This window comes from Schistocerca nitens, chromosome 3, assembly GCF_023898315.1.
Source record: "Schistocerca nitens isolate TAMUIC-IGC-003100 chromosome 3, iqSchNite1.1, whole genome shotgun sequence".
NCBI lineage: Eukaryota > Metazoa > Arthropoda > Insecta > Orthoptera > Acrididae > Schistocerca > Schistocerca nitens.
In genome coordinates, this window is record NC_064616.1 from 755716847 (window position 1) to 755777794 (window position 60948).

Here is a 60948-nt window from a genome sequence, read left to right on the forward strand (position 1 = left end):
AGTATTTACGGTAAAATTGAAATTGTCAATGTTTAATTCGGATTTTATTCGAAAATTGTTGATTTATTGACGTGCAAAAGAGGGATGTTGTAGGAAAAACAGCACAGGCTAGAAAAAGCAATTTCCTCTAAAAAAAGATAAAATTTAAAAAACGCAAAATAAAAACATACCAAACATCGTTTGAATACTCCGTCGATCTTACACAAAACATGTTTCCTTTATTCATAAACAATTTCACATTTATCACTGAAGAAACTCTTGCCTCTGATCATGATGAAGAATGTTCTATTGGGTACAAAATTACAACGACAATTATATTGATTTTCTTACGTTTGTGCATGTAAAATGCACTAACGTCAAAAGTAATTGCTTTGATTACATAAAAGTGCAAAAGCTACGCGATAAACTAATTTTTATTACTTATAAAATGCAATTTATATTTTGTACGGACATTCAGTGAAATATACAATGGGCTAATTACGTACAAACTAAACTAACAAACAAAGAAAATACAAAGAGAAGTCTCGGTTCCCAGTTTCTCTCTCGCACATTCATTTATGTTACATTCCCAGCCAGTGCTGCCAATATTACCCCCTACCATTTACTGTGTCATATATGTACTGTACTAGGACAGCGAACCGTTGTTGTGGTAGAGCGCTACTCTAGTTGACATACTACGCTCCACGTCCGCCACTTGACTCTGCTTGCTGGTCGAATGCACATCTGTTGTTACAGTGGTTTATTCACGTTTAGGCAACTGCGCTGACGTCGTTTATACGCCGGGAACTTTTTGGACGGACGGTTTACGTATCACATTTTAGTATACCAAATGGAAATACTGTACATTCTTTCCGCATTTCCGTAAGATCTTCTTACGACACTTATCTGTAAATAACAGTATCGAGAGCAGCAAATCATATAGTGTTTCTGACCATATCTCATAAATCACTCGTCCGTAGAGAATATTATCACCCCTACTGTGCATCACTACGGAATACTCGACGTAACTTTTGATTATGTAGATAATTCGCTGCCCTGCAAAAAGCACTGGACTCTATTAATTAAACATTCTTCGAGTCCATGACATACATTGAAAAAATTCATTGTTATTGGGTCTCGGTTACCAGTTGACAATATGGTAAGGTGTCAAATGAATTTCGGAAACCTAGGAGGACGGAAGCTATCTAGTCAGATTCACGTGTTGTATACAATATGCCAGTCATGACAAAACTCTACCATCTGGTGAGCAAGATGTATGAGACAGGCGAAATACCCTCAGACTTCAAGAAGAATATAATAATTCCAATCCCAAAGAAAGCAGGTGTTGACAGATGTTAAAATTACCGAACTATCAGTTTAATAAGTCACAGCTGCAAAATACTAACGCGAATTCTTTACAGACGAATGGAAAAACTGGTAGAAGCGGACCTCGGGGAAGATCAGTTTGGATTCCGTAGAAATGTTGGAACACGTGAGGCAATACTAACCTTACGACTTATCTTAGAAGAAAGATTAAGAAAAGGCAAACCTACGTTTCTAGCATTTGTAGACTTAGAGAAAGCTTTTGACAATGTTAACTGGAATACTCTCTTTCAAATTCTGAAGGTGGCAGGGGTAAAATACAGGGAGCGAAAGGCTATTTACAATTTGTACAGAAACCAGATGGCAGTTATAAGAGTCGAGGGGCATGAAAGGGAAGCAGTGGTTGGGAAGGGAGTGAGACAGGGTTGTAGCCTGTCCCCGATGTTATTCAATCTGTATATTGAGCAAGCAGTAAAGGAAACAAAAGAAAAATTCGGAGTAGGTATTAAAATTCATGGAGAAGAAGTAAAAACTTTGAGGTTCGCCGATGACATTGTAATTCTGTCAGAGACAGCAAAGGACTTGGAAGAGCAGTTGAACGGAATGAACAGTGTCTTGGAAGGAGGATATAAGATGAACATCAACACAAGCAAAACAAGGACAATGGAATGTAGTCAAATTAAATCGGGTGATGCTGAGGGAATTAGATTAGGAAATGAGACACTTAAAGTAGTAAAGGAGTTTTGCTATTTAGGAAGTAAAATAACTGATGATGGTCGAAGTAGAGAGGATATAAAAGGTAGACTGGCAATGGCAAGGAAAGCGTTTCTGATGAAGAGAAATTTGTTAACATCGAGTATAGATTTAAGTGACAGGAAGTCGTTTCTGAAAGTATTTGTATGGAGTGTAGCCATGTATGGAAGTGAAACATGGACGATAACTAGTTTGGACAAGAAGAGAATAGAAGCTTTCGAAATGTGGTGCTACAGAAGAATGCTGAAGATAAGGTGGGTAGATCACGTAACTAATGAGGAGGTATTGAATAGGATTGGGGAGAAGAGAAGTTTGTGGCACAACTTGACTAGAAGAAGGGATCGGTTGGTAGGACATGTTTTGAGGCATCAAGGGATCACAAATTTAGCAGTTGAGGGCAGCGGGGAGGGTAAAAATCGTAGAGGGAGACCAAGAGATGAATACACTAAGCAGATTCAGAAGGATGTAGGTTGCAGTAGGTACTGGGAGATGAAGAAGCTTGCACAGGATAGATTAGCATGGAGAGCTGCATCAAACCAGTCTCAGGACTGAAGACCACAACAACAACAACATACAATATATTGTGTGAGAAAGAAAGAAATCCCCAAAATGAGTCACCAGTAACTGTGGATTTTTGTGAAAAAAGCTGTCTAGATTGTTTAATGTATTCTTTATTTATAACGATTTTTAGGTTACTGCCATTATCAGACTGAAAAAAGTTGATGCTCTGCTTAGGCATAGATCTTTTTTCCCAGTTGACACTGAACTGTGTTGTAAAAGTTCGAAGTTTTGACCTGATGACGATAGTAGCCGACACATCGTTACAAATAATATATATTTTTTTAAATCAGTCGTTTTCTCTAAAAGTAAGAGATGAATCAGATGAGAAAGATATTTGAAGCGCGTTTGACTGATGCTCAGAATTATGTACAGCAGCTGACATTGTCATACTTTAGTGATGTAGGGAGACGACAGATTGAAATTCCATCAAATGTTCTGTAGCACTCTTTAACATTTTAAGATTCTGATTTAAAGATTGATCTTTAAATGCCGGCCGAATTGACCGAGCTGTTCCAGGCGCTTCAGTCTGGAACCGTGCGACCGCTACGGTCGCAGGTTCGAATCCTGCCTCGGGCATGGATGTGTGTGATGTCCTTAGGGTACTTAGATTTAAGTAGTTCTGAGTTCTAGGGGACTGATGGCTAAAATGGTTCAAATGGCTCTGAGCACTATGGGACGTAACATCTATGGTCATCAGTCCCCTAGAACTTAGAACTACTTAAACCTAACAAACCTAAGGACATCACACAACACCCAGTCTAGGGGACTGATGACCTGATGTTAAGTCCCATAGTGCTCAGAGCCATTTGAACTATTTGATCTTTAAATTCTCAGTCAGCATCTCATTTGCTGCACACGAGTTCTAGCATCATTCAAAGACACGTCAAATGTTTCTCTAACCTCTTTTATTTCGTACTTTTTTAAATATCATTTCATAAAACAATTGATTAATTTTTTTAATTCTTTTTTTATTTTCCAGTTATCTCAGAACGCGTAAAACATAATAAATTTAAATATTGTTGGACATTTTATTATTGTTATTAAGAGCATATAGATCAAGAAAAAGTAGGGAAGTTTCAGTCTCTGTTGTGATTTGTTTTGACACTTCATTTGCATATATAGACCAGATGTTCGTGAAGTATTTCAGTTTCCTCTCAAATCAATAACAAAGTTTTTCTTTCTTGTCTTGGTTAACGTCGAGCCATTTAATCTACTGTTTGCAAAATTAGACCTCACGCTTTGCTCATTTCCCACACTTCATCTGGCTATGAAAATGCGGACCAAAATCATTTGTGTGATTTCTAGTGAGTCTTGTTTTCGCTCCGCTTATGCATTTGATCAATGAAGAGGCGTTAAGAGCCCTAGACGATTTTATTCAGAAAAAGTGACCAGTGTTTTACACGTTTGTGTGCTTTTTTTAATCCGTTCTAATTCTTTGAGAGAACTTTCTTTTGCTTCAAGAACGCCATGCTGTTCGAACCTAGAAGATGCTATAAAATCTTACGACGTACGGACATTAGTGAAATTTCACTGTGAGTCTGAACATCAGTTTTTCTAACCCTTTTGTAAACTGGACCGACCTGCCTTCTTTTCCGATCATTTGGAACCATTCGCTCTTAAAGAAAGACGAGGGCTGATTCAGTAGCGTGTTCAATAAACAGTTATTGAAATTCCATCACAGCCAAATTCCTTGATCGCACTGAACAGTATTAATAATGTTTCTATGCCGGGAGTGCCTATTTCAGTTATTCTCATTGGCGACTACATGCAATCGTCGAATTTTGGTTAAACAGAATCCTCATGCCTGAGTATATTATTAAATCCCGAATTTAATACTTCTTCTCTCTGCACGTTTTCTTCAGTTTCAAGTGTTAGACCTACTCTATCACTTTATCTGTGACGTATTTAGCCGGGTATAAGAAGCTGACGAATGATAATTTGTCTGAGCTCGCGCTGCGTGAGGCAGGTTCTGTGATTGACTCATCTTACTGTAAGCAGCAGAATGGTCCGGTATTCCTGTCGGGAACAAGTCGAGATGATGTTTGTGTACCACAAAACAGATGGAAATGATCGAGAGGCAGCACGGCTGTACCGAAACAAATACCCTCACAGACATCAATCGCGTCACACAACATTTAAAGCCCATTTTGAGCGCTTGTGTTATCGTGAGCCCTATCAGTGCAAGGAGGCTGCGAACTGTGCGTGTACAAGATATGGAGGACGGAGTTCCACGGGATATTGAGACGAATCCTAGTTTAAGCTCCAAATACGACCATTCTAGAACACGTTCCTACTACTTACAATGCTATCAACTGAGACAGTAGTTAATACGAAGTCTGTACTTATTACATTGCTGTCAGGAAGATAATGTCCTGATAGATGAGAAATCCTATAGATTCACATATTTAATAGTGTTTGACTTTGGCTGGAAATAAGAGAAAAAATAGAGCGAACTAAAACATTTATGCACAAAATTGTTGTAGATAGCAGAGCGAGCTGGAGTTTTCAGACACAAGGGAAACAGCGGGGAACAATGAAATAGTTCTGAGCTTTCACGTCGACATAATACTCTATTCTTGTGGGCCGAGGGAGGAGGTGGCAGTTGCCTTTCCCTGCCACTCGCTGCATACGCTTCGTTACGATAAATATATCAATAGCAAAAGAATTGTCACTGAATAAATAAAAATTTGTACTGAAAACTACATATTTACCGTTACCTGACACAGTTTTTGTTATTTCTACTACACTTTTCAGAAACAAACTTACAGCATCAGGTGGAATTATGTGAATTAATAAGACATGTATGTGATGTGTGTGTCCGACAGGCTCCTTTTTCTGTCGTGCTTTACCAAATACAAGATTTCAACAAAACCACGGGAAACCCGCGAGAAAGGCATGCTCGCACATAAATTTTAGGAAATTGTCGTTCATCTGTAAAAAAGACTACATATAGGACGCTGGTGCGACCTACTCTCTAATACTGTTCGAGCCTTTGGGATCCGTACCAGTCCGGATTGAAGGAGGACATCAAAGCAATTCAGAGGCGGGTTGCTAGATGTGTTATCAGTAGGTTCGAAGAACATGTAACGGGGATGCTTCGGAACTCAAATCGGAATCCCCGGAGAGAAGACAACGTTCTTTACGAGGAACACTATTGAGAAAATTTGGAGAACTGTCATTTGAAGCTGACTGTGGAATGGTTCTACTGCTGCCAGCATACATTGCAGGTAAGCACCACGAAGAGAAGATACGAGAAATTATGGCTCATACGGAAGCATATAGATAGTCGTTTTTCCCTCGATCTGTCTGCGACAGGAACAGGAAAGGAAATGACTAGTATTGGTTCAGGGTCCCCCCGCTACGCGCCGTATGGTGGCTTACGGAGTACCTATGTAGATGTAGATGTAGAATATCGCAATCGTGAGCTCTGACGGTGCTATGCGAACTTCTTTTCAAAACTGCCACGTATCATATTCAAACTCCATTAAATTGATGAACGCATCTAATCTAAATTAATCCCTAGTTAGATATGTGATACGGGTATGGTTAAAGATAACGTCAGTTTTTGTCACGTCTAATTACTAAAATTCCACATTAATTTCTAATTCTGGAAGATTGTTTAAATCTGTACTTGGGAAAACTATTGAGCACTTGTTGGCCTGAGGACAGTAGAACAGGGGAGAGCAAGCCATTGCCGGGCCATCACTGAGTCGCAGTCCTCCTCAGAAGACAGGCACCTCCACTACGAGGGGAGTAGAAGAAGTAGGTAGAAGCTGCAGTCCTCTTCAGAAGACAGGCACCTCCACTATGAGGGGAGTAGAAGAAGCAAGTAGAAGCTGGGCCCAGTATATTGCTTGTGGGCTAAGATCCACTGGAGAGGTGCCTTCTGTGTTTGCGTCTTAAATGACGGAAAGCTATTTTGTACTGTTTTTAACGTAGTGTGTCCACCCGCGCCAAAGAGGAGCGTCATAACCTAACAGCAATGAGGCGTGCAGTAGCGTAAAGCCGTACACCCTTCAGGAACCCCGTTTCTGGGATTCATGAGGCCAAAGACGAGGGAGAGAGACCATTCGCCTTTTTTTGTGCTTAAGAGTACGGCACCTACCGCAGTCACACTGCCGCTAAGCTAACAGAATTGTTGTTGACTCTACTAAGAACAGTAGAAGCAACTATCATTGGAGAATATAAATAAATTCTGGAGAGGGTGAACAGAAGTCGCTTGTGTGTACGAGAAGAAGGGCACGCAGGATGAAACACGTAATAGGACAGACTCAGAGGTTTGCCTGTTTCTGAGCATCAACACCAAAAACCCACGCTGTAGACTAATTATATTAAAACTTCAGTGTGGAAGGGAGATTGCTGAATTATTAGAACGGATATGATTGGTTGGTATTCAGAAGAATCACAGTCGTTGGTCATCAGAATGATGCACACGGCTCACACTCCAACAGACAGAGAAAAATATCAGCCTCATTCTGGGCGCGCTCTGTAGAACTTACTTCCATCCGCGACTCGCCATGGGACGTTTCAGCCGACAGAGGAACTTTGATTCTGAGCTCTAGTAGCGAGCGGCCTTCGGTGCAGGCCGGATTACTTACAATTTTGCAGCCACTACAGAAACCACTTGTGGGAAATGCTAAGTCTGGTGAGCAATTGAAGCGTTCGCCAGCCGAGTTATAAGTTGTACGTGAAGATTTCCGATTGACGTTAGGACTTTCATATTTTTGACTCGAGTACATTTATCAGTAATCTTAAGCTCAACATGTGCTCAGTCAAGAGAGTAGGTACATACATGATCGTTTCTGTAGCTCTTTCTTTCTCTCGGATAAACATTCAGCAATCACTATTCGATTTCCACGAACTTATTTGTTTCCCCAAATGTAGTATTGACTTTAACGTATTCATCACCCACTCATTACCCGATTTTTTCCAAGTTATTTATATTTGGATTCCATTGTTACCCATGTTAGTAATTAACGAATATAACGGTTTCCCTACTTCCTACACTTGAAGTCTACAGGGAGTCGAAATATATAGTGTTTCATAGCGGACATTATATCATTCAATAGTCTGACGAACCCTTTTTTATGATATTGTGGGTCACAGCACCCATGTATCACGTACGTTAATGCCACCCCTGTGTAATAAATTCAATTCATTAAAGTAGTTGTTGTACCGCATCTGCAATTAAATTCATGTGATGCTTTGGAGAGCGATCTGTCAGTGACGTCATCCGGTGCACATATTTCTGGAATCCACAGAGGTATGTCGATGGCTCAGCTGTAACCTCATATCAGCACTAAGGCAGTATGAAGAGAGCTCGGAAATCTCTGGGCGATCGAGAGTTCCAAAACCACTCATCAGTGACGCAAAAGTCCAGAATAGCAAAACGTGATGCTGAAGCCATTTTGATGCACTATGAAGCAATGAAAGAAAGTCATTTGGTCGGATGAGTCTTGTTGCACACTCTTTCCAACTTCTGGCCAAATTTACGTCCCAAGACTGAAACATACAGGGTGTTTCAAAAATGACCGGTATATTTGAAACGGCAATACAAACTAAACGAGCAGCGATAGAAATACACCGTTTGTTGCAATATGCTTGGGACAACAGTACATTTTCAGGCAGACAAACTTTCGAAATTACAGTAGTTACAATTTTCAACAACAGTTGGCGCTGCGGTCTGGGAAACTCTATAGTACGATATTTTTCACATATCCACCATGCGTAGCAATAATATGGCGTAGTCTCTGAATGAAATTACCCGAAACCTTTGACAACGTGTCTGGCGGAATGGCTTCACATGCAGATGAGATGTACTGCTTCAGCTGTTCGATTGTTTCTGGATTCTGGCGGTACACCTGGTCTTTCAAGTGTCCCCACAGAAAGAAGTCACAGGGGTTCATGTCTGGCGAATAGGGAGGCCAATCCACGCCGCCTCCTGTATGTTTCGGATAGCCCAAAGCAATCACACGATCATCGAAATATTCATTCAGGAAATTAAAGACGTCGGCCGTGTGATGTGGCCGGGCACCATCTTGCATAAACCACGAGGTGTTCGCAGTGTCGTCTAAGGCAGTTTGTACCGCCACAAATTCACGAAGAATGTCCAGATAGCGTGATGCAGTAATCGTTTCGGATCTGAAAAATGGGCCAATGATTCCTTTGGAAGAAATGGCGGCCCAGACCAGTACTTTTTGAGGATGCAGGGACGATGGGACTGCAACATGGGGCTTTTCGGTTCCCCATATGCGCCAGTTCTGTTTATTGACGAAGCCGTCCAGGTAAAAATAAGCGTCGTCAGTAAACCAAATGCTGCCCACATGCATATCGCCGTCATCAATCCTGTGCACTATATCGTTAGCGAATGTCTCTCGTGCAGCAATGGTAGCGGCGCTGAGGGGTTGCCGCGTTTGAATTTTGTATGGATAGAGGTGTAAACTCTGGCGCATGAGACGATACGTGGACGTTGGCGTCATTTGGACCGCAGCTGCAACACGGCGAACGGAAACCCGAGGCCGCTGTTGGATCACCTGCTGCACTAGCTGCGCGTTGCCCTCTGTGGTTGCCGTACGCGGTCGCCCTACCTTTCCAGCACGTTCATCCGTCACGTTCCCAGTTCGTTGAAATTTATCAAACAGATCCTTTATTGTATCGCTTTTCGGTCCTTTGGTTACATTAAACCTCCGTTGAAAACTTCGTCTTGTTGCAACAACACTGTGTTCTAGGCGGTGGAATTCCAACACCAGAAAAATCCTCTGTTCTAAGGAATAAACCATGTTGTCTACACCACACTTGCACGTTGTGAACAGCACACGCTTACAGCAGAAAGACGACGTACAGAATGGCGCACCCACAGACTGCGTTGTCTTCTATATCTTTCACATCACTTGCAGCGCCATCTGTTGTTGAAAATTGTAACTACTGTAATTTCGAAAGTTTGTCCGCCTGAAAATGTACTGTTGTCCCAAGCATATTGCAACAAACGGTGTATTTCTATCGCTGCTCGTTTAGTTTTTATTGCCGTTTCAAATATACCGGTCATTTTTGAAACACCCTGTAGTTGGGGTTCGGTGATGATTTGGGCAGCCATACTGTGATATTCCAGCGGCTCTATGGGTACTCTGCAAGGTCGCACTACTGCCAAACATTATGTGATCTTTTTTACTGATCGGATTCATTACATGGTACAATGTTTGTTCCCCAGTGGTGATGCAGTGTTCCAAGACGACAGAGCTACTGTTCACACAGCTTGCGTGGTCCAGAATTGGTTCTGAGAGCGCGAGGACGATTTATCGCGTCTGCCCTGGCCACCAGATCTCAATGTTACTGAAAATTTGCCCTCTACGTTGGAGAGAAGGTGGCGTGGTCACTATCCACCTCCATCATCGTTATCTGCACTTACCACTATTTTACAGGAAGAATGGTGTAAGAGTCGCTTGAAAATCATAGAGGACTTGTATTCATCTATTCAGAAATGACTCGAATCTGTTCTGCATGCCAATGGCTTTCTTACACCGTCCACCTGCTTAGCTACCCTCTAATAAAAAACTGAGTGAACGGATCAACGCCGGCCGCGGTGGTCTCGCGGTTCTAGGCGCGCAGTCCAGAACCGTGCGACTGCTACGGTCGCAGGTTCGAATCCTGCCTCGGGCATGGATGTGTGTGATGTCATTAGGATAGTTAGGTTTAAGTAGTTCTAAGTTCTAGGGGACTGATGACCACAGCAGTTGAGTTCCATAGTGCTCAGAGCCATTTGAACCATTTGAACGGATCAACGAACAACCTGAACGGCTGTCATCGGACGTCTACCACGAACAAATTCAACGAACAATATAGAACAAAATGAGATTTAAAAAAAAGCTGGGTGGTAACGTGCTTGCCTCCCATGCAACGGCCTCGGGTTCGATTCCCGCCCGGGTTGGAGATTTTCTCCGCTCGTGGACTGGGTGTTTTGTTGTCCTCAGCGTCATTTTATCCTTATCACCGGTACCCAAGTCATTCAATGTAGCGTCGACTGAGGTAAGACTTTCACTTGGCGGCCGAACTTCCCCTGATGCGGCCTGCCGGGCAACACTGCGATATGCTCTTTTCATTTTTCCTACACCGCTCTTAGGCATGGTAATGTGTTGTGTTTTTAGTGTTTCCATGGTTTTTTCCAAGCTCTGCGTACTTTTTAAACACTTCACTGTCACGTAGAACCACCTGTATACTTTAAAAGTCGTCACACGATCGCCTATATGTACACTTTTAAAATCACTTGTTTTATGCATTGCAAATTTTATGACCAGTGCTTAATTTTAGGGGTCTGCACTTGCTTCCATTTCCCCGTTTCATGAGAAATTGAAATAACAATAATGTGTACAAGTGGAATTATGAACAAAGATTTCTGGATTTTTAAGATTTCTGGATTTTTGGTGTTACAGTAAGATTATGGAGTGGAGCTGACGGTATTACGTCATAAACCCCAGTTACTGCGTATTTTTATGGTACAGTCTGGATCTCCCGTTAAAACCGAACAAACTACTGAGTAGAGACCACTACGTTCGACTGCTGCTGAATCGTGTGCACCCAGATGATACAACAACAATCCTATAAGGATAACAAATACCTCGCATTCCCTTACTGAGTAACATTCATGTCTCTATATTTGAAATTAAAGGTAGCATACCATCTTCACGAATACTATTTGTTTAAAGTCTGTTGAGCACCGAACACAGCCCATGGCTTTTAGGCCGCTGCACGGAAACTGGATGCGGCACTGCAGATAATACCACACTGCACCAATTATTTCCAGGTCTCCGCTCACGCAAACCATCGTCCGCGTACGATTGGAAAGTCAATGATATTACTTCTGTAGAGGAAACAACTTCGTTACGCGTAACCTTGTTAGCGCTGGACAATACGCATGAGCAAATAACACAATTTTAGCTTTGTAAACGACTTTACAACACTAAATTACGTACGAGATTGTTCGATAAACCATTTTATAAATCTCGTTGCTCACGAAACAATTTCTCAGCCTGTGTAACCGTACTGTCCCTCTTTTAGTACTCGATCAAAATATTCTCGTATGTACACAAAATGAATTTTGTGTTAACCTGTGAGAAGCATTTACCATAAATGTTACGTTAATAAATGGATGTAGTACGGCTCAATTTTTCTGCGGTTTCTACTTATGTATTACTATCATTTAAATGCTGGGCCGGCCGAAGTGGCCGTGCGGTTAAAGGCGCTGCAGTCTGGAACCGCAAGACCGCTACGGTCGCAGGTTCGAATCCTGCCTCGGGCATGGATGTTTGTGATGTCCTTAGGTTAGTTAGGTTTAACTAGTTCTATGTTCTAGGAGACTAATGACCTCAGCAGTTGAGTCCCATAGTGCTCAGAGTCATTTGAACCATTTGAGCCATAAATGCTGGGTTAGTAACCCGAAGGTTGGATTCATGATTGTTTCGTGCCCATTACAAGAGATTAATTACTGTGCCTTAAGTCCCCACCCGCCGTCTCAACAATTTTCTGGGTACGTACGTTAATCGCTTACAGATATTCAAGGGTAGTAATTTAAAGAGGACAGTTCCTCGCAAAGCACTGTGCTGTTGTAACAGAATTTGGAATTCAAACTTTCTTTAATTTAAAGATATGAGACTGAAAGCTGCCTATTGCTTAACGTAACTCCTTCCTAACAGGCCTCGGAAGACCCGGCGGTATCGATCGACCGCCGTGTCATCCTCAGACGCAAGGCGTCATTGGATGCGGATATGAAGGAGTAACTGGTCAGCACATCGCTGTCCTGGCCGTTTACAGTTTTCGTGATCGGAGCTGCTACTTCTCCTTCACGTAGCTCATCAATTGGCTTCACAAGGGCTGAGCGCATCCCGCTTGCCAACAGAGCTCGGTAGACCAGGACGGTGACCCTTCCAAGTGGTAGCCAAGCCCGACAGCACTTCGATGATAGGATGGGAACCGGACTTACTACTGGGGAAAGGCCGTTGGCTGTATATTACTGCTATTTATATATTAATAATTCTCGTAAAGTATTTGCAAATAAGGCATCAACGTTGTTTAGTATTCCACTATTAATTAGAATTATATTTGATTCAATCGTATCTTGAAAAATACTTTCGTCCAGATTCCTATTTTACTACAGGTAACCACCAATAATGGTATTAAATTTCGTGTCACAAATTTAAACAGTGTTGTAAACTGACTGGATGGTGGATGAAATAAAGGTTAGATTTCACCGTTCGGACGAAATCGAGTCATTCGACGTGTAGTAATGGCAGCAGCAGCTCCGCCTGGACTAGGCGTATTGAGGTAATCTGCACTGGTTTTGATGAAGTACCATCCAGTTAATGCGATTAGATAAATCGTGGTGTAAATTAAGATGACTGGACAGAAATTTGAAACGGACTTCTCTCAACACCCGTACTCACCATTATCTTACCAGACTTGGTTGTCATTGAGAACGCTTGGTATGTCAAAAAAGGTATAGGAGAGGAGAGGTGCCTTGCGCTCAAAAGCTTTCTGGGTCTTAAATTATTCATTATGTTACAAAAAGGCTTTGTGCACTATAAATTAACCCTTAGAGACTTGGAGTGTAGCACTTTGTCTCTTCCCTCCCTCCCTCCCTCACCCCTTTAACGCAACCAACCAACCAACCAACTTGGAGTGCAAAACAGCAAGGAAATTCTTGTTCACTTAATTTACTTACAGATGACTGAACATACACAATATAATACAGTAATATGAGCTATCAAAGCAAACAATAACACGATTGTTACAAAATAATATTTTATGATACTGACCGCCGAAATATAGAACTCCGCCCACACCCCGAAAACAAAACAAAAAAAAACGTTGGAAGGACGCAGTCAAGATTTACTGAAAAGTATGAACCAAGCCATCAGCTTTATATGCCTCTCAAACATGCATTATGTTGCTGATGTAGCACGAAAAAAATTTATTTTCTCATGATGACACTAGAAGGACCAGGGATTATAGTTTACCTAGAAGGACGAAACCGTCATTTTGATGGGTGAAGCTTTATTTTCCTTTTTACAAAATAGGTAACGCATTTGGATGTATACCAATTTATTTCGTACTATTTATAATGTTTGTCAGGACATAGTTTTACTTATTCTGAAGAACTACATGGCACAATAAACATTTTATACCCAATAATTATTCCACACATATAGGAAGGGCTTATTTCAACAGTGGTACAAGTCCATTTTCGTTCATTCTGAGATACAGAGTTCTGAAGTTAAATGAGCACTGAAAAATCTGCAGTTGAAGCACCAGAAAAATTCAAGCATATGGCTTCTTGCTAGAGATGAACCTTTCTTTCTGTATGTTTCGACCATTAATTTCAGAAGCATTATAGACAGAAAAGTGCAGGTAATGGACTTGCACCACTATTGAAAGAAGCCCTTCATATGACAACGAAATGTGAAATGAATAACGTCCAGTTGCCAAAACGTGTTTTCACAGAAAATGATGAAAGAAAATATACATTTGTAGTCCATATTGTTCCATCGTTAGCTATTTCACTACTTCCAATCGAAGGATTTTCTTTCACTTGAATTTTTTCTTTCGCTCTGCCCCGAACGCCTCTAATGCTGTCGATTATGGGTATGGGCACACTGTTGTTTGACATACGTGAAAATGTATAGTCATAATTCAGTTACAACATAAGCAATGAACTTCAAATTATTGTACCGTGAAATGAACTTCGAAAACCACTAGGACGCTTTCCGAAATATGAATACAAATACAACAAAAACAGTAATAATAATAATAATAATGTAAAGGCTATACAAACTAACCTGCTATAGGTAAAGCTAACACCGGTTTTCCTCTCTTTTGCTTGTACCCGTGCAGTAGGTGCAACGTAGCTGACTGAAGAGTCGCTGCTTTCATCAAAAGAGGAATATATTCCTCATCATCAATAGCGTTTGTAGTTTCATTTCCTTGTAATTCATCCATTCCTCAAACATTACGAAGACCTTCAGATTCCGATTCTTTATCTGAAGCTGAAATAAAATATTTTAAAATTTCTGCAGCAGATAAAACACGTCTTGGAAACGCTATTGTGAATCAACTGGAAACTGGTCAACACAAACTTCAGCACTTGAGCAATAAAGCTTCCTTCCTCAAAGAAAGGAAAGATACTGTTCATGCGTTGGTACCTGTCAAAATGACGGTGTCTCTAGTAGATCGTGCCACTTTTCAGAATGTTCTTAAACGTTTTATCATTACAAGCATCATTTAATACCTTGTACACACATAAAAAAAGTTTTGCATCACCTCGGTTCCGAGAGTTCCGGAACCTGTACAGGAAATTGGAATAGAGATCAACATAAACATCATTTCCACCCTTTTTATTGCTCATTAAAACCACACATTGCATGCTGTACCGCCATACAGCAAGACCTCCAGAGGTGGTGGTCCAGATTGCTGTACCACTAATACCCAGTAGCACGTCCTCTTGCATTGATGCATGCCTGTATTCGTCGTGGCATACAGTCCACAAGTTCATCAAGGTACTATTGAGCCAGATTGTTCCACTCCTCAACGGTGATTCGGCGTAGAACACTCAAAGTGGTTGGTGGGTCACGACGTCCATAAACAGCTCTTTTCAATCTATCCCAGGCATGTTCGATACGTTTCATGAATGGTGAACATGCTGGCCACTCCAGTCGAGCGATGTCGTTATCCCGAAGATGTGCACGATGGGGGCGCGTACTGTCGTCCATAAAGACGAATGCCTCACTAATATGCTGCCGATATGGCGGCACTATCGGTCGGAGGATGGCATTCACATATCGTACAGCCGTTACGGTGCCTTCCATGACCACCAGCGGTGTACGTCGGCCCCACATAATGCCACTCCAAGACAGCAGGGGACCTCCACCTTTCTCCACTCGCTGGTATTGTGTCTAAGGCGTTCAGCCTAACCGGGTTGCTCCAAACACGTCTCCGACGATTGTCTGGTTGAAGGCATATGCGTCACTCATCGGTGAAGAGAACGTGATGCCAATCCTGAGCGGTCCATTCGGCATATTGTTGGGCCCATCTATACCGCGCTGATTGTGTAGTGGTTGCAAAGGTGGACCTCGCCATGGACGTCGGGAGTGAAGCTGCGCATCTTGCAGCCTATTGCGCACAGTTATGGTCGTAACACGACGTCCTGTCACTGCAGGAAAAGCATTATTGAACACAGAAGCCAATAGGCAGTTTGTCAACAAGTGGCCACGAAAGCCTTAACAATTTTGTATTATTGAACATGTTGGCATTGCTGTCAGGGTTCCTCCGAGCCATAATCCGTAGGTAGCGGTCATCCACTGCAGTAGTAGCCCTTGGGCGGCCTGAGCCACGCATGTCATCGACAATTCCTGTCTCTCTGTATCTCCTCCATGTCCGAACAACACCGCTTTGGTTCACTCCTAGACGCCTGGACACTTCCCTTGTTGAGAGCCCTTCCTGGCACAAAGTAACAAAGCGGACGCGATCGGACTGCGGCATTGACCGCCTAGGCATTGTTGAAGTACAGAGAACACGACCCATGTACCTCCTTCCTGGTGGAATGACTGGAACTGATCGGCTGTCGGACGCCTTCCGTCTAATAGGCACTGCTCATGCGTGGTTGTTTACATCTTTGGGCGGGTTTAGTGACATCTCTGAAGAGTCAGAGGGACTATGTCTGTGATACAATATCGACAGTCAAAGTCTATCTTCAGGAGTTCTGGGAACTGAGGTGATGCAAAACTTTTTTTATGTGTGTAATTCCTCGCCTAGACTTGATAACCGCCTGGATTCGGTTAGGAAGTCAGTACAGTAGATAGTGAAGGAACGTCGCATGCAGGTTAAGCCTCTCAATGAGAATTTGATAGCGCAGTTACTCCAAATTGTAAGGACGCTGGTGTCGGCGTTTTACCTGCTGTTCGAACAAGTCCCACAAATTTTCTTTGGGGCTCCAGTTAGCTGATTTTACAGGCGAGTTTAGATGTAATAGGGTGGGGGAGTGTTCAGAAAACCAATCAGATATACTTTTAGCCCGATGAACTTCGCTTTCGTCGTCTTTATGTGCCGGCCTGAACAATGGCCTCTTACGAGGTGTCCGACTCCAGATGTTCATTGCATGCAGTTCCCGTCGCAATGTTCTCTTGTTAACAGTTTGAGATTGACCTTCATTCACTGCCTGCAGTAATACGTTTCGAAGCGATTTTGTTTCACAAGCTGTGAAACGCGTGTTCGGTCCCTCTAAGTCATAATGTTTTCCCGACCACAATTCTGACGTCGTCTTTCGTGGCCACGGTTGTTACACCACTGCTTGTAGACACGTTGAACAGTCCGCCGCGTAACACTAACAAATCTAGTCACTTCAGACAACATGTGGCCATGGCACGGCCCAACACGGTCGCTCATTTTTACCACTCTGCACATCCTTACATTACCTATGTTTACGTACAATGTCCGCTTGAAACATAAATGTCTCACTTATCGCTACTGCTTTATGCTCCCGTTGAGGCACTGTACATGCGGTTGAGCACGTGACTATCGCTTGCCTAATTTTTTGTCCCGCGAGCTTATTGGGCATATGATAACGTATAACTAGTTCTATCGAGATCAGTACGGCTCTAGTTTCATTTTCGAAACATGATTCGGTTACACCTTTAAACAGGTATCTCTGACACTCTTCTTGTTATCTGAAGAGCATGTTTATGAAGCTCGTGGAATTTTTTTTCCGAAAGTGGTTTGGCAAATCAGACGTCTGCGTGCATACAGTTTGATTTCTTCAATCAATCACGTAAGAGTATTGATAATCAATAACAAGTATTAATTACTATCGGCCTTCGTAATAGTCCCGCGAAGTGTTTTCAGTTTACACAAACCTCATCTATATTCAGTCCGCTCCCGGTAGCTCAATGGTCAGCGCGACTGAATGTCAATCCTAAGGGCCCGGGTTCTATTCCCGGCTGGGTCGGAGAGTTTCTCCCCTCAAGGACTGCGTGTTGTGTTGTCCTAATCATCATCATTTCATCCCCATCGACGCGCAAGTCACCTAAATGGCATCAAATCGAAAGACTTGCTCCAAAAAAAAAAAAAAAGTTCAAATGTGAGTGAAATCTCATGGGACTACTACTAAGGTCATCAGTCCCTAAGCTTACACAGCATTACAATGCACACTGTCATAAAGCAGCATCTGTGACGGGCCCATAGTTCCTAACTGAACCCAATGGACCATATTTGAGATGACTTGGAACGTCGACTTCCCTGCAGACCACAGGGTCCAATATCACTACAGTCTCTTATTTCGACTCTTGAGAAAGAATTGGCTGGCATTTCTCCACAGACATTCAAACACCTCATTGAAAGCTTCCACAGCAGAATTCAACCCGTCATAAAGGCGAAGGGTAGCCACATTTCATATTAAGTTCCATTAATAGGTATTCGAGAAGTTTTGATCAGATAATGAACTTACGTTATTGAGTAAACAATCGTCTTATGAATAGCGGCTACATAACGTTCTCAAACACACTAATGAATACATGCTTATTTTCTGAGCGTTGGCAGTATTTCTATACAATTTTCACTCGTTTGATTCGAAATTACCTCTGTATGAACTGTGTATACACTAAAGAGCCTAATAAATTGGTACACCTGCCTAATATCGTGTAGGACACCCGTGAGCACCCAGAAATGCCGCGACACGGCGTAGCATAGACTCGACTAATATCTGAAGTAGTGCTGAAGGGAACTGACACAATGAATCCTGCAGGGCTGTCAATAAATCCGTAATAGTATGAAGGGGTAGAGATCTCTTCTGAACAGCAAGTTGCAAGGTATCCCAGATATGCTCAATAATGTCTGGTGGGCAGCGGAGGTGTTTAAACTCGGAAGAGTTTTCCTGGATCAACTCTGTAGCAGTTCTGGACGTTTAGGGTGTCACATTGTCCTGCTAGAATTGCCCAAGTCTGTCGAAATGCACAATGGACGTGAATTGATGCAGGTGATCAGACAGGATACTTACGTACGTGTCACCTGTCAGAGCCGTATGTAGACGTATCAGGGATCCCATATCATTCCAATTGCACACGCCCCACACCTTTACAGAGCCTCCACCAGTTTGAACGGACCCATGCTGACATGCAGGGTCCATGGATTCATGACGTTGTCTCCATACCCGTACACGTCCATCCGCTCGATACAATTTGAAACGAGACTCGTCCGACCAGGTAGCATGTTTCCAGTCATCAGAAGTCGAATGTCGGTGTTGACGGGTCCAGACGAGGCGCAAAGCCTTGTGTCGTGCAGCCATCAAGGTTACACGAGTGGGCCTTCGGCTCCGAAAGCCCATACCCATGATGTTTCGTTGAATGGTTCGCACGCTAACACTTTTTGATGGCCCAGCATTTAAATCTGCAAAAATTTGCGCAAGGGTTGCACTTCTCTCGTTCAACGATTCTCTTCAGTAGTCGATGGTCCCGTTGTTGCAGGATCTTTTTCCGGCCGCAGCGATGTAGGAGATTTGATGTTTTAAAGAATTCCTGATATTCATGCTACACTCGTTAAATGGTCGTACGGGAAAATCCCCACTTCATCGCTGCCTCGGAGATGCTGTGTCCCATCGCTCGTGCGCCGACTGTAACACCACGTTCAAACTTACTTAAATCTTGATAACCAGCCATTGTAGCAGGAGTAACCGATCTGACAACTGCGCCAGACACTTGTTGTCTTATATAGGCGTTGCGACCGAGCGCCGTATTCTGCCTGTTTACATATCTCTGTATTTGAATACGCATGCCTACACCAGTTTCTTGGGCGCTTCAGTGTATTTTCTTGATACAATATGTTGGTTCAAATGGCTCTGAGCACTATGGGACTTAACAGCTATGGTCATCAGTCCCCTAGAACTTAGAACTACTTAAACCTAACTAACCTAAGGACATCACACAACACCCAGCCATCACGAGGCAGAGAAAATCCCTGACCCCGCCGGGAATCGAACCCGGGAACCCGGGCGTGGGAAGCGAGAACGCTACCGCACGACCACGAGATGCCGGCGATACAATATGTGTTCAGAAGTATCCGGACACATGGCTGAAAATGACTTACAAGTTCGTGGCGCCCTCCATTGGTAATGCTGGAATTCAGTATGGCGTTGGTCCACCCTTAGCCTTGATGGCAGTTTCCACTCTCGCAGGCATACGTTCAATCGGGTGTTGGAAGGTTTCTTAGGGATTGGTTGTCCATTCTTCACGGAATGCTGCACTGAGAAAAGGCATCGATGTCGATCAGTGAGGCCTGGCACGAAGTCGGCGTTCCAAAACATCCCCAAAGGTGTTCTGTATGATTCAGGTCATGACTCTGTGCAGGCCAGTCCATTAAATGGATGGTATTGTCGTGTAACCACTCCGTCACTGGCCGTGCATTGTGAACAGGTGCTCGATCGTGTTGAAAGATGCAATCACAATCCCACAATTGCTCTTCAACAGTAGGAAGCAAGCAGATGCTTAAAACATCACTGTAGGCCTATGCTGTGATAGTGCCACGCAAAATAACAACGGGTGCAAGCAAAAAAATGGCTCTGAGCACTATGCGACTTAACTTCTGAGGTCATCAGTCGCCTAGAACTTAGAACTAATTAAACCTAACTAATCTAAGGACATCACACACATCCATGCCCGAGGCAGGATTCGAACCTGTGACCGTAGCGGTCGCTCGGTTCCAGACTGTAGCGCCTAGAACCGCACGGCCACGCCAGCCGGCAGGGGTGCAAGCCCCCTCCATGAAAAACACGACCACACCATAACACCACCGACTCCGAATTTTACTGTTGGCACTACACACGCTGACAGATGACGATCACCGGCAATTCGCCATACCCACACCCTGTCATCGGATCGCCACATTGTGTACCATGATTCATCACTCGACACAACGTTTTTCTACTGTTCAATCGTCCAATGTATACGCTCATTACACCAAGCGAGGTGTCTTTGGCATTTACCGGTGTGATGTGTGGCTTATGACCAGCCGCTCGACCATGAAATTCAAGTTTTCTCACCTCCCGCCTAACTGTCATAGTATTTGCAGTGGATCCTGATGCAGTTTGGAATTCCTGTGTGATAGTCTGGATATATGTTTGCCTATTACACATGACGACCCTCTTCAACTGTCGGCGGTCTCTGTCAGTCAACAGACGAGGTCGGCCTGTACGATTTTGTGCTGTACGTGTCCCCCTCACTTTACCACTTCACTATCACATCGGAAACAGTGAACGTAGGGATGTTTAGGAGCGTGGAAATCTCGAGTACAGATGTATGACACAAGTGACCCCCAATCACCTGACCACGTTCGAAGTCCGTGAGTTCCGCGGAAGCCGGCCGCGGTGGCCGCGCGGTTCTGGCGCTGCAGTCCGGAAGCGCGGGGCTGCTACGGTCGCAGGTTCGAATCCTGCCTCGGGCATGGATGTTTGTGATGTCCTTAGGTTAGTTAGGTTTAAGTAGTTCTAAGTTCTAGGCGACTGATGACCTCAGAAGTTAAGTCCCATAGTGCTCAGAGCCATTTTTTGACTCGTTGTTCACTTGATCGATCGCTTTAGTGATATCTATCTCGAGTGTGAAATCGTATTCTGTACCTTTCCAGTCGGTTGAATTATGGTGTGATGACCATCGTTGTATTGCACCCCATACCGGTTCTCAACCGTACTATTTGAGACGCTATTCTTTGCTGCACTAGTGGAACTCTAAGGACGTGACTCAGAAATTATATTTAGTAGCGAACTAGAAAACACACTTGCAAGTTTGTATTCATGAGCCTGAGCTGAGGAGCTGGGAACATTTTGAACGTAAAGACAGGCCTTGAGGGTAGATTGCGTCAGACAGCGTCCAGAGCACGATACGGAGAACCAGTAGGAGTGGCCAAAGTCGCCGTATACGAGACACATACTTCCAGTAGTAAACTACAAGGGAATCGGATCAGCCGGCTCAGTGTAACGCGTATCACGTGGACAGCGCTTCATTCAGAGCATACCGTGACCAACGAGATACACTGTCCTGTCGCATTAATGTGACCCCCTACCAAAAGCTTGAATAACCAGCTTTTGCAGGGAATACCGCTACAGGACGCGCAGGAAGAGTGTCAGTGCGGTTTTGAGAGGTACGGACAAGAACATGAAGCCATACCGAATCCGTTGCCGTGCCCAGCTGCGCTAGGTTTCTCGGTCAACGATCCAGGGTGCGAATAGCCCGATCGAGGTCGTTCCACATACTCTCGATTGGGTTTAAGTTCTGGGAGTCCGGTGGCCAGAGGAGAACGGTAAACTTATCCTGGTACTCTTCGAACCACACACGTACACTGCGAGCTGTGAGATACGTTGCATTGTCCTGCTGGTAGATGTCATTATGCTGAGGGAAAACAAACTGCATGTAGGGGTGGGCATGGCACCAAGGATAGATGCATAGTTCTGCTGATATATTATGACTTCCAAAACGACGAAATCATCCGGGGAATGACACGAAAAAATTCCCCAGACCGTAACATTCCCTCCTCTGGCATGGACCCTTCCGTCGATTGTTTCAGGGTGTTTACTTTCAGTGGTTTCATCCCGCACAGGCCAACGGCGGCCTCTCCGATTGGCAAAAAACGTGATTCGTCTGAAAAGGCCACCTTTCGCCACTCAGTGAACGTGTTGTTGTAGTATTGGCGTATGAATTCCAGCCTTCCTCGCTGATGAACAGCGGCCGTAACGGATCCATGTACCAGGCACCTCTTTCGGAGAACCATATAGGCAACGTTCGCTGAAATGTCGTTCAGGAGGCACGTTTGGTAGTCCCTTGCTTCATTTAGGCCGGCAGTCGCTCTACAGTTGCACGTTTATTCGCCCGTACACGTCTCTGCAGCCGTCGTTTAGCTCTATCATTTATGGCCCGTGGTGAATCACACTTGCCTCGACGCTGGCCGGCTTTGGATAGCACCATTTTGCCATGGACTCACTGTGGAATGTGAACAGTTCACAAACTTAGCCGTTTCGGAAATGCTTCCACCCTTGGCCCGAAAGCAATGATCGTGCCCTTTAGGACGTCAGATAAAGCTTTCCGTCCCCGCATTACGGCAAGACAGCGCCCCCCCCCCCCCTCCCCCGTCCCATGCGTACCGACCGACAGGCCTTATACATCCTTCATCACTAACGCTGTCACCTTCCATCACTGTGTGGTTACTGCATGATGATATTGAACTTAGACGGTGGTCGCATTAATGTGACTGGACCCTGTATACGGGCCAAGTGACGTGCGCAACAGTACGTGACGCTATAGGTCTTACTCGAGTTCCAGCGACCGTCTCTGGCAGGGAGCTACTATTACTGTTTCACATGCAAGTTGTTGATAGAACATGACAAAATTAAGAACTGAAGTATCATAGTGGCTAGTGTGACGTCACAAGTTCTTGTGAGCCCAAGAGCGTATTGACATAATTCGCAGTGTAGCCGGTCTTATACCCTGTTCTCCAGTAGAGAACGTCTCTAATGCAGCTGCTTCTTGGGCCTCCTTACAGCGCGGGCGTCAATCCTAGAGGGTTGCATTTCGTAGAGTCGATATATTTCCATGAGGTTCTGTCGGAGGGCAGTAAATGCAATAGTCGAAGCGCTGTTCTATTGGCGGTACAGAAAACACGCAGTGACCGTGGAATGTGTAAGCCTATAGGAGCTGAAGTTACTTCTTTATAATCTGTCCGTTGCACCATGTTTAGCACAGCGCACTTTAAGTCATCGTACATCTTAAAAATAAGGTTATATCGCGTTTCTTTAAATTCGCACAGTCTGTTTCATTGCTTATGAGTAAGAAATTTATGTGTATAAATGTACAACATACATCTCTTTCATATTTAATTTGCAATTTGTGAATTAAAGTATATCTTATTACACACGTTATCAAAATGTTATGTTGCTGAAAGTGCGATGAATTGTTTGGAGCTCCGTCCTGGCTTGATAAGCATTAGAGACCACCACATCAGACGACCGTTCATTACTGACCACATTGCAGTCGGATCACGAATTGAGACCATTGTCACCTAGAACAAGAGTAGCTTTTGTTGGATCACGAGAAAGCGTGATAATCGACAGGCCTATTCTCAACATCTTACCTCCAAAAAACCGATCTCTGACAGTAAACGAATAGTACAGATAGTAAGATGAGTAGTACAACTTTTTATGTTGAGAGCAGATTCTTTCTACTGCCATCACTGTGATGATCAGCTGTGAGCGCGTTGTCGACCATGATAGCTGCTAACAAGAAGTGTACCAGGCAACGAATCACAAGAGTGACTCGAAACATCGTAGAGCAAGAAAAAATAACCTACTGACAGTACTCCTGTAGTGTTTTTAGAGGAAACACTGAACATCGCAGGATACATCTAGGACATTCAAACTGCGTAGCCAACATGATCAACAGACGATTCATTCAATGAGCAAGTTAAGAACATTTTATGACGGCCCTGGTCACCAACAGCCCCGGAGTAAAATGACAGCCAATATCTTTATGCAGGACCGGTTTAAGGCCCAAGCAGCATAAGCCCACGTTAGGGGCGCCAAGCTCAGAGGGGCGGAAGACGTGTCACTACTATAATATTTCTACAACAGCACATATCACAATTAGTAACGGCAGCTTGGTGCGCCGGGCGGAGAAGAGCGCCAGGGGAGCCCAGATGGGAGGTCTGCATACAGTGAGTATCACAGTTAGAACCAGAAATTGATAAGGGTGAAACTGTACGACTGAAAATGGGGAGGAGGGGGGAGAGAGAGAGGGGGGAAGCTCCAAATGAAAAGTCGTTTGTGTGGAAAATTGTTCTAGAACCGGCTCTGCCTTTATGACCTCCTCTAAGCACGATCTCTGAATTTTTTGTAGCTCTTAAAATCATTTAAACTCTTTTCAAAGACAGTCTTCCCATTGGTTGTGACCAACACCGTATACTGAGAACAATCTGTATAATATCTAAAAAAACTTCATTCCCGTAATACCACTTCTTCATTACAACCGTTTAATATTTTCAAATGGCTCAAAGCACTATGGGACTTAACATCTGAGGTCATCAGTCCCCTAGACTTAGAACTACTTAAACCTAACGACATCACACACATCCATGTCCGCCGGCCGCGGTGCCCGAGCGGTTCTAGGCGCTTCAGTCCGGAACCGCACGGCTGCTGCGGTCGCAGGTTCGAACCCTGCCTCGGGCATGGATGTGTGTGATGTCCTTAGGTTAGTTAGGTTTAAGTAGTTCTGAGTTCTAGGGGACTCATGACCTCAGATGTTAAGTTCCATAGTGCTCAGAGCCATTTGAACCATTTGAACACATCCATGTCCGAGGCAGGATTCGAACCTGCGACCGTAGCAGCAGCGCGGTTCCGGACTGAAGCGCCTAGAACCGCTCGGCCACAGCGATGGGCTTAATATCACCAATATATTTTATAAATTTTGCTGAGGTTGCCCACGATTTCTCTCAGATCAGATCTGAAATATCGGACAAAACGCGTATTTAATTATGAATTTATCTACTCGAGTGGAGTGTGAGACTTAATAAAATTAGGCTTTAGGTTTCAATGTAGCGTAAGTACGAGTTATACAGGGTGTTACAAAAAGGTACGGCCAAACTTTCAGGAAACGTTCCTCACACACAAATAAAGAAAAATGTTACGTGGACATGTGTCCGGAAACGCTTAATTTCCATGTTACAGCTCATTTTAGTTTCGTCCACCTACGGTCAATGGAGCACGTTATCATGATTTCATACGGGATACTCTACCTGTGCTGCTAGAACATGTGCCTTTACAAGTACGACACAACATGTGGTTCATGCACGATGGAGCTCCTGCACATTTCAGTCGAAGTGTTCGTACGCTACTCAACAACAGATTCGGTGACCGATGGATTGGTAGAGGCGGACAGATTCCATGGCCTCCTCGCTCTCCTGACCTCAACCCTCTTGACTTTCATTTATGGCCGGCCGAAGTGGCCGTGCGGTTAAAGGCGCTGCAGTCTGGAACCGCAAGACCGCTACGGTTGCAGGTTCGAATCCTGCCTCGGGCATGGATGTTTGTGATGTCCTTAGGTTAGTTAGGTTTAACTAGTTCTAAGTTCTATGGGACTAATGACCTCAGCAGTTGAGTCCCATAGTGCTCAGAGCCATTTGAACTTTCATTTATGGGGGCATTTGAAAGCTCTTGTTCACGCAACCCCGGTACCAAATGTAGAGACTCTTCGTGCTCGTATTGTGGACGGCTGTGATACAATACGCCGTTCTCCAGGGAGGCATCAGCGCATCAGGGATTCCTTGCGACGGAGGGAGGATGCATGTTTCCTCGCTAACGGAGGACATTTTGAACATTTCCTGTAACAAAGTGTTTGAAGTCACGCTGGTACGTTCTATTGCTGTATGTTTCCATTCCATGATTAATGTGATATGAAGAGAAGTAATAAAATGAGCTCTAACATGGAAAGTAAGCGTTTCCGGACACATGTCCACATAACATATTTTCTTTTTTTGTGTGTGAGGAATGTTTCATGAAAGTTTGGCCGTACCTTTTGTAACACCCTGTATTGGCACGAATTTTCGGCAGCTTCTAGCTAGCTGTTTCCCTCCCAAACGACGTGGCGTGACTCGCACTAATTTCCCACCGGAGAGCACAGTTGGCTGCTGCATAAAGAGGCGTTGCGGACGAGGAATACAGAAACAGCATTCATGAATTAGTTATGTAAAGAAACAACTAACTACTGCCAAATAAAGAACAGTTTTCTGATCTCTAGAGGTGCCTCTTTTATCAATTACTGAGCAATGTCGCTAATTACGACACTCATGCGTATCACTAGGGCTATATTTGAAGAGCTGCAACTCCAGTGACGACATGTATTCAGGTGTCTTCAAATTCCATCAGTCATGCGATTGACATTGGAGTCTATCTTCTAGAGATTACGTCATGTTATCAGTAATGAGAAATGTCAAAACTTCTTAAAAATTAAAACTGTATGGCATAAAAATGAAAAGATGTATGAACGTGTTAAGTAATGAATTAACTTTCGTGCCATAAGGTTCGTGCTTCTTTCCAACACGAGTAAAAACTTGAGATGACTGCAGAGAGGCAAACGTATCGTACTGCGTAGCAGTTGCGGCACAGGTTTCAAGAAAATAGAGTTTCTGCACGAACATGCGTTCCTATGACACCGCCCAGCAGCGTAATGTAGACGACAACTTGACGGTGACATTCATTTTGTCGAACGACTCTTAGGTAGCAGCTTTCTACTTCTACAACTACATGCATACTCCCCAAGTCGCCTTACGGTGTATGGCGGAGGTTACTTTCTGTACAAGTGTCACTTCCCTCCTTTCCGTCCTTTTCGATTCCAGTGGTGCATCGTTCGCGGGAAGAACGATTGTTGGCAAGCCTCCGTGTGAGCTCGAATCTTTGAGTTCATACTTAGGAGAAACCAATATGTTGGTTGACATCTAGGAATGCACGATCTCTGAATTTTACCACTAAGCTATAGCGTCGTGCAGAACGTCTCTGTTGCAGAGTCTGGCACTGGAACTGGCTAAGCATTCCATTACGCTTTTCCAGTTACTAAATGAACCTGTAAAGAAACACGCTGTTCTTGTTTAGATATTCTCTATTTACTCTATCAATACTATGTGGTACGGATCAAAAAATGGTTCAAATGGCTCTCAGCATTATGAGACTTAACTGCTGAGGTCATCAGTCCCCTAGAACTTAGAACTACTTAAACCTAACTAACCTAAGGACATCACACACATCCATGCCCGAGGCAGGATTCGAACCTGCGACCGTAGCGGTCGCCCGGTGCCAGACTGTAGCGCCTAGAACCGCTCTGCCACTCCGGCCGGAGGTACGGATCCCAGAGTGACAAGAAATATTCAGTTATTAGTGAAACGAGGGTTTTGTAAGCTATCTTCTGAGTATTTTTCCAATGAATTTCTGTCTGTCCGTCTTAGTTGCGATTACTTTTGTGTAGTAGTTCCATTTTAAATCACTTCGTACGCATACTCGTAGATGTTTTATGGATGCGACAACTTAAACTTCCGTGGTAGATACCAGAAACGAACAAAATGTGCTGTGGTATTTTCATGCGCACGTGGTGTGTATGCCTATCCGAATTTGTCCTCAAAGTGCACGAACTTTCCCGGTCTGAAACTGCTGTATCTTCAAACAGAGAAGTCAGTCGAAATCGTACATCAGTAGCGGGATGCCAACAGTGAAGGGCCACCAGGAAGTGAAAGGCGTCTCTCACTGTCCGGCTTGCTGCCAGTTCTTTCTATGTCAAATAGCGATAAAATCCACAACTAATTATAAAGTAAAGCTAGTGTAACAGCTACATTACTGTTGTATGTCTTTCAAGTTTAAAATATCGCACCCCAGGAAGAACAGTGGCACAATTCAAAAACGCAGCACTTGAGAAAACTCGAATCAAAGAATTAATTCTATAGAACTTATATTGAAATATTATAAGCTTTCTTTGAATTTCAAGTAAGTATTGTCGGCAGTAAATTTCACAATATTTTCGTGGACGTTGGAGCACTTCACAAGTGTTTCTCAGTGACGTAAACTAAAGCTGCCGTTTTTCGACTTGTGTCATTTTTCCTGCCGTGGTGCGATATGACGAATTCGCGGAGCTTTAAATGCGAAGGTAGAGACGTAGATTAACACTAATTTTGAAAACGGTGCTGGCCCTACCGAGGAGATGTTTAAGTTGTTTTTGTATCGTCAGAATGAATGCTACGTCTCGACTGTTCCACAAGTACTTCAAGTTCCTGCGACCACGCATAGTCGGTATCACGGGAAGTTGGGCATGAAAATTTTGCAGGAAATTCGGCGGCCGGCGCGGGGGCACGCTGATGCAGAGCAGCCAAGCCGCAAGGCCTGATAAGGCGACCGCAGGCCGTTTGATGTGGAGCCGCGCCGCCGGCCGGCAGATCACGGGTCGATACCTACGGAGCCCCGACCTCATCAATCCGTGATGCGCAAAGCGGCGCGTCGCCCGCTCTACATTATACATAGGCACCGGGCTCGCCGGGTTTAACGCTTTCAGCCGCCACCAATAGCGATGTGACCGACACACGCGGCTCGGCAACAAAGCCGCGTCACACGGCCGAGGGCCATTATTAAATGGGGGCTCCGCACTTGTCCGCAACGGATTCAGAGGCTGATTAAGCCCCAGAGGCTAAACTTAGCAGTGTCGCTCGCTCACGACGCGTGAATTTATTTATTACGGAGAAACACTTCGAGTCTTTCTCGTTAATAAACAACTAGCCTCCGATTCCGAACTTGAATTCAGTTTACTTTTGGTGCTGTCCACCGAAACCACTTCTTAGAAACTGTTTTTAAGCGGGCGTGCTGAAAAGTAATGCCCCCGAATTTTTTTAGGCAATTCTTAAAGCTTTTAAAATGAAACAAACGTTCTTGCCATTCTACATTTTTATTCGTCTTCATATCTGCAGCCCTCTGCCGTTAGAGGGCTCAGAATTGTAGTTTATATTATGGCGGTGTGCTACTTAATTACAAGGGAAAGCTCTAAAGTAAAGCTAGCAAATTTTTTATGTGAAAACTCTTAGCACTTTTTAAATAAAACGAACTTTATTAACATTCAACATCTTTATTCTTCATAATGTGTAATGCAGACTGAAGCCTCGAATGAAAATTTGTGCCGCGCGGGATTAGCCGAGCGGTCTCGGGCGCTGCAGTCATGAACTGTGCGGTTGGTTATGGCGGAGGTTCGAGTCCTCCCTCGGGCATGGCTGTGTGCGTTTGTCCTTCGGATAACTTAGGTTACGTAGTATGTAAGCTTAGGGACTGATGACCTTAGCAGTTAAGTCCCATAAGCTTTCACACACATTTGAACATTTTTTTTGAAAATTTGTACCAGCGTCGGGGTTCGAACTTGCATCTCTTTCTCACTAAGCAGATGTGCTAACCACTACGCCATCCTGGCACAGTGGCTCCGGACAACTGCACGGCTATTCTACCACACTTCCCTCCTCATTTCAATCTGCCATTCATTTTTTATCCCACTTGGTATTTCCCCTAAACTCTAACAGTATTGTAGAGACTCTCCAACTGTACTGGAATAGCAACTCAGCATCGAACGAAGTACCAAGTGAGCTGAGGCGCGAATGGGAACTTGGATTGAGTAGGGAGGCATGTTAGGGTAGTCCGTGAAGTTTTACAAAGTCACTGTGCAAGGGTGGCGTAGTGGTTGGCGCATCTGTCTAGTGAACAGGAGACCCTGCTTCGAATCCTTCGCCGCGCGGGGTTAGCCGAGCTGTCTTGGGCGCTGCAGTCGTGGACTGTCCGGCTGGTCCCGGCGGAGGTTCGAGTCCTCCCTCGGGCATGGGTGTGTGTGTTTGTCCTTAGGATAGTTTAGGTTAAGTTGTGTGTAAGCTTACGGACTGCTGACATTAGTAGTTAAGTCCCATAAGATTTCACACACTTTTTTTTTTTCGAATCCTTCCATGGTACAGATTTTCATTCGTCGCTTCAGTCTGCATATATGCATCATAGATGTTTAAGGCTTGAACAGTTCTCTGGAACCATGTAGTTTCATTTCTTTATTCATCATGTCTATGTATTTACGAGTATTTCTCATCACAGTCACCCTTGCACTGCTTCATCAGTACCAAAGTGAAATCGTCGAAGGCGTTCTTTAAGTTCTGAAAACATGAAAATCGGTTGGGCCAGGTCGGAACCCGCGAAGCCGACCGAATGCTTTATTTTTTCCACCAAAAGCGTCATTGGACGTCAGCAGTGTCGATGCGTGTGGTTAGTAAATCGTTCTTCCGGCCGATAATGTTTAGTTTTTATTCAAAAGGGGTACCTCCCCACTTGCCTTCAGTTGTAGTGCTAACAGCATATGTGATGCATGGTGAAACATTTGCCTCTCAAATAGAAAATATTAAGAATTTTGCTGCAGATAGGAATAACGAAAGGATTGAAACAGCGATTTATTATGGTGAAATAGAGCATGACGCAGTGGCAGGACTGAGCTGAGGCGGTGCGTTCCTGTCAGAACGATGACCGATGGTTGCTCAAGAAAACATAATTATTAAACATACGTAGGTGCTTATATTACGGAAGAGGTTTCATAGGTAAAGAAGTAAAGGGGTCTCACGGCATTAAATACACTCCTGGAAATTGAAATAAGAACACCGTGAATTCATTGTCCCAGGAAGGGGAAACTTTATTGACACATTCCTGGGGTCAGATACATCACATGATCACACTGACAGAACCACAGGCACATAGACACAGGCAACAGAGCATGCACAATGTCGGCACTAGTACAGTGTATATCCACCTTTCGCAGCAATGCAGGCTGCTATTCTCCCATGGAGACGATCGTAGAGATGCTGGATGTAGTCCTGTGGAACGGCTTGCCATGCCATTTCCACCTGGCGCCTCAGTTGGACCAGCGTTCGTGCTGGACGTGCAGATCGCGTGAGACGACGCTTCATCCAGTCCCAAACATGCTCAATGGGGGACAGATCCGGAGATCTTGCTGGCCAGGGTAGTTGACTTACACCTTCTAGAGCACGTTGGGTGGCACGGGATACATGCGGACGTGCATTGTCCTGTTGGAACAGCAAGTTCCCTTGCCGGTCTAGGAATGGTAGAACGATGGGTTCGATGACGGTTTGGATGTACCGTGCACTATTCAGTGTCCCCTCGACGATCACCAGTGGTGTACGGCCAGTGTAGGAGATCGCTCCCCACACCATGATGCCGGGTGTTGGCCCTGTATGCCTTGGTCGTATGCAGTCCTGATTGTGGCGCTCACCTGCACGGCGCCAAACACGCATACGACCATCATTGGCACCAAGGCAGAAGCGACTCTCATCGCTGAAGATGACACGTCTCCATTCGTCCCTCCATTCACGCCTGTCGCGACACCACTGGAGGCGGGCTGCACGATGTTGGGGCGTGAGCGGAAGACGGCCTAACGGTGTGCGGGACCGTAGCCCAGCTTCATGGAGACGGTTGCGAATGGTCCTCGCCGATACCCCAGGAGCAACAGTGTCCCTAATTTGCTGGGAAGTGGCGGTGCGGTCCCCTACGGCACTGCATAGGATCCTACGGTCTTGGCGTGCATCCGTGCGTCGCTGCGGTCCGGTCCCAGGTCGACGGGCACGTGCACCTTCCGCCGACCACTGGCGACAACATCGATGTACTGTGGAGACCTCACGCCCCACGTGTTGAGCAATTCGGTGGTACGTCCACCCGGCCTCCCGCATGCCCACTATACGCCCTCGCTCAAAGTCCGTCAACTGCACATACGGTTCACGTCCACGCTGTCGCGGCATGCTACCAGTGTTAAAGACTGCGATGGAGCTCCGTATGCCACGGCAAACTGGCTGACACTGACGGCGGCGGTGCACAAATGCTGCGCAGCTAGCGCCATTCGACGGCCAACACCGCGGTTCCTGGTGTGTCCGCTGTGCCGTGCGTGTGATCATTGCTTGTACAGCCCTCTCGCAGTGTCCGGAGCAAGTATGGTGGGTCTGACACACCGGTGTCAATGTGTTCTTTTTTTCCATTTCCAGGAGTGTATTTGAGGGTAGGAAAAGGTTTCTAGAAAGGAGAAATAACTGAAAGAGAGGACTGGCATCAAGCACTGATGAGTCAAAAAATTATAACCACGTGTTCAACAGCCTGTTGGTCCACTTCTGGAGCGCAATACGGCAGCGATTCTGTTTGGGATGGATTCGACAAGTCCTTGGTAAATTTCCGGTGGTATGTGACTCCACATGTCTACCCACAGATCACGCAGTTCCCATAAACTATGGACTTTCTGGCAGATTAAAACTGTGTGCCGGACCGCGACTCGAACGCGGGAGAGCTTCTGTGAAGTTTGGAAGGTAGGAGACAAGGTACTGGCGAAATTAAAGCTTTGAGGACGGGGTCGTGAGTCGTGCTTGGGTAGCTCAGATGGTAGAGCACTAGCCCGCGAAAGGCAAAGGTCCCGAGTTCGAGTCTCACTCCGGCACACAGTTTTATCTGCCAGGAAGTTTCATATCAGCGCACACTCCACTGCAGAGTGAAAATTACATTATGAGCTGCTGGTTTGTGGTCCCCGGCAGCATCCGAAACGTGTTCCACTTGGTTTATATGAGGCGAATTTGCTGGTCAAGACATGAACATGAACTGATTATCTTGCTCCTCCAACCACTGAGCACGTTTCTGGCCTTGTGATGCGGACAGTTATACTACTCGAAGATTCTATCGCCTTCTGGTAAGACATCAAGCATGAAGGGATGCTAGTGGTCCACAATAATGTCCACGTAGTCCTGCTGCACACCCTCGAAATTAGTGACTGTCAATACTGCTTCTTTTTATACATTTAAAGATGACAATCAAAGGTCGAAGAAATCTGTCGCATTTCACAAGTTTCAAAATCACAGTTTGTGTTAGTAAAAAAGCAAAAAAAAAGCCATCAACTGTCTGCAGTATCAATTTATTAGAACCTGTACGTGTTTCAGATCGAAAGTTTCATCTTCCAAATTCCATAATTTTCAATTGTGCAGCCCCATTGCGGTCTATTGAATGACAGCATAAGAAAGAGGTTACATTAACAAAGGGTAATAATGATATCAAAAACCTAAGGCACCAATGACCGCAGCACTGTTGCAGTACTGTTAAATATACTTCACTATTTGTCAGTGTGAACTGCTTTTACAGCATTTTTTAGTAATGATTTTTGGACATCACATGTACAGACAGCCTCAGAATGAGGCTTTTTTGATAATTAAATGTGTAACAGCCTGAAACCATTGAAAGGAAACATGTTAAATTTAAAGTGTTTACTTCCAGAAGTATACCTTATGACAAAAGATTAACTCAAAGATTGCCTACAACCAAATAAATTACGGGAATAGAGATGCAAACGTCCTCTACAACCGTCGTTATTTCGAAAAGTGAGTGCACCTTCATGTTCAAGGCAAAAACGAAACGAGAAATCACTGTGTTCGTCAGATTGATCCGTCGGCGTAAGGGACTACGCCAACCAGGAATCAAAAGATGGTATACACAAAAAGATAAACACCATAAACAACTAGCACCATCACACAATCAAACATGACCAATGCCAGATGTTACCGACAGTGAAACATTAATTAACAACGATAGAGCAAGTAGGGCTAACTCTGTCCCTGTATTGTTTGGCCAGCGAGATAACATAATTGCAGGCAGAATTTAAGGAAAAAGATCTGTCTTTTTTTACATCACTTGCTAGTTCAATTTTAATATCTCCCTTAATAAAACTGAAGCATACACCAGAATATTTTTGTTGTTTTAATCCACCAAATGATCGGTACCACACAGTGATCAACAATGGCAGATATGATCGCTGTTGTAAGGTTGTATAATGTATATGCTCTGTCGTTGATCGTCCACTGTTCTGATGGTCTGACCGACCTATGAAATGCTACACCCACAGGGGATGCAGTAGACTCCTACCTTATGTAAACAAAACCATAAAACACCTGTCGGTAAGCATATCACACTATGTTTCCTCAGAATACGATTTTGAAAAAGTACCGTCGTTTGATTCCTGGTTGGCGTAGTTCCGTCAGTAGAGGGTTTAAGTAGCCATACCCAGCGATCTCTGATTACATTTGTTCCTTGAAAATGTAGGCGTGCTTACCTGTCGAAATATCAGCTGGTGGCAAGGACGCTACCATCCTGCATTGTCGAATAACACTTAAGCATTCGATACGACAGGAGAACCTCAAGTTTCGCATTGGTTGTATCGTTTATGTGCTATGATGCTACAAAGAAATGTTGTGGAAATTTCTGTTAAAGAAGTCATGAAGCGACGGATCGGGTCACCGTAAGACTAAGTACACTGGTGCACAAAACTTGAGGATGAAAGTAACTTTCGCATGATGTGTCAATACGAAGTAACATAACTCGATGAATCTTCGACCGAATATAGAAACAACTGCTACAGCATAACACGGAAGGTAACTGAAAGAAACACGCCGCGAGAGGAACAGAAAGGACATTTTTATTCAAAGACAATCTTTACACTGAAGTCACCGTGATTTATGGTGGTCATATGGGCATTACAAAAGGCGCGACATTGTTCTCAATAGCGTGAGTGACCACCATGGAGGGCAATGCATGCTTTGCGAGGTGTTTACGTGCTGCCCACGAGCAAGTTCGACAATATTCCTGGATACATTACGTCTTCCCACTTCTCGTCATAGCCGGCCGAAGTGGCCATGCGGTTCTAGGCGCTGCAGTCTGGAACCGCGAGACCGCTACGGTAGCAGGTTCGAATCCTGCCTCGGGCATGGATGTGTGTGGTGTCCTTAGGTTAGTTAGGTTTAACTAGTTCTAAGTTCTAGGGGACTAATGACCTCAGTAGTTGAGTCCCATAGTGCTCAGAGCCATTTGAACCATTTTTGAACTTCTCGTCATATGAGAGTACGTAATGCACTACGTGTTCACACCTGTCGCGAAATAATGGTAAGGAACGCACCCAGGAACAGTGCCGAATGTAGTGGGCTGACAAGGCAGCCAGTCCACAGAGACGGGTAGCCGAAAGGGCACACGTACACACACGCCGACTGGCGCGAAGTCTGGAACAGGATTCGTAATGAATGTGATAAAGAAAAGAACGTAGCTACTAGAACACTTAACTTTTATATCGTCCTTTGGTATACAGCATTCTTGATGATACAAGTGAGACTATCTTGAGATACATGCAATGGTACAAATGGCGCCTTGCTAGGTCGTAGCCATTAACTTAGCTGAAGGCTATTCTAACTGTCTCTCGGCAAATGAGAGAAAGGCTTCGTCAGTGTAGTCGCTAGCAACGTCGTCGTACAACTGGGGCGAGTGCTAGTAAGTCTCTCGAGACCTGCCTTGTGGTGGCGCTCGGTCTGCGATCCTGACAGTGGCGACACGCGGGTCCGACATGAACTAATGGACCGCGGCCGATTTAAGCTACCACCTAGCAAGTGTGGTGTCTGGCGGTGACACCACACCGAACACGATCATTTTGGTGGTTCAGATGTTACTCACCTCAGAATCCTTGAACACGGTGCGCTCAACGGTCAAAGTTATTGTGACACTATATTCCTTCTCCACGTGCGTCTTTTTAGGGATGACTTCGCCCTCAATTCATTTTTGTGGATAACAATGTGCGATCGCATGGAAATGCGCAGGTGACTGAGCTTATGAAATGAGATGATATTCGACGAATGCATTGTTCCTCTTGTTCCCGTGACGTAAATCCCATCGAGCACGTGTGGTATGTGGTGGGGAAGCGTACTTCACCTCGTTCACTTACACTTACGTTGGTGGAGGAATTGAACGCTATGACACAAATACTTCTTATCACATATGTGTCCAGTGCGTGGGAGACTGTTGAAGAACATGCACTGACGGCAGTGGGGATCATACACCTTGTTAAGAACCATGTTACGCCTTTTGTACACTACTGGCCATTAAAATTGCTACACCACGAAGATGATGTGCTACAGACGCGAAATTTAACCGACAGGAAGAAGATGTTGTGATATGCAAATGATTTGCTTTTCAGAGCGTTCACACAAGGTTGGCGCCGGTGGCGACACCTACAATGTGCTGACATGAGGAAAGTTTCTAACCGATTTCTCATACACAAACAGCAGTTGACCGGCGTTGCCTGGTGAAACGTTGTTGTGATGCCTCTTCTAAGGAGGAGAAATGCGTACCATCACGTTTCCGACTTTGATGAAGGTCGGATTGTAGCCTATCGCGATTGCGGTGTATCGTATAGCGACATTGCTGCTCGCTTTGGTCGAGATCCAATGACTGATAGCAGAATATGGAATCGGTGGGTTCAGGAGGGTAATACGGAACGCCGTGCTGGATCCCAACGGCCTCGTATCACTATCAGTCAAGATGACAGGCATCTCATCCGCATGGCTGTAACGGATCATGCACCCACGTCTCGATCCCTGAGTCTACAGATGGGGACGTTTGCAAGACAACAACTATCTGCACGAACAGTTCAAAAATGGTTCAAATGGCTCTGAGCATTATGGGACATAACTTCTGAGGTCATCAGTCCCCTAGAACCTAGAACTACTTAAACCTAACTAACCTAAGGACATCACACACATCCATGCCCGAGGCAGGATTCGAACCTGCGACCGTAGCAGTCGCGCGGTTCCAAACTGTAGCCCCTAGAACCGCTCGGCCACACCGGTCGGCACGAACAGTTCGTCGACATTTGCAGCAGCATGGACTATCAGCTCGGAGACCATGGTTGCGATTACCCTTGACGTTGCATCACAGACAGGAGCGCCTGCGATGGTGTACTCAACGACGAACCTAGGTGCACGAATAGCAAAACGTCAGGTTTTCGGATGAATCCAGGTTCTGTTTACAGCATCATGATGGTCGCAACCGTGTTTGGCGACACCGCGGTGAACGCACATTGGAAGCATGTATTCGTTATCGCCATACTGGCGTATCACCCGGCGTGATGGTATGGGGTGCCATTGGTTACACGTCTCGGTCACCTCTTGTTCGCATTGACGGCACTTTGAGCAGTGGACGTTACATTGCAGATGTGTTACGACCCGTGGCTCTACCCTTCATTCGATCCCTGTGAAACCCTGCATTTCAGCAGGAAATGCACGACCGCATGTTGCAGGTCCTGTACGGGCCTTTCTGGATACAGAAAATGTTCGACTGCTGCCCTGGCCAGCACATTCTCCAGATCTCTCACCAATTGAAAACGACTGTTCAATGGTGGCCGAGTAACTGGCTCGTCACTATACGCCAGTCACTACTCTTGATGAACTGTGGCATCGTGTTGAAGCTGCATGGGCAGCTGAACCTGTACACGCCATCCAAACTCTGTTTGACTCAATGCCCAGGCGTATCAAGGCCGTTATTACGGCCAGAGGTGGTTGTTCTGGGTACTGATTTCTCAGGATCTATGCACCCAAATTGCATGAAAATGTAAACACATGTCAGTTCTAGTATAATATATTTGTCCAATGAATACCCGTTTATCATCTGCATTTCTTCCTGGTGTAGCAATTTTAATTGTCAGTAGTGTAATATCCAAGCATCCATCATAAATCGTAGTGATTGACTGTTATGTTGGTCTTTGAATAAAAGTGTCATTCTTCTTCGTCTCTTTGCGTATTTATTTCAGTTATCTTCTGTATTGTGCTGTACTGTACTATAATGTAGCAGTTCTTTCTACGTATGGTCCAAGTTTCATCGAGTTATATTACTTGGCAGTGATACACCGTGCGAAAGTTGTTTTCGTCCTTAAGTTTTTCATACCAGTGTATAATACTGTGCAATGATGCAAATCAGGGATTCGTAGTATGCACCCCGACAGAATCATTGAAATCTCCTGTTATGTGTCCAGCTCAGGACAATTTCTTATTCTCTCACCAAGTCAGACAACTCTATTAAAAAGTGTTCGTAACAGTCTGCCAAATGTAAGTCCTGTATAATACCCATCTTGACACTGCTACAGAATATTTTATTTTTGTTCACTTTGATCTAGATAATTAGCTGTTTTGTGCACCGCTATACTGACTTCGTAAAGAATAGCTCAAAAGACTCCAAAATTCGATGCTCAAGATTTTTTAAAAAATAAGAAAAACAGCTTATACAAATTGCTCAGAGCAGTACACAGTTATGAAGACGGTGTGAGTAGCTGTATAAAGATTATAATTGTATTAAGAAACTGAAAACGTAACCAGATTATTACGCACTAGATATGCTTGTAAGTATACTAAAGTTGCTGCCTTTAATTAGTTCTTTATACATATTTTCCGTTCTATGTCTTAAAAGGATTAATTACCTAGGACAAAGAGACAGTAATTCTCTTCGCAACTGTCTACATCACGCTACGGTCGCAGGTTCGAATCCTGCCTCGGGCATGGATGTTTGTGATGTCCTTAGGTTAGTTAGGTTTAACTAGTTCTAAGTTCTAGGGGACTAATGACCTCAGCAGTTGAGTCCCATAGCGCTCAGAGCCATTTGAACCATTTGTCTACATCAGTATAGGAACCTCTGACTGATCTGTTAGAATTCGATATTCTTCATGTCAGTGTCTGGTTTGAATTCAAGACAAAATTTGATATTAATTAGAAAGTTACATTTTATTAATTGCCATCCTAAAATAAGATTAAAATAAGTTGTAATTTCTTTAGCTTTAGCCTTTGCCGAACATTATTTCTCCAACTTCCGCCCGTGTAATTCTAATTACGTACAATGGCGTAAGAGCATATTGGAATATCTCTGCAGAGCAATAAACTCATTGTTGAAATAGAGTCCATTCCCGTAACTACGTTGAGATAGTAAGTAAATATTTTCTCTAATATAAGTTTCAAGTTTACCGTTCAGTGTTTCTGATACTTCAATTGCGTTGGAACATAACGTGATTGTCTTTTATCATTCGACAAACTCGTGACAGCACCAGAGGTACCTATCTGTCAACAGATGATTGACATATATTGCGAAAGTTCGCTAATCTGTCACTATGTACACGGTGACATAAGCCTATTAACACTTTCCCTTTTAAAATTCAAGATATTTTGCAATTTGTGAATCTCAGTACTCTTTTCTCTCAAAGCAATAACAGTATTTTCTAGATCACTTCACTCAATATCAATTTTCTATCATAAGCTGGCTATTTCATAACTGAACAACAGAACCTATCCTTCTCGAAATAGTACTTCAAGTATTACATTTAGGATTGTGAGCACTTTTACGAAGAATTCATCATAAGATCGGTAATTCTCTTTTAATGTAGAAATAAAGAAATAAAATGCAACTCATATTTTCTTTTGGCTTCCACTTTTCTCTCCTTTTTCACTTTTTTCTTTTTAATTCTGTATTGCTTTCTTACTTTCTTTAGTTGTGCTTACAGGAACTATACCTTTATGAGAGTGTCAAAAATCTTATAATCCCCAAACCCACTCATATTCCTCGCCTATTCAAAATAAAAATCTGATGCCATTGCCACTTTCACACTAAAGTTATTACAACAGCAAAAATTATTTTCCCTCTTCAGGCAGAATCCCATAGTTACTTCTGAAGGAAGGACACTCCTCACAAAGTCGAATAAAGGTCCAGAAAATGCTGTTCCGTTCGACTTATGGACAGTAATTATAAATTCTTTCAAGAATGCCTTCAGTCGCTGGACTCTTAGAAAATAGCTTGGAATTCACCTGAACTACCACTCTAAAATCCATCAAATAGGGAAAGGATACTACATAAAATACCACCAATGGCACTGAGACACCAGCTAGTAGTCAATGTGTCTATTAGCAGCAACAATAATCCAAATCATAAATCGGACGCACTCAGTTACCTTGGAGCGCTCAGAGCAGTTGTCTCCTTTAAAAATCAAAATTATGTATCGGTCTATGCTCCGACACCATAAAATTTAACGACAAATTCAGTACTGCTTCCTCCACTCACATGCAAACGCCAGATCCTGAATAAAATTAACCCGACCTCCATATTATCTATAGCTGTATCCCCAAAACTGTCCACGCAAGATCCTGAATAAAATTAACCCAAACTCAATTTTATTTATAGTTGGACTCCCAAAACCTTCCACTCATTTTTAACCGCAGTGGACAAGATCATGAAACCAGTAAAAACGATCTCACGAACATCAATTATGCTCAGACAAAATATTTGACTCATCGCCTGCTCCCATTTACTTCCGACTTGCGGGTAGCATGGGTCTTCTTTTAACCAGGTAAATATAAGATGCTACCCACAGATAATAATCCAGATACAGCGGAGGAAATGCACGAACAGCCACTCCATTAAGTCAATGGAGGTCCCATTAGTGAACCATTAAAAGTAAAAAAAGACCAGTGCTTTACGTTCTTCATAATAATAAGAGCATTTGTGGTCGAAACCGTCGGTTGCTGCTTATACAGACAGCTGCTTCATATTCGCTGCTCTTTGGGGCCTCCCAGGCTACTTAGCAAAGAGAAGACAACATCATCCTTCGAAGGCTGCCATATTACTCATTAAAGATCTTGTAAACAAACGTTAGTATAACACAACCATACAACACAATAAACACAAAGAACCTAATCTAAATCATAATACATAATAAGCATCAAACTTGGCTGGCAAGCATTTGGGAAGAATTCAAAAGTATTCAGATCAAAAATGCCAGTAAATCTGAAGAAAGCAGTATTTGATCAATGCATTCTTCCTGTGATGACGTATGGCTGCGAGACATGGACACTGAACTCATTCACAAAAGGGAAACTTAGGACAGCACAGAGAGCCATGGAGAGATCAATGCTGGGCTATACCAGAAAGGACAGGAAAAGGGCAGATGACATCCGGTCTGTGACGAAGGTTAATGACATCTTAGAGAGAGTAGGTTCCTTGAAATGGCAGTGGGCTGGCCACGTTGCAAGAAGAAAAGACAACAGATGGACGAAGCTAGTACTGGAGTGGAGTCCGAGAGAGCACCGGAGGCCTAGAGGAAGACCACCAGACAGATGGGACAAAGACATCAAGGAGATCGCTGGTAACACCTGGCAGAGAACTGCCCAAATCCGTCCCACTTGGAGAAGACTTCTGAAAGCCTACCTGAATACACGACTCGAAGAGGCCACATCATCTAATGATTGAATTGGCTGATGATGATGATGATGATGATGAATAAGGGCAAGCGAACAGGGAAGCCGTGACAAAACAATTAAAAATATTTTGGTTCATCACAACTGCCAAGAAAGAGGTAGTCCTGTCTGTATCTATTCGTTAATGTATTTTCGTTACATTTTCTTTACTTTGTCCTATATCCAGGATGTTAAAGATAAATAATGCATATTTTGAGAAGTGTTAGCGTGGACCAAAACAAAACAAAAAGATTCAATAATCATGGGCTTTAAATTGCACACGTTAAGAGCTAAGAGCCACTTCTTTTCATAGCAGAATCCCTTTGGTTGTCATCCGCGTCACCCTTACAGCACGGCGTTACGTGGTGATATTCTACTCCCCGTTTTGTTGCCCTTCATAGCAAGACAGCCTATGCTTACATTTCAGCAAGCCGGTCGGAATGGCCGAGCGGTTCTAGGCACTACACTCTGATATCCTTAGGGTAGTTAGGTTTAAGGAGTTCTAAGTTCTAGGGGACTCGTGACCACAGCAGTTAAGTCCCATAGTGGTCAGAGCCGTCCGCAGCTCGTGGTCGTGCGGTAGCGTTCTCGCTTCCCACGCCCGGGTTCCCGGGTTAGATTCCCGGCGGGGTCAGGGATTTTCTCTGCCTCGTGATGACTGGGTGTTGTGTGATGTCCTTAGGTTAGTTAGGTTTAAGTAGTTCTAAGTTCTAGGGGACTGATGACCATAGATGTTAAGTCCCATAGTGCTCAGAGCCATTTGAACCATTTTGCTCAGAGCCATTTGGACCATTTCAGCAAGATAATGCTCGCGCGCACATGGCGAGAGTTTCTGCTCCTTGTCTTCATGCTTGCCAAACCTTACCTTGAGCAGCAAGGTCGCCGTATCTCTCCCAGATTGAGAACGTTTGGAACATATTGCGCAAGGCTTCCCAACCAGTTTGGGAGTTTGACAATCTAAAGCACCAATTGGACAGAATTTGGCGCGATATCTCTCAGGAGGATATTCTACAACTCTGTCAATCAATGCCAAGCTGCCAGCATGAGAGCCAGAAATGGACCAACGCGTTATTGACTTGCTAAATATCTGAAGCTCTATCTCTTGAATAAATCATCAAATTTTTCTGAATTTGTAATCTTATTTTCTGTACAAATACATCAATTCTACCGATTCCCATCCCACTCGAATAATTCCTTCGTGGTGCGTTGTTTCTTTTTGTGTATATAGACTGGAATTATTGGCGACAGACTAATGGGACCTTACATACTACCAAACAGCTGTCTGGTGCTAGGTGCCTACAGTTCCTATCAACCTATCAAATGACTTGCCTGTTCTGCTGGTGGAGGTACCATTCCAGCAGGGACTAGTGATGTGGTGCATACATGGTGGAACACCAGCCCATTTTCTCCTAATTGGCCGAAAACGACTCACACAGATATTTAATAGACAGTTGATTAGTGACGGAGGTTCAGTGCGAAACGTTAATTGATTGAGGAGACACTTAGAACCTTTGATGTATGCACATCTCGTGAGTGGTCTACAAACACTAGAGGTACGTGTCATCAATGGCTGCCAGTGCACCCGTGACCAACCTGGAATTTTTCAGAGTGCGTCGGACAGAAGAATACCTTACTATGAATGGACACAATACTGAGTACTCCCTTTGGCGATGTCTTACAAGTGCAGGACGTATGTAATAGCAAGCAGCTTACATTTGAAGCTCTGCTGTTTCACAGTTACAGAAAAATGTTCTCATTCGTTTACCCATTTACTTACTGAATTCTATAGGTTCTTCTTCATAGCAAAGAGCTTGAAGTAGAAAGATATGTTTGCCAGTAGGGAAGATCAACACGTGCTCATGGATCTTAAAGTATCCATTTGAGTGCCAATGTTTGCTGTACATTTATCTCTTGTTTTAGTCCATACTATCGCCTGTCAAAATATGGAATACTTTGTTTAACACCCTGTATACCTTCTTTAATACCAAGTATTTCCCACTGTAATTTGACAACTTATTATCTGTTTATCAGGATCTTGTTTTCTTGTGGATGAAGGGCGGGTTAGTATAATTACCTGGAAACCAGGTTTGACAACTACATGTAACATGTTTGTAGGGGACAGCGAGTTCTTAGGCGTTATGTTAAGTTAGAGGAAAACGTCGTCATACGATAAACAAATACGGAGTGAAAAAGTGATACAGTGGTTCTCGTTGAAGGCACTCTCCGAAAAAACACAATTCGCGAATAATAAGTGAGAAGAAAAAATAAACATACAAAGTGATAGACTGAGATTTGGTATTAGCCTTCCAACTTTTCCTGTGGCGGCCTGGCGTTTGAAATATTAAAGCAAGCTCCACAACTGCAAGCGCACTTCCGTTGTTCCCCGTGTTTTCCATGGTGCCTCGAGGGATCGCTCTTATTCCGCTGTCGAGAGGAATTCGTTTCACTCTGAGCCAAGTCTGATCAGCTACAAACACACTGCAAGATTCTCCCACGCAACCGTGCAATAGGGTAGTAGTGAGGCAGCAACACATCTCAAGCTGACCAAAGTAAACTGTTTTCTGTTTGACACATTTCATAAAATAACGGTTCCTAAACACATCGATTAATCTAAAATGTACTATTTACATTCATATTTCAGATATTAGTAACAGAGATTTGCCGCTAGATAGAAACGCGTTACAGAGTGATGATTGTTCTCTGTTTTTCCACTTGAAATGTATCACAAATAAACACTTTCCAGCGCCATTGCAATATATTTGAACTGTGTGATCCCATGAGTTCTGACATTCTGCGGGGCAGCCATCGAACATGGCTTTGTGACAGTCTGTTCTTGGTATTCTTCTTATGGTTTAGAGTTCAATGTGGCCTTCAGTATGGATGTAGAAATGAAGGTCATATAGAGGACGAAATTTAATATAAAAAAACGAGGCCGAGGAAGACGGAAATTTTGTGACTTTCATTTCCACTCTACACTATGAAAGCTTACAAATTATTCGAAGACTCATTCCCACACATTTTTTATTAAAGCTTACCTAATTCGTTGTATAAAAAGGTACCATCATATACTAGAAAATATTTCAAATTATCGATTGTATCCAACCTTATAGGGCATTGCGATTCAGGGAATCAGCCAGGCACTACCCTGCAGACACCACAGATCTCAGTTTCTACTTTGTAAATAAACACATCAAACAAAGTTTTGCATCACCCAAGTTCTCAGAACTCCTGAAGACAGTCGTTGACTGTGGATATTGTATCACAAAAATGATTCAAATGGCTCTGAGCACTATGCGACTTAACGTCTGAGGTCATCAGTCGCCTAGAACTTAGAACTAATTAAACCTAACTAACCTAAGGACATCACACACATCCATGCCCGACGCAGGATTCGAACCTGCAACCGTAGCGGTTGCTCGGCTCCAGACTGTAGCGCATAGAACCGCACGGCCACTCCGGCCGGCTATTGTATCACAGACACAGTTCCTTTGATTGTTAACAGATGTCACTAAACCCGCCCAAAGACGTAAACAACCATGCATGAGCAGTGCCTATTAGACTGAGGGGGTCCGAAATCCGATCACTTCCAGTCATTCCACCAGGAAGGAGGTACACGGCTCGTGTTGTCTGTAGTTCAACCACGCCTAGACGGTCAATACTGCGGTTCGATTGTTACTTTGTGCGGGGAAGGGCTCTCAACAAGTGAAGTGTCCAGGCGTCTCGGAGTGAACCAAAGATGTATATTGTTCGGACATGGAGGAAATACAGAGAGACAGCAACTGTCGATGACATGCCTCTTTCAGGCAGCCCAGAGGCTACTACTGCAGTGGATGACCGCTACCTACGTATTATGTCTCGGAGGAACCCTGACAGTAACGCCAACATTTTGAATAATGCTTTTTGTGCAGCCACAGGACGTCGTGTTACGACTCAAACTGTGCGCAATAGGCTGTATGTTGCGCAGCTTTACTCCCTGCGTCCATGGCGAGATCCATCTATGCAACCACGGCACAATACAGCGCGGTATACGTTTGCCAAAAAGATGCCGAATGGACGGCTCAGGATTGGCATCACGTTATCTTCACCGATGAGTGACGCATATGCCTTCAACCAGACAATCGTCGGAGACGTGTTTGGAGGCTACCCGGTCAGACTGAACGCCTTAGAAACACTGTCCAATGAGTGCAGCAAGGTGGAGGTTCCCTGCTGTTTTGGGGTGGCATTAAGTGGGGCCAACGTACGCTGCTGGTGGTCATGGAAGGCACCGTAACACCTGTACGATACGTGAATACCATCCTCCGACCGATAGTGGAGGCATTTCGGCAGCATACTGGCGAGGCATTCGTCTTCATGGACAACAATTCGCGACCTCATCGTGCACATCTTGTGAATGAGTTCCTTCAGGATAACGACACCGCTCGACTAGAGTGGCTAGCATGTTCTCCAGACATGAACCCCATCGGCCATGCCTGGGATAGATTTAAAAGGGCTGTTTATGGACGACGTGACCCACCAACTACTTTGAGGGCTCTACACCGAATCGCCGTTGAGGAGTGGGACAATCTGGTCCAACAGTGCCTTGATGATCTTGTGGATAGTATGCCATGACGAATACAGGCATGCACCACTGCAAGAGGACGTGCTACTGGGTATTAGAGGTACAGCAATCTGGACCACCACCTTTGAAGGTGTCTCTGTATGATGGTAAAATATGCAATGTGTGATTTTAATGAGTAATAAAAATGGCAGAAATGATGTTTATGTTGATCTCTATCCCAATGTTCTGTACAGGTTCCGGAACTCTCGGAACCGAGGTGATGCGATACTTTTTTTTTATGTGCGTATTTCTCAAAACTTCCCTACATTATGGACCATCTACATCTAGAAGACGAAAAATTACACCAGCCGTAGGAACAGGCACGATTTATCACATCAATATATCTTCATCCCTTCTGCAACCATAAATACACTCCTGGAAATTGAAATAAGAACACCGTGAATTCATTGTCCCAGGAAGGGGAAACTTTATTGACACATTCCTGGGGTCAGATACATCACATGATCACACTGACAGAACCACAGGCACATAGACACAGGCAACAGAGCATGCACAATGTCGGCACTAGTACAGTGTATATCCACCTTTCGCAGCAATGCAGGCTGCTATTCTTCCATGGAGACGATCGTAGAGATGCTGGATGTAGTCCTGTGGAACGGCTTGCCATGCCACTTCCACCTGGCGCCTCAGTTGGACCAGCGTTCGTGCTGGACGTGCAGACCGCGTGAGACGACGCTTCATCCAGTCCCAAACATGCTCAATGGGGGACAGATCCGGAGATCTTGCTGGCCAGGGTAGTTGACTTACACCTTCTAGAGCACGTTGGGTGGCACGGGATACATGCGGACGTGCATTGTCCTGTTGGAACAGCAAGTTCCCTTGCCGGTCTAGGAATGGTAGAACGATGGGTTCGATGACGGTTTGGATGTACCGTGCACTATTCAGTGTCCCCTCGACGATCACCAGTGGTGTACGGCCAGTGTAGGAGATCGCTCCCCACACCATGATGCCGGGTGTTGGCCCTGCGTGCCTCGGTCGTATGCAGTCCTGATTGTGGCGCTCACCTGCACGGCGCCAAACACGCATACGACCATCATTGGCACCAAGGCAGAAGCGACTCTCATCGCTGAAGACGACACGTCTCCATTCGTCCCTCCATTCACGCCTGTCGCGACACCACTGGAGGCGGGCTGCACGATGTTGGGGCGTGAGCGGAAGACGGCCTAACGGTGTGCGGGACCGTAGCCCAGCTTCATGGAGACGGTTGCGAATGGTCCTCGCCGATACCCCAGGAGCAACAGTGTCCCTAATTTGCTGGGAAGTGGCGGTGCGGTCCCCTACGGCACTGCGTAGGATCCTACGGTCTTGGCGTGCATCCCTGCGTCGCTGCGGTCCGGTCCCAGGTCGACGGGCACGTGCACCTTCCGCCGACCAGTGGCGACAACATCGATGTACTGTGGAGACCTCACGCCCCACGTGTTGAGCAATTCGGCAGTACGTCCACCCGGCCTCCCGCATGCCCACTATACGCCCTCGCTCAAAGTCCGTCAACTGCACATACGGTTCACGTCCACGCTGTCGCGGCATGCTACCAGTGTTAAAGACTGCGATGGAGCTCCGTATGCCACGGCAAACTGGCTGACACTGACGGCGGCGGTGCACAAATGCTGCGCAGCTAGCGCCATTCGACGGCCAACACCGCGGTTCCTGGTGTGTCCGCTGTGCCGTGCGTGTGATCATTGCTTGTACAGCCCTCTCGCAGTGTCCGGAGCAAGTATGGTGGGTCTGACACACCGGTGTCAATGTGTTCTTTTTTCCATTTCCAGGAGTGTATTTGAGGGTAGGAAAAGGTTTCTAGAAAGGAGAAATAACTGAAAGAGAGGACTGGCATCAAGCACTGATGAGTCAAAAAATTATAACCACGTGTTCAACAGCCTGTTGGTCCACTTCTGTCTTTTACATCTTTCCTCACAAAGTATTTGAGGTAGGAAGTTGAACTTTTTACAGATTATTTATTGGAATATGGGCTACAACTTAACACAGGGATTTTACAAAATTTTAGTTCAGTTATTAAAGATGATTTTTTTTCAATTGTAATGAAAATTCACAACATTTTTTTGCAATTTTTTATTTACATATTCAAAAATATACAGTTTTTTGGAAAAAGGCTGTGTTAAATTATGCAGAAGGTACTGTGTAACATTTACTGAAAGTTTGAAACAAATATGTTTGGAAGATCCTTAGAAAACATGTAATTAGTATGAGAAAATAAAAGTTTTGGGAATCGAGCGACAAAGATTGGATTAATTTTTTAGTGCATTCCAGGTCCATAGGATGGATTATCTTCATCCTCTGCAAACTCCTCCTCCAGCTTCCTCTTGTTCCTCCTCCTGTTTACTCTTGCTTGTATTTCTAGACTCTTTACAGCCCTGTCTGCAGCCCGAAGGCGTTCCTTGTCTAAAGCAAGCATCGCTCGTACCATCTTAGAACCTATCTTCATTCCCATATTTCTAAATACCTTGCACCTTACAATGTTGCCATCATTGAAAGTCGCAACAGCATCATATACACCAAAGTGAAGTGTTTCTATTCCAACAAATACAGTCTTGGGGCTTCTCGACCATATAACACTATTTACACTTTCATTGGGGTTTTGTGTTTTTCCGTGAACACACTTTTTCAACAGTTCAGGTGCTGCTAAGTCTCTGAAAATAGGTTTTATCACCTCCATTATTGCATGAGGCAGACTATGCTTATGAGTGTACCCTTCACCAGTTAGCAATCCTTTGTTATATTTACACCAACTGTCTTCTTCTTTGGGACACAAGCTATGTTGGGGATTTTCATCGTCTTTATTGTTTACAGTAATAACACATACCTTTGGCTTTCCAACATTTCTCCTTTTCTTAAAAGCCTTCAGAGGATTTCTAATAACTTTACTTTTACTCATTATTATACTTCAACAAAACAGAGACTCAAGAAACAGAATTAATTACGAATATTTTCGAGATAACGACAGAGTAAATAAACATGAAACAATCGACAATCACACCAGCGATGTATATTGAACCATCACAGGTTAGCCAAAACACATACTTTATCTCACATCACTAAAATGTACCTGATGAACACGGACGTTAATAATAACACCATTTGACAGCAGTTTAACAGCGGCACAGTAGGTCACGCCCATGTAGAACACATTTCAAAAAAAATTTAAAAATAGTTGTAGTCTTCGGAATTGAATAAATTATATATCTATTAAAAGGTAATAGTCTGCAGATTCAGAAAACGCAAAAAAGTAAAAATTGAACTTTTCATGACTTTGAGCCTTTCCGGAGCCCCTTAAGACTGTTCGCAGATGATGCGGTTGTGAACAAGACAGTAGCAACGTCAGAATACGGTATAGATTTGCAGATTGACCTATAGAGGACTGATGCATAGTGCAGGCTCTGGCAGTTGATCCCGAACGGAAGTGAATGTAACATATTGCGCATGCATAAAAAAAGAAATCCACTACTGTACAACAACATTAATGATAAAAAAAGATGCTGGAAACAGTATCTATCGTGAAATAGCTAAGAGTGACTATCCAAAGTGACCTTAAGTGGTATAACCAGGTAACACAAACAGAAGGAAAAGCAGATGCCAGAGTGAGATTCTTACCAAAACCTTTAGGAAATGTAACTCATCCACGAACGAAGTGGCTTACAAGGCTCATGTTAGACAGTTCTTGAGTATTGTTCATCGGTCTGGGATCTTCATCAGGTAGAACTGATAGAAGACATAGAGTAGATTCAACGAAGAACGGCACGTTTCATCACGGGATCGTTTAGTCGGCGCGAGAGCGTTATGCTCAACAAGCTCCAGAGGTACACATCACGAGACAGGCGTTCTGCGTCACGGAGTGGTTTGCTGTTAAAAATGTCGAGAGAGCACTTCCCGGAAAGAGTCTAACAAAATATTACTTCCTCCGACATACATCTCGCGAAATGACCACGACAAGAAAACTCGCACCGAGCGAGGTGACGCAGTGGTTAGACACTGGACTCGCATTCGGGAGGACGACGGTTCAATCCCGCGACCGGCCATCCTGATATAGGTTTTCCGTGATTTCCCTAAAATCGCTCCAGGCAAATGCCGGGATGGTTCCTTTCAAAGGGCACGGCCGACTTCCTTCCCCGTCCTCCCCTAATCCGATGAGACCGATGACCTCGCTGTCTGGTCTCCTTCCCCAAAACAACCAACAACCAACCAAGAAAACTCGCGGAATTACAGCTAATACAAGGGTATATCGAAACGAGTCTTCCTACGCGCCAATCGCGAGTGTAACAGGGAATAGGAGATCAGTTAGGAGTACCAGAAGTACCCTCCGCCATATACCGTTTGCGGAGCATGATGTAGATATAACCTTCATCGAAATGTCAAGCTTGCATTATCCTTCCTAATTGCTCATCAGCGAGTGAGGTGCTGTAGTGCGAAAGTCGTATTCAGAAAGAGTAGCATTCAACTCTCAGTCCTAATTTAGGTTTCCTCTGATTGCCGTAATTCGAATGCTAAGTGGTTCCTTTGCTGATGCCATCCTTGTACATCAGAGCTTCAAATCCATTTCTTATGATCTTGTCGACGTTAAAGTTTAATCCCCTTCCTTGTGTTTCACAAAACATATACGCTGTAAGAAGAAGAAAAGAAAAATAAAACGACGCACCACGAAGGAGTTATCTGAATGGGACGGAAATCGGTAGATGCGGTATAACAGATAGGTTGGTCAGCAATCTAATATTTTTTGCTATTGACGCTGTTTTGTATGGGAAAGTATCGTCGTTTAGTGGCTGTAGGGAGATTGAGGATAACTGAAATGGAAGTTTTGTTGGGTATGATGCATAGCAATTTGCTTACATGTGGATTAATGTAAATTATCGTGGATAGGTGGGAAAAAAATTCGTGTATTGTTCAGATTCAATGTTAATGATGTGCTGCTTAACTCGGTCACGTGGATTAAACTTCTAGGAACAACGTTGCGAAAGGACCTGGAACGAAAGGAGCGTGTAAGTTCAGTTGCAGGGAAGGTGAATGACTGACTACAGTTTATTGCGATAGTTCTAAGAAATTGTAGCGCACCTATATAGGAAACTGCAGACGCAACGCATGTTTGACCTATTTTTGAGTATTTTTCAGGCGTTTGGAATCTGCAAGAGTTCGCATTCAAGGTAGATATTGAAACAATTCAAAGACATGTAACTACATTTGTAACATGACTTCTCGATCAGTACCGCCGTACAACGATAATTCTCTGTACACTTAGATGGAAACACTTGCAAATAAAAAGGGAAGAAAGTTTAACGTCTCGACGAAGATGAGGGAATTAGCGAAGAAGCACAAATTCGGATACAGTAATGACGGGGAAATAAATCGTTATCAGGATGATCGGACGGGGATGTGGCCTCCGTCGTGAGGAATACTGTTCCATTATTTTACCGTTGTTTCATCTCGCTTGGTAGAATCTTTGGGGGCAAGAGGCGATCTTCTTGCGAAACGCCTTCAGGACGCTTAGAGAATCAACATTTCCGAAAGCAGACTGTAGAACGTTTCTGTTGACTTTAGCTTTCACCTTGTACAAGGATCATTGTAAGAAAAAAACTGGGTATTTCTGGGCTCGTACAGAGGAACATAGTTGTTCAATTTACCCCTGCTTAATTTGCAACTGGAACAGGAAAGTTAACGAGTAGCAGTGGTACGAAGTACACTGTGCCACGCACTTGACGATGGCTTGTGAGCTATGACTGGAGATGTAGATGCAAATGCAGATAGTCTAGCAACCTTCCAGAGTTTCATAAATATCTCCTACCCCCACTCACAATCTATTGATTAAGTAGTCCCGTCTCTAAGTGCAATGGAGTTCTGTGAAGACACGTCGCAAATATCACATGACAGAGCTGACACGTTACTGGTATGGTCAGAATTCAGTGGTAATTGAGTGCATGTATTCGGGACGTCGGTTGTTCAAGTCCGTGGGCGACCATCCAGACAGATTTTACTCGATTTTCCTAAATCGCTAAGGCAAATGACCGGAGGGTTCTCTTGAAACAGGACGCAGGTTTCATTCCCCTTCCTTCCGCAATCGGAGCTTGTACTCTGCCTCTGATGACATCATCGTCGACGGGACATTAAACCCTAATCTTTCTTTGTTCGTGAGGGTACGAGACTAAACGTGCACCTTTAGTACTGCTCTGTCTTTTGCCATTCAAAGAATCAGTCCGTTGTTACGGAATGAATCACTTTTTGGATAAATTTTGTATTAATTGTTATTTTATTATTTTCATGTAATTCACAAAGGATACCGTTTTGGGTAAGGAAATAAGATAACACTGCCTCTAGGTGTGGTAGCAGATCTTCTTGACGAGAAGAAAAGTAGCTATAAAAAGACATGTAATCAATATTTCGGCGAAAACAAAGTTGTAAATAAACTGTGTGTTCAGAATAGGTGCCTGCAGAATATGTGAGATAAAGAATTTTGAATCTAATAGATTTATTGTTTTTATCTACGCATCATTTACAACAACAAAATTGTTGCACATACATGGGTTGGATAAAAAGCGGAGGCAACACTGTTGTAATTCATACCAGACTTTATTGACAGACATTCACCATATTACATGCCCTCAATTTAATAGCCCTACATCTCCATCATCTTCCCCCACACAGATGGAAGTCCATCTCTGTCGATGTCTCGCAAGGACCGCCCTACATCACGAATGATGCTATAGCACGTGCCAATAAGAAAAGCACTCCGTCTTCAGGCCACGAGTGGCCTACTGGGACCATCCGACCGCCGTGTCATCCTCAGTGGAGGATGCGGATAGGAGTGGCATAGGGTCAGCACACCGCACTCCTGGTCGTTATGATGGTATTCTTGACCGAAGCCGCTTGCGGTCGAGTAGCTCCTCAATTGGCATCACGAGGCTGAGTGCACCCCGAAAAATGGCAACAGCGCATGGCGACCTGGATGGTCACCCATCCAAGTGCCGACCACGCCCGACGGCGCTTAACTTCGGTGATCTCATGGGAACCGGTGTATCCACTGCGGCAAGGCCGTTGCCTACGTGCCAGGAAGAGGTGCCTCATTTTGGCGAAGAGGTCGTAATCGTAAGGACTCATATCGGGTGACTATCTTCCACCGCCACGTACGCAGCAGCTCCTGTCCGAGCATAGAGTTCGCTGTGCACTGTCGTTAAGGATGATGGGATGCAGTGACAGAAGATGCCCTCGCTTTCTTCTTAGGGCAGGGTGAAGGTGATGTGTGTTAGAGCGCTTGAACTGGCTTCTGACAGTACCCACTGCAGTTGACTAAAACGCAGCCATTGTCGTTCACTGCACTGCTTCAACTGACCTTCTGCTCTCAGCTACAGACAGCGCACATGCCATTTGACGTACATCTTTCATTTTACGGCACTATTGCCACTACTTTGAATCCAACACTTGTATTTTACCGAAAGCTACACATGTGAAACTATTACCACTACACAAGCATTCAACGGGCCAGGCTACACACGAATGTTGGGAGTCTCAAGCCAGTGGAGCGCCTGTGAGATACTTCAAGTGGACTCTTGATACTGCTAGTGAAACGTCTGTTAGGGCAGTCATTTACGGTGTGACTTATTGTTTCAATATCACCACAGTCACACGTATTGTCAGTGCAAAATCCTTACTTGTGAATCTATAAGCTATACCTACACCCCCTTAGTTTGATGAAAACCTGGAACTTCAATACTTGGTTTCTCAATAATTTCGTGGTTCCGGGTTTTCGTGACTTGCCACTCACATTTCCACTCAGCATTCCGGTTGAACCCAACAGAAAGAGAGAGAGACAGATAGACAGACAGACAGAAAACAAACGTCTTGATAAAATATGGACTTTACTGAGGAAGCCTTTCGCTTGTTGTTGATTCTACGATGACGGTTCTCGCTATTCATTAATACCGTCTTATTATACTCGTATTTTCCTTTCAGGATAATTTCACACGCTCTCAACTCTGACGATGGAGAGAAACTGGAGTTGTAGATACACAGTACGCAAAGAGTGATGACAGAATTCGTGAGAAATCAGATAGATATTGGTTTCTTTATGAGTAATTTGTGATCAGTTGTTCTTCGTTGTAAACAATTTTCATGGTTCTTTGTGGGACATAGTGAAATGCTAGTGGGGCCCTCCTAATTTCCTCGTTGTACTTGGTTAAGTACGTGTCGTTGAGATAACTGTCCTCATATAGTGACACTGTAGACGGTTATGGAAATGAGGACGGCGACAGCTGAAACCGTGTGCCAGCGCGTAGCCTACCCCTCTCGAACAGCACCAAGGAGGAAGACAGGAATCAGTCAAACAAAGTGGCACTCAGGCTCCGGATGCAAACGCCCGCGGTGTCCATAAAGCCGTAGCAAGGATGCTGGAGCCGATCCCAAGGCGGGCAGCGCGCTTCCATAAACTGCGTACCGCACAGCCACAGCTGGCCTCAAGAGCGCTGAGCGCCTTCCCTTCTTCGCCGCCGTCCGCACCGGATCGATCGCCTGCAGCGACACCTGGGACTCAGCAAGGAACGTAGCGCTGCTCTCGTCCCTCAGCCAACGCAGCTGTAATTACTTCTTTCTATTTTTCAGAAGCTGTTAGCACCATCTCGAAAGAGCAATTATTTGATACGAAAATTTACACCGACATCTTGACGTTGGTATAATGGACTACTCGAGCCTAAGAATGAGAAATAATCCCAGTAGTCCACTTGAAAGATTGTCGAGATATTCTTCTGAGTGTTAGAAGGTTCTCTGGAATGTCAGGCGAGAGGAGGTACTCATACATACAACTCTTGAGTTTAACATAGTACTACTTTCTTTTAATTTTAAAGTCCTATTAACTATATTTAGGGCCAGAATGCTAGTTATGTCCGTATGAGATGGAATAAAGAATATGATATAGTGAATAATAACCCTGAGATTCACATGAAACGATGTAATCGTGGAAAATTTAGATGTTTATAGCTACTTTAAAATTTCAGCATTGCCCCTCTTTCAACAGGTCATTGTTTCACGATATGAACCACATTCGATTTCTTACATGGACGAGAACCCGGCCATTTCATCAAAATAGACATATAATTCCTATAATCGCTTCTGATTGTATGTTGTTAGCGTACGAATGTCAAAAAATCAAGCGTAGATAGGTTACAAAGACACCTCTGATTTCAAGAGAACGCTACCATTCCAGTTAAACAGGAAGTCTGTAATCAGTAGTCATATTTCCAACCAACAAGGCACTTAAGTTATGCTACCGTTTCTCGAAGACCACTAACAGGAAAAGAAATAGAATTATTTTGGCAACACTAACAGATACGCTGAAGTGTCGTACAAGACGGATAATAAAGAAGCAAGGAGGGAAGCAATGGAGGATGGTCAAAATTTTACATCGCGTTGATATTGGGAATATCGATGACGACCCTCTGGATTAGATGGGCAAGAATCGGACTTCACGAACCGTATACGAAACTGGATAGTCAGTCTGGGATCTGAGGATAACTTCTTCCAAATGTGAGTTCTGTGCCTTAAACGCTAACTCGCCTCGCTCGGTAGATCGAACAACAAAAGCCGCAGATAAATCCAAAGAGCTTAGTATGATTCGCGAAGATGAATGAAGGGTAAGCCTTAATCAGCTCACTTGCAATGGAAGTGATGCACACCATAAGCATAATACTCCTTACCTGTTCCATTCTATTCCTTCCCATTAATGTCTTATTCAACAGGCGAATGCAATCTACCAACTTCATCATTTGCATAAAAAGGTGTAAACAACAAATATTTAATTCTTATTTTGACTGTGCTGTTTCTTCGACGTCGAAGAAATTATGTGCAATCCAAACTAACGTGGTCCGTCCTGTGTTTGATTGGGCAGTGTTATGAAAGAGATTTGTCACTGAAGGAAGTAAAAGGTTTTACAGTGTTTCACGCTGCACTATTGTGGTACGGAGGCGGAAATTCTTAGTCAACCCAGGTGTTGGCTAAATGGCTGTAAGGAAGTATAAGAAACAGCATTAGATCGAAAACTTCGAACCAATTTGAGGCAACTGTCACACGCTATGTCATGAACATTGTGATCGTAGTTGATATGAGGTGGCTCAGAACACTACGGAAATATAATAAATAAATTAAACATTGTTGTAACTGAAAATTTGAAAGTTTTTTACAACACAACATTTATTTACGTGAGTCTACATGGAAATGACTGAATAACAAAGAAAAGTCACAATCACAAAGCCAGTAAGAAGTTCCTACTAGAGGCAACAAAAGATAACGTCTAAATTTCCAGCAGGAGCCCGTGGTAACACAGATACACTTAATTCCAAGTCCTATTCCGATCGCGAAGACGTAGTCTTTCGTGGAGACGTCCTTGAGGTCGGTATTCGGCGTGAACTGGCGTCTGGTGCTGGTTCTAGCCTTTAAATAGTATTGGCCAGCCAATCAGATGTTGGTGTAGTAATACTTCCTGCAGGCCATCTCGAACTCTCTCTGCAAGAAGTAGTTTCCAAAGCAGCCGATGTTTACCTATGCTTACGCCTTGGGCATAGACAACCTCGGTTCTGTGTGGTGTTAGGTGTGTTGCTGGCCCGCAGGGGCTACCTTGGCGATGACGTAACTGTGTAAAAAGTAAGCTATGTTATACATAACTTAGAATTCTTACTCGTCTGTTCCACACTGGTTTCATAAAGCCTATCACTGAATGGTCTGTACAATAATGTCGATCACTTGCTAACAATTTCAATCACTGAATATCAAGAGCGTCGAATCAGTACTTAGTTACCTCACTCCAAGCATTCTGAGACCTATGGCGGAAGTCGGTGTGCGGTGTCTTAAAACGACACGTGGACCGATATGCAGGGTGGTTATAAGTCAACTTTCGCTACTTGAGAGGGCCCCCATAACAAATGAGTGATTGTAGGACAATGAAACTTCGTGGAAACATTTGCAAGGACATTCTAACAAGGGAACCTCCCCATCGCACCCCTCTCAGATTTAGTTATAAGTTGGCACAGTGGATGGACCTTGAAAAACTGAACACAGACCAATCGAGAAAACAGGAAGAAGATGTGTGGAACTATGAAAAAAATAAGCAAAATATACAAACGGAATAGTCCATGCGCAACATAAGCAACATCAAGGACCGCATGGGCAGAGGGGCGCCGTAGTCCCGTGGTTAGAGTGAGAAGCTGCGGGGTAGGAGGTCCTTGGTTCTAGTCTCCCGTCACGTGAAAATTTTAATTTTTTATTTTCAGACAATTATTATCTGCCCGTCCGTCCGTCCGATGCGAGGTAACTGCGCCGTAGTATGGGGACGCTACACCTAAGCAAACATCGAAACACACGACATCAGTCGACTACAGCGCACGGAAGAGAGAGTATTCCTGCTAAAGAGGCTCCCTGGCTGGCAGTTGCATTCATTTGTTGCAGTTTGTGAGACAAACTCTTACGTTTTCATCACTTTTTCGGGAGTGATTATCACATCCACAAGAAAACCTAAATCGGGCAAGGTAGAAGAATCTTTTTACCCAATCGCCAAGTGTACAAGTTAGGTGGGTCGACAACATATTCCTGTCATCTGACGCACATGCCGTCACCAGTGTCGTATAGGATATATCAGACGTGTTTTCCTGTGGAGGAATCGGTTGACCTATGACCTTGCGATCAAATGTTTTCGGTTCCCATTGGAGAGGCACGTCCTTTCGTCTACTAATCGCACGGATTTGCGGTGCGGTCGCAAAACACAGACACTAAACTTATTACAGTGAACAGAGACGTCAATGAACGAACGGACAGATCATAACTTAGCGAAAATAAAGAAAGAAAACTTTTCACTCGAGGGAAGACTTGAACCAAGGACCTCTCATTCCGCAGCTGCTCGCGCTAACCACGGGACCACGGCGCTCCTGCGCTCACATCACCCTTGACGTTGCTTATCTTGCGCATGGGCTACTTCGTTTCTACATTTTGCTTATTTTTTTCATAGTTCCACACAACTTCTTCCTGTTTTCTCGATTGATCTGTGTTCAGTTTTTCAAGGCCTATCCACTGTGCCAACTTATAACTAAATTTGAGGGGGGTGCGATGGGGAGGTTCCCTTGTAAGAAAAATAACGAATAAACATTTTAAAAAAACACGTTGTAATTTCCACGTGAAACGATAACATTTATTAACTGCGTAACATGTTTGTGTTCCACATTACAAACGATGCCCAGTCGACCATCTCCATCCACGATAGCCTGGAACCACACTAGAGATACCATTCCACAATTATTCGCAGCACATTTCGAACGGTGGACCATGGAATGCTCAGCCGTCGTAACATAGCTCGTGCACGGCTCGAAGATCGAACATTGCAAACAGTGAGTTCGACAATTTGTGGCGCAAATGGCCGTCGGCCTCTCCCAGAAGCAGTTCCAAAATCGTCAGTTAATTCGAACTTTCGAATCATGTTCTTCAGCCTCGGAGCAGGAAGAGGACGTCTCCCGTATTCCTTTAACGCATCGATACTAGCGAAGAGCAGCAGCACTGTTTCTGTTGTTTTGATAAACAGGTTTATGAGTAAAGCCCTACTCCCCTTCTCCAGACCCACGTTGACTGCCTGTTACTGTAATGTACACTGGTGCTTGTGTTTCAGCCTTAAGTCACCGCACCAGTACCGGCGCCTAACGGCAAGTCATGACATTAACACCACTAGCGACTCAAATCCTGCAGCATACAGTCTGAACACCATTCCTATAAAGTTGGATACCCATATGGTAAATTGTTTTCCGTCCACACAGGCTCAAGTAGCGGAAACTTAATTATGTTTTTCCATGCAGTGAGTAGACTCGAAGACAGCATCCTGTGGTGGCGTCCGTAGCTCCACCCATAGGAAGACGGTGAGCTCTGGAGAGAAGATGGCTGGCGATAGCGCGCTGGCGGCCAGTTTAAGTACAAGGTGACCCAAAAGTCCGTTAACATTTGAAAATGCATTAATTCACGGAATAATGTAGGTGTAGAGGAAAAAATTTACACACATGCCTGAAATGGCATGGGGTTTTCTTGAAACCAAAAAAAAGTGCAAACACCGCCAAGAGATAGCGCTGTACAGTAACACGTCAATGGCATCGAATGAGAATCGTGTATAAAATGAGCTGTAGTGGGAGAGGCAGTCAGATGCGCCAGCAATCGCGACATGCTGACTTTGCCAGAAAAGGCACTGTTAGTGAAGCTTTACTACTAGACAATCCTTTACTACTAGACAATCCTACCGCCATAAGAAAGTTATTCGAACTGGTAAAGGTCCTGTGACAAGTGTTGCTCTGGAGAAAATGACCACGTAGTTTGAAGTCACGGTTTGTTTAGGTGATTGGCCTGTGGTGGGCGAACAGACGCTGTTCCTACTGTGACAGTTCAGGAAGAAATGGTGACTTTATTGTTTTCATCTTCACATGATGAAGTCAGTGCTTGTGAAGTCGCACGTAGCACCTCCATTCCACGCACGCACTTCTGTTTGGAGAACACTAAGGAGTACCTTCCAATGCTACCCATACAAAATCCAGCGTCACTATGAACTGTTATCCACCGATTTAGGTGTAGTAGAGGGCAATTGCGGTGTGGCTACTTCAAAAAAATGAGCGAATATGACGACTGGTTGTCCAACGTTTTGTGGACCGACGACGCCCATTTCACACTCCCAGGGTCTGTCAACACCCACAACTGCAGAATCTGAACGCCCTAAAATCCTAGAACTGTCGTGGAAACATCATTGCATGACGAGAAAGTCACGTTGTGGTGTGAGTTTACTACCTCAATCGTGATCGGACCCTTCTTCTTCGAAGAAATCCAGGGTGCCGCTTTTCCGACCGTCAGCGTGACGGATGCGAGGTACACCGATATGCTATTAATCACATCGTCCCTAACCTGGCTGATAAAGACCTGCGGAGCTCCATCTCATTTTACTACACGTGTGAAAAATCTCTTGCACACAAGACGTTCGCATGCTGAGACGCTACTTCCGTCATGCTTGGCCTCGTAGACCCCAGAACTCAATCCGTGTGATTATTGCTTGCCGGGTTACCTGAAGCCGCAAGTCTACCGCGAGCATCCGACATCTTAGGAATGCTAAAAGACAATATCCGAGCCGGCCGCGGTGGTCTAGCGGTTCTGGCGCTGCAGTCCGGAACCGCGGGACTGCTACGGTCGCAGGTTCGAATCCTGCCTCGGGCATGGGTGTGTGTGATGTCCTTAGGTTAGTTACGTTTAAGTAGTTCTAAGTTCTAGGGGACTTATGACCTAAGATGTTGAGTCCCATAGTGCTCAGAGCCATTTGAACCATTTTTGAACAATATCCGACGGCAATTTTTCACCATATCTACTGATACGCTTTACAGTGCTGCTCGCAATATTGTTCCCCGACTACAGGTTTTGTTGATGAATGACGGCCGACATATAGATCATTTGTTAAAAAGAAAAATGTCTTTGCTAAAAATTATTTTTATGCCAATTATCGTATTTTAAGTACCCCAATCATACAGTTATAATTGGTGGAGACTTCAATCTACCCTCGATTTGTTGGCGAAAATAAATGTTCAAAGCCGGTGGAAGACAGAAAACATCTTTTGAAATTGTACTAAATGCTCTCTCTGAGAATTACTTTGAACAATTTGTTCATGAGCCTACACGAATTGTAAATGGTTGCGAAAACACACTCAACCCTTTAGCCACAAATAATCCTGATCTAATAGAGAGCGTCATGACGGATATAGGGATTAGTGAACACAAGGTCATTGTAGCGAGGCACAAAACCATATCAACCCAAGCCACTAAAAATAAACGCAAAATGTATCTGTTTAAAACAGCATATAAAAATTCGCTTGATGCCTTCCTAAGAGAGAGTCTCCATTCCTTCCAAGCTAATTATGTAAGTGTAGACCAGATATGGCTCAAATTCAAAGATACAGTATCGACAGCAATAGATAGATTCATACCGCATAAGTTAATAAGAGACGGGACTGATCCACCATGGTACACAAAACACGTCAGAACACTGT

The 60948-nt window shown here is 44.2% G+C and overlaps 1 pseudogene; it reads right to left on the minus strand.

Moving 5' to 3' along the window:
* Positions 1 to 52835: 52835 nt before the first annotated feature.
* Positions 52836 to 52953, minus strand: LOC126250137 (5S ribosomal RNA; annotated as a pseudogene).
* Positions 52954 to 60948: the final 7995 nt, after the last annotated feature.